The 72,089-nt window shown below is 36.1% G+C and overlaps 3 protein-coding genes across 3 annotated transcripts; 2 read left to right on the forward strand and 1 right to left on the reverse strand.

Annotated features, from left to right (window-relative positions):
• The first annotated feature begins 25,398 nt into the window (after positions 1-25,398).
• Positions 25,399-28,425, forward strand: LOC139852123 (G-type lectin S-receptor-like serine/threonine-protein kinase At4g27290). The gene is made up of 7 exons (XM_071841351.1): positions 25,399-26,662; positions 26,757-26,897; positions 26,993-27,126; positions 27,229-27,439; positions 27,522-27,762; positions 27,884-28,034; positions 28,120-28,425. Exons 1-7 carry the CDS (start codon positions 25,399-25,401, stop codon positions 28,423-28,425), a joined length of 2,448 nt encoding a protein of 815 aa, XP_071697452.1.
• Positions 28,426-31,602: 3,177 nt separating this feature from the next.
• On the forward strand, positions 31,603-35,001 carry LOC139852132 (G-type lectin S-receptor-like serine/threonine-protein kinase At4g27290). The gene is made up of 7 exons (XM_071841358.1): positions 31,603-32,866; positions 32,953-33,078; positions 33,158-33,285; positions 33,522-33,732; positions 33,826-34,063; positions 34,161-34,311; positions 34,396-35,001. The coding sequence occupies exons 1-7, from the start codon at positions 31,603-31,605 to the stop codon at positions 34,702-34,704; spliced, it is 2,427 nt and encodes an 808-aa protein (XP_071697459.1). The 3' UTR covers positions 34,705-35,001.
• A 987-nt stretch (positions 35,002-35,988) lies between these two features.
• On the reverse strand, positions 35,989-38,643 carry LOC139886026 (universal stress protein PHOS34-like). Its single transcript, XM_071869765.1, has 3 exons — positions 37,800-38,643; positions 36,658-36,698; positions 35,989-36,209 (listed from the first exon to the last, which is right to left on the reverse strand). Coding segments are annotated over exons 1-2 (720 nt in total). The 5' UTR covers positions 38,518-38,643; the 3' UTR covers positions 35,989-36,209; positions 36,658-36,696.
• Between the last annotated feature and the right edge of the window lie 33,446 nt (positions 38,644-72,089).

Raw genomic sequence — 72,089 nt, forward strand, 5'->3', positions numbered from 1 at the left:
GAGGTCTGGACGACATTGCAACTAACCATATAAATTCACCTCAACTTGTTACACTTCCTCTTTTCTAATAGCTAGCTTGATAGATAGATAGATAGATAGATAGATAGATCTGCTTACTACAACACAACCTATTCTACATTTTATTCCGGATCTTTAAAGATAGAAAGTTTAAGGCTTGAGATCAGCCAATACTCCAATGAAAACAGAAAAGACATTGGGTTCTTTTATATCTTAGAGTATTAAAGATTAAAGATTCATTTCATTTGCTTGTATTTGTACACCAACTGGGTTATGGTTGTACTAACATCAGATGTATTCAAGGGAATACTGATTTTCTTGTATGGTTTTAGATAGGTAGCTTTAATTTTAGAAGGAGACTCATTTGCCTAACAACTTTTTATGCATACTCTTGTTGGGAGTGTGAATCGAATTAAACAAGGAATCACAAACTAAATGAGGAGCTGCTGATGTTTCTTATCTTGCGATCGTGAGTGTTCTTACACTCTGGATGTCGCGATCACGAAGGGTGGTTCAACAAGCTCGCGTGTGGGAAATTGTGACTCGCGACTGGAGTTTTTGCTTGATGTGCTTCTCGCTATCGCGAGAAAATACAAAGAGGGAGACTAGCGATCGTGAGTCTGGGCTGACGGGAGAAAAATCTAGAAAACTCGTTTTCTTGCTCCCAAAGCTATTTCTTTGTATTGTTTTGCCTATTTAAGCATCCTATTGTAACCCACGCATGTATCCACAAAAATTATCAATAAAATAACTCTCTTTAGTGGCTGAGGATTAAAGTAATCATCATTGATTACGTATAACCTCGTTAAATTCTTCTGTCTTTATTTTTCTTGCTAGTTTCTTCGCATACATCAAATATTTTTTCGTTTATTGTAAGTGGATTTGATAACTTGGGATTATCAAGTCTTGTTAGGGCTCACGCACTTGTTCCTAACAAGTAGTATCAAATCTTAGGCTCGGTTTTCACGGGAACAATAGCGGAAAAGAACGATGTAAAAATTGATAAGTTTGATGGGAATGATTTTAGCTTTTAAAAGAGGCAAATTAAAGATGTGCTCTATCAAAAGAAGATTTACCAACCCTTAAAGGGGGTTAAATCGAAAGGAATGGAGCAAAGTGAATGGGATTTTTTGGATAGGCAAGCCCTAAGGGTTGTTCGGTTTTCTCTAGCCAAGAACGTTGCTTAGAACATTGTGGGTTAAACCACAACTTCAGGATTGATTGCGGCATTATCCAACATGTATGAGAAGCCATCCGATTTGAACAAAGTTTTCTTGATTCGACAATTGGTGAATGCTAGGATGATGGAGGATTCCTCGGTGTCGAATCATGTTAAGGAATTTAATTTGATTTTAACTCGGTTGAAATCGGTGAATATTAAATTCCACGATGAGCTTGAGGCGTTGTTTTTGCTATCTTCATTGCCCATAGTTGGGCCAGCACGGTAACGACGGTTAGTGGTTCATCCGGAACTACTAAACTCACTTTTGAAGGAATCCATGATTTGATTCTTAGCGAAGGCATTCGTAGGAAAGATTCGAATGGGAGTTCGGGTTCCGTTTTAAGTGTTAGTCGGGGAAGAGCTAGATCAAGAAGTCCATCAAGGAGTAAGAATGTTATGTGTTGGAATTTTCAACAAGTTGGTCACTATAAGTCAAAGTGTACGAGCCTTAAGTCGGGTGGGAGCATGGTGACTACGGTGATCGAAGATGCGTTGATGTGTCAGGAAGAGGTTCTTGACGAATCTTGGGTTTTAGATTCGGGTGCCTCGTATCATGTTACCCATACATGAACGAGATGATGAACTTCAAGGAGTACTCCGGTAAGGTTCGATTTGTGAATGGGAGTACACTTGATATTGCGGGTATTGGTAATCTTGTGGTTAGACACTTGAATTATGCATGGATCTTGAGGAATGTGCAGTTCTTTCAAAAGATCTAGAGTCGGTTGATCTCGGCTTGGAAATTGGATGGCGATAATTGTCATGTTTTATTTGGAGATCAAAAGTGGGTAGTGTTTAAAGGAGATTATGTGGTTGCTCAAGGGTACAAAAGGGGAACCATGTATATGGTTAACGTTCCTTATAAAGAGTTGCTAGGTGATTTTGTGTGTGTTAAAAGTCCTAGCGTGATAATGTTTTTCGGTATTGTTGAGAGGTCTTGTTTGAGTGGGAGCTCAAAAGAAGTTAAAGCTAGTGGAAATTCAGGTCGAATTGGGTACACTGGAGCTTTTGTCACTTCGGGAAGATCTTCGCCAATGGCAACTTTGTTGCGATCGGCCGAGGTAGATGAACAAGAAATTTTTATGAGAGTCACTGTTAAAGATACATTCGTACAGTGGGAACTGCGCTCTGGATGAAAAATCGGGTTTGTCCAAATTCGTGCACACGTATATGGTCAGTGTTCCAATGGTGAAAGCAAAGGTGTTAAAGTGGACGATTAAGTGTGCGAAAGTGCTCTCGTGTAAGGTCTTGATTGGTACTGTCCACATGATTGTTCTACCGGCGGGTTTGTTCTTTGTTGGTCCGACTCTGAGAGCATTAGCGATACAACCATGCACACGCACGGTCCGTTTATTGTAGTATGGTCTTACTCTGAGGGCATTTGAAAATTTCAAAATATAAAGAGTATATCGTTAAACAGCAGTGGTGAATTTTATCGTTGAATTTTTTTTATTATTAAATACCCGTAAAAACGTATAGGAGATCATTAAATTTAACTATGGGATCTCATATAGTCGTAGGATTTTTGATTTTTTGAAGCTAAACAACTACTAATTATGAAAGGTATTTTTTTAAAAAATTAGGACACCTTTAAATTTTCATTCTAAATTTTGCCATTGTTAAACATACTAGGATTTGGAGACATTTCAACCAAGGAAAATTGGTCAAAATGACCTCATTTCTAAAAGTGTTTGAAAAAATGCCCTTAAATAATTGTAGTTACAAATATGTTCATGATCAAGCATCACACACCACACATGATGTGTGATCAGGGAGTGTTTTTACAATTACAACTTTTTAAGACCACTTTTTAAACACTTTTGAAAATGAACTCATTTTCACCAATTTATCTTCAACTAATTTCGCCGTTGTTTATGTAACTTAGGAAGTGGCGCATTAGCTTACTCTTTTTACTTTGTTAGAACCAATTATGTTGGACGACTCAAAAGAAGATACAATTCAATGGGTTCATTCGGTGGAAAAGATATATACGGTTGCTGATGAAGTGTGGGTCATGTTTATGTTTTCTCGTAATGTTAATGTGGACTTCGATTGGGTAAAGATTGTATGGAACCCGAAAGTTCCTTCTAAGGTTGCATTTTTTTCATTGACTTACAATACATGGGGGCGTGCCGGTCAAAAAATTTCTAAGATTTTGACATTGTTTAAGTGAAGACATGGATGACAAGTGTTTGTGGTGCGCCAATTATATCGAATCCGTAGATCATCTATTGATTCATTGTTTGTATTCTCACAAAATATGGACCACTTTGTTTAATTGGTGGAATATTAATTAGATTATTCCCGCTTCCATTGAGAAATTTTCGGTGGATTGGTGTGGAGGCATGGGCATAAAGGCAAACGCATTTTGGTATCTCATTGGGCCGGCAACCATATGGGCGATTTGGTTAGCAAGGAATGATGTAGTGTTCAATAACAAGTATACTTGTTGGGCATCCTTAGCGTCACGTATAAATTTTAAGGTTTTTGAATGGCTCGTCAATGCAAAAATGTGCCCAAGTCATCATTTTTATATTTGGGAGTCACAACCATGGTTGTTAAGTTGAGATTGAGCATTAAAGAGGTGGCGGTTTTTTGGTTTTTGTTGTGGTTATAGAAGAAACTTGGGTCACCACAGAAGTTACTAAATTGGTGTCAAGTGTTTTTATGTTGAGGCTGTTTTAATGTATTTTTGTTTTTTGGCACATCATGTGTATTGTATGAATATGACTTGAGCATGTAAATTCATCACAATAGCTCTGTTTGATTGTTATGGTAGTTCACTATTGGGTGAAATACCATTTCAATTCAATTCATGTTTTTTGATATATATATTGTTAGCCTGGAACAATTTGGATCAGAATGGCTCGCCATCATCATTTCCTTATTTAAGAGATTTGTATAGCTGTGCAGAGTGCTCCAACGGCTAGGTCTTCATATTGAATACCTTCCATATTTGTTTAGACTCCTCTCCATAATTAGGATTGTAATCCCTGTATAAATAGCTAGCTTCTCCTTGTAACAAAACACACAATCAATATACAAAAGCTTTATACAATCATCTATATATAATTCTGTTTTGTCTCAATATGGCATCAGAGCTAGTGTAGTGATCTTGATCAAACTACACTTTCTGATTCAATCATTTGCCTTTTTTTTCTAATTCAAATTAGCTACCATGTCTGATGGAGACGGCAGCTACCAATCAACCAATGATTTGGCTAGTCAATTGACTAGTTTTCTGAAAACCAACATGTTCCAGCAACCAAAACTTTCAGGCACCTTGAAAATAAGTTTAAGTCTGAATAGTTCAAATTATGCCTTGTGGTCAAGGATGATTAAGGTTGCCATTGGAGAAAAATCCAAGGCCCTCCTCAATCATCTAACAACCAACCCACCAGAAACTACAGATGAAAAATATGAACAATGGGAGCAGGAAGACCTGATTGTGTTTTCTTGGCTCATTCAGAACATTGAACCAAACTTAGCAAGCAATCTCACCGAATTCCAAACTGCAAAAACGCTATGGGATGCACTGGTAACAACATACAGCTCTGGAAGGGACAAGTTGCAGACTTTTGATCTCCATGTCAGAGCAAATGAAATCAAGCAATCCGGTAAGTCAATCGAAGACCTCTGGATCAGTTTACAGGGTATATGGGGGGAAATTGAAAGAAGAGACCCAAACCCAATGAAATGCTCAATTGATATTGTCACTTATAACAAACTTAGATCCGAACAGAAACTATTTCAATTTTTAAATGCCTTGGATCATAAACATGACAATATCAAAAGAGAAATGCTTAGAATCGATCCATTACCCACTGCCGAAAAAGCATATGCTGCTGTCCGAAAAGAGAGTGCACACCAAAGCATATTTGGTGCTAAATCCGATGCTCCTTCCCACTCCGGCATCGCAACCGGACTTGTAGCTTCAAAATCAAAAGAATCTGACGGGTTTGGGCTAGTTTCAAAAAACCAACGCCGGTCAGACTATTCTCAGTCATCATCCCGGGATAAAGATCACGTCGAATGTACCAAGTGTAGTATGAAACGTCATACGAAAGAACAATGCTTCAAGGTGATTGGATACCCAGAGTAGTGGAACAACGGACACAAAAAAGGGAAAGCAGCAGTGGCGGCGGCTACCGGAGGTAACCAATCGACCAACAACTCCGGCGCCACCGCTAGTGGTGGATTTGGATTACTTGCGGCTGAGCAACCTTCATCGACTGAAGGCGAAGGTATGAACGATCGAGGGTTTTTTAACCCTAAATCAGGTACCAATTTTTCTATTACCCCCCTCAAGAACCTGGTTTGTGATAAATTCCCCCAAAACTTGTTAAATAATAATAATAATAATAATAATAATAATAATAATAATAATAATAATAATAATAATAATAATAATAATAATAATAATAATAATAATAATAATAATAATAATAATAATTTTTGTAAATTAGACACCACGTTTAAAAACAAATCTAAAAATAAACCTTTTTTGCAAAAAGAACTCTTAAATAATTTTTCTAACGTAAACTGTGTTTCAAATAAAATTAAAAGTGATGAATGGATCATTGATTGTGGTGCAACCGATACCATGACCTGTGATAAAAATGATATTTGCCTAAAATCAAAACCGAACAAAGATAAAATTAAAACTGCTAATGGTGGGGTAATTCAGGTTAAAGGGGGAGGAATGATTGAAATATCACAATGTTGAAACTAAACAATTGTTTATATGCTCCTGCCCTCTCACACAAATTACTATCTGTTAGCCATGTCACAAAGGAACTTAATTGCACCGTATTATTACACCCGACCTTTTGTATCTTACAGGACCTCAGAACGGGGGAGATAATTGGTCGTGGTACTAAGCGAGATGGGTTATACTACATTGATGAGGTGATCCAAAATGGTACTGTTATGCTAGCTCATGGGACACCTAACCGACAAGCTTGGCTATGGCATAGACGTTTAGGTCATCCTTCCGCTAGTTATCTAAGTATTTTATTTCCTAGTTTATTTTCTTCAAATAAAACACTTCAGTGCGAAACTTGTATTTTGGCAAAAAGCCATCAGAATTCTTTTAAAACTAGTAATACGAAAACTGAACGTCCTTTTGCCTTGATTCATTCTGATGTTTGGGGGCCAGCAAAGGTTAATGGGGGACATAATTTTTGATATTTCCTATTATTTATTGATGATTGTACCCGTATGACATGGACTTATTTTCTTACAAACAAATCCGAAGTCTTTAATAAATTTACTTCTTTTTATACCATGGTTCAAACTCAATTTAATTGTAACATACAAGTCCTAAGATCCAACAATGGGGGGGAATTCGTTAACACCCAAATGAAACAATTCTGCCAAGAAAATGGTATTATCCATTAGACCTCTTGCCCTCATACCCCCCAACAAAATGGGGTCGCTGAAAGGAAAAATCGTATCCTTTTAGAAATAACACGGGCTTTAATGATCGAGTCTAATGTTCCAAAATCTTTCTGGCCGGAAGCTCTTGCCACGGCAACTTATCTCGTGAATAGACTTCCAACCAGAGCCCTTGACCTAAAAACCCCCCCCCCCCTTCAAGCCCTAACCAAATTTTATAAACCCCCGTCAAATTTGACCCTCCAACCTCGGGTTTTTGGGTGCTCTGTGTTTGTTCATATACCTAAAACAGAACGATCCAAACTTGACCCTTGTGCTGAAAAATGTGTTTTTGTCGGTTATGGGGTCAACCAGAAGGGGTATAGATGTTATAGCCTTAAAAAACGGCACATGTTCACTACCATGAACTGTGATTTTCTTGAGACTGAATACTTCTACACTACCCAACACACGAGTCAGGGGGAGACTGAGTCAAATGACACTGTGAGTTGGCTAGATATACCTTCATCAGAAGAAGTTAATAACAGTACCAAATCTCAGTATGATCCACCCGTCAGTACCACTTCTGAAAGTCCTCCCGATAACACTGGAAATACTGAGGTAAGTACCGAATCTTCTGAAACTGATTCTACTAATCATGAAAATCAAGAGAATGTTTCAGAACAGGAAAGCAATACAGGTCAGCATGAATCAAAAGGGCCTGAACAACAATCTGAATCTCAACAACAATCTGAATCTCAACAACAATCTGAATCCCAGCAAACAAACCAACAGCCCGAGCCTGAACAACCATATGTGCTACCCCCCGAGAGCAAATAGGGGAATTCCTCCAAAACGATATGATCCAGATCGAGAAGCCCTCCGGTCAAGGTACCCAATGGCAAATATTGCTAAAGGAAATCTATCAAAAGAAGCAAAAACTTTCACTTCCGCGATATACTCTGAAGAAATCCCAACAACAGTAGAACAAGCCCTAAAATCAAAGAAATGGAAGGAAGCAATGGAAACAGAAATGAAAGCTCTAAAGACAAATAACACTTGGGAAAAATGCATCCTTCCAAACTCAAAGAAACCTGTTGGATGTCGTTGGGTGTTCACAATTAAACATAAAGCAGACGGTACAGTTGAAAGATACAAAGCTCGTCTCGTAGCAAAGGGATATACTCAAACTTATGGAGTCGATTACTCTGAAACTTTCTCACCCGTAGCCAAAATTGATACTATCAAAGTTTTATTCTCTGTTGCTGCAAATAAAGATTGGCCTCTCCATCAATTTGATGTAAAAAATGCCTTCTTACATGGAGAACTCAAAGAGGAAGTCTACATGGAAGCACCTCCTGGTTTCACGTCAGACTTCAAAAACAGGGTAGTCTGTCGCCTTAAAAAATCTCTATATGGACTAAAACAATCCCCGAGGGCTTGGTTTGGGCGCTTTACTTTAGCAATGAAAAATTATGGTTTTAAACAAAGTAACTCCGATCACACATTATTTCTTAAACGAAGAAACAATTTAATCACTTGTCTCCTCATCTATGTAGATGATATGATCATAACAGGAAATGATAAAGAAGAAATTTTTAAACTAAAAAACAATTTATTTAAAGAGTTTGAAATGAAAGATTTAGGGAGACTTAAATATTTCTTGGGGATTGAAGTACTACGCTCTCAACAAGGGATCTTTATATGCCAAAAGAAATATGTTCTTGATCTCCTTGCTGAAACAGGAATGGTCGACTGCAAGCCTGCCGACACTCCTATGATTCCAAATCAAAGGTTGTACATGGAAGAAGACGCTAAACCCGCTGACAGAACTCAGTATCAAAAAATTGTGGGAAAACTTATCTATCTTGCTCACACTCGTCCAGACATAGCACATGCTGTGGGAGTGGTGAGTCAATTCATGCACCAACCTCAACGTCATCATATGGATGCAGTTTGGAGAATTATCAAGTATTTAAAAGGAACAGCAGGACACGGAGTTTTATTTACAAAGAACAATAACCTTGAAACCCAAGTTTATACAGATGCTGGCTACGGAGGAGAAAAAGGAGATAGAAGGTCTACATCAGGATATTTTACCCTTGTTGGAGGAAATCTTGTCACATGGAAAAGTAAGAAGCAAAAGGTAGTCGTTCTCTCAAGTGCCGAAGCCGAATTTAGAGGTATTGCTAAAGGCGTAACTGAGGCCTTATGGATCCGGAAACTTTTAACAGAAATTGGCTTCCCACTCAAAAAATCTATCAAGATCTTCTGCGACAACGAAGCCGCAATAGCTATCTCAGAAAATCCTGTCCAACATGACCGAACCAAACACGTTGAGATAGACAGGCATTTCATTAAAGAAAAACTTGAAGCCGAAATCATATCTCTTCCATCTGTCAGATCAGAGGACCAGTTAGCAGACATCTTAACCAAATCAGTCAATGGAAGAGCATTCCATGAAGTTCTCATCAAGTTGAATATCGGGAATCCCACTATTCAACGTGCGGGGGAGTGTTAGACTGGAACAATTTGGATCAGAATGGCTCACCATCATCATTTCCTTATTTAAGAGATTTGTATAGCTGTGCAGAGTGCTCCAACGGCTAGGTCTTCATATTGAATACCTTCCATATTTGTTTAGGCTCCTCTCCATAATTAGGATTGTAATCCCTGTATAAATAGCTAGCTTCTCCTTGTAACAAAACACACAATCAATATACAAAAGCTTTATACAATCATCCATATACAATTCTGTTTTGTCTCGATATATATATATAAGGCTTAGTGGGTCATTGGCCACGCACATGAACCCATTACAATTTTTTATTATAATTTCTTTTTGTGACGATATATTGGCCCACTCAATAAATGACGTGCGAAATAAAATCTGTCTTCGTATGTGGCATTCTGTGTTAATACTCAAAAAATCCATGGAACGTTATACGTTTATTGAAGAAGTTAATCTACATAGTATACACATCAACAATTAAAGGTATGTAAATTTATACTTGTATTAAGGTTATATCTCAAGATATGTACCTAAATAGGTGCTTTGAAAATTTTCGATATATTACTGTCACGGGCGAATCTACGCTATAAGGTGTGGGGTTCTATGACTTCATTAATGGGGAAAAAAAATATACAATGTACACTCCAAATTGCATAGAACACCACTAAATAGCTATATGACCTCGTATATTTTTAAAATTTAAGGTTTTTTTGAGGTAAACAACCACTAACCCTTTAAATATAACTAGTTTTCGAAAAAAAAAATTAGGAACCCATTGAATTTTCATTCTTGGATTCGCCACTTATTACTAGGAGGCTACATATGAGAGAATTGATCTATGCATTGTCTGGCTTTGATTTAAGTTTTTTTTCATCATTAGGCAAGTATTTTCTATTTGTTTCTGTCCTAATCAAAATTACTGAAATTGCATATTTCTAATGTACGTCGATGAAATATTTGAAATCAACATGATACACCTAGTTCATAGCGACATGTTTAGTTTGATGAACACCAAACGTTTAATCAAATGCCTGAAAGAAGTATCGGAAGAAAAACCAACATACTTTGAAAGCTAGCTCGAAATAATGACTCACTAAAATCACACGTGCAACCTCAAACGTTAAACCTTTTACTAACCGAATAGTCAAGGAATACTATTTAACAAGCGTTGCTAATAAATAGGTGCTTTGAGAATTTTCGATGTATTATTGTTGGAAGCTACTTATGAGAGAATTGAGCTATGCATTGTCTGAACAACCGATGGGTTTGATTTAGGATTTTTCATCGTTAGGTAAGGATTTTCTATTTATTTTTGTCCTAATCAAAATTACTGAAATTACATATTTCTAATGTACAATGATGAAATAATTGAAATCAACATGATTAGTTTGATGAATACCAAGCGTTTGATCAAATGCCTAAAAAAAATATCGGAAGAAAAACCAACATACTTTGAAAGCTAGCTCGAAATAATGACTCAATAAAATCATACATTTGACCTCAAACGTCAAACCTTTTTACTAACCGAAAAAGCAAGGAATAGTATTCTACAAACCTTGGTAATAGTAAATTAATGATTCATGAATGAGAGTATATGTATCATTGTTTTCCTTATGATTTATCAGTTCCTATCACTCCTAATTTACTTAAATATGTCCATTTATCAGTTTTTGAATTTGTAAAAGAGTTGCTTTTAATCAGTTGGCATTAACAAACAGCAAGCTGTTTAACAAACAGCAAGCTGTTCCCGGTAGCGGTGGAGGGTTGGCTTGCCGTTTACCCGGGGTTTACCTGCGGTGGGGGGCCAATGTGCTCTGGCCCATAGTGGGGTTCCTCGTCAAAAAAAAAAAAAAAAAAAAAAAAAAAAAAAAACAAGCTGTTTTCACTCTATTGTAAGTTTTACTCAGAGTTGTTATTTATTGTCTTTTTCCATTCATTCATTTCGTTTATAATTAGCAAACATTCAGATTTTTTTTGCAGAAATTACTTATGTGTGTGTATTTTAAAAGAAGTGTAATATTCATTAGGTGTTATTACTTATTAGTGTCACTAAACCTAACCATATTTGTATAAAATACGAATAAAGGTTTTCCCTATCCAAGCTATTCAGGGTGGGTAAGTTTTGTTTTACTAAAATGTACATGGCTTAATTGGGTTATTTCATAACCGTATATGACCCTTTCCCTAGCTACCCCTCCCAGGATATGTTGTTACTCAAGTATGATCATGAGTCCTGAAGAGAATATCAGGACTCTAACTATTACGTAATATGTATGTTGATATAAATTTTTACAAAAAAGAACATTATCGGGTTTGTGAAAAGGTCAACCTTAATGCTTATACATATACTATGTTGAAGTGGTTGTTGATGCAAAGAACAAAGATGTGAGAAGTTTGTATATGATCATGTTATGAACTGTTAGTTTGTATCTGTTTATGTTATGAGCTGTTAGTTGCTGATGCAAAGAACAAAGCTTATACAAACCGGTTTTATGTAGTTGGGTTAAGCCATTAACACTAGACCACCAATAACCGAATTCTAGGTCAAAGCTATAAATGCTGACAACAGAGGAAATTAACAATAATAAATAAAGTAATGTGAAAGTCCATTTCTTTCACATGCCAATGCCAAAACAAATAACAAATGAACGTTAATATCGTTCATCAATTATAAATTCTATAGTTATAGTTAACAGTAATTAAAAATTAATAAATAATATTGGTTTCAAACTTTAGGTCATCGCAACATAACAAAATATCAATTAAGTTTGACTTTACTTATTCAACTTTGATTTATAGTAAAATCATAATCATGGATTATATTATCAAAAGTTTAGTCAAATATTCTCTTTAATTCATGCACCAAAGTATATGATGTGCTGGTACTTTAAGTTTTAATGTATGTACATTGTGGTACATACATTAATGATACCGCAACCCGCAGGCGCACCGCGAATGTATGCGGACAATCACTATTGTGCGTATGCGTGTTCTTGTGTGCGGTATGCGGCGTGCGAATGCCTTTGTTCCCGGTACGGCGGTTGCTTAGCTGTCAAGAAAATATCTTTTACATAATTATATCCGTGATTCGGGGGAGTCAGTTATGGATGAGATTATGATGATCTGGGACGGTTCAAGAATTAGGGTTTGCCTATAAATACAAACCCTGATCATCGTTTACCGGACACAGCACATTACGTAACCATCGCATACGATACACATTACGTAAAACAGCATCATTCAACATCTTTTCAAGGTTAACAGGTTAGTCTTTTGTAAGCTAGTACCTACGACCTTATTTGGGGCCTTCCGATCAGCGACCGCTATCGAAGGTGGACTTAATCACTTGGCCACCCCGCCGACATCATCATGTCGGCCAGGGTTATTCACGGTAGCCGGACCGGAGAGCCACGTTCTAAGATCCTTAAACCCCTCTTTACGTATTGAGCAGGCATATTAAACCCCTCGGTTAAAATATGCATAATCAAGTGGTGCTTTCATTGAGAGTCGAATTAATTCAAGACTGTTTAATTGCTTTTTCTTTTAAGGTTTTGAATTGTATGACTCGTTATTTACAAAATTTTTGAATTTTTTCTTTAACAGTATCATGACTTCCGAGGAATAATCGGAACATACCCAAACAGATGTTCAGAACGCACCGTCTGGTAGTCAACATACACCGGTTATGACTACGGAGGCCGCTACTCAGGCGGGATACACGATATACCCTCCACCTATATCCGGCGAACCCTTTCAGAGGTACAAGCCGATATATTCAGACAGGGTCACACCGCCAAGAGCAAACTCACCAGTCACAACCACGCGGCTGGACTTTTCGTCAGTGGATCCAAGGGTCATCTTTGCAGGCGCTGGCGGTGGAACAACGGGGCCGCATGTGGTTTGCTGCGGCCAGGTACCTATTTACAGTACCACTGTTTCAATACCTCTGCATACGCAGAGCATTCAGCAGAATTCTTCATTTACACCGTTGCAACCTTGGCAACCACCGCGCCCAGTTTCACAATTTTTAACTCCTGCGGATCCGCAGGCGTTACTTAATAGTTGGGGATTTGGGGTCATCCCAGATGCGAACTCTCATTGGGCGCCGATACAGTTGGGCTTTTAAGTGTGTATCCTCAAGTTTCGCAGATATCTGCGCCACAGGTTTCGCTTCCTTTACAGCCACCTGTGTACTCTGCGTCTTCAAGTTATCCCTCTTTTCCAACGCAGAAGCCTTGGTCATATCCGCAGACGCAGGGTCAACCTTGGCAAAATGTTCAAGGGCAGGCAAATCTTGCAAGTCAATTCATGCAGGCCGCACCTCCCGATATGGTTCACTTATTTTCACAACCTGACTTTGTTCAGGACATGATGAAGCGTTTCTTTGCAAATTTGAAAGGGGATCCTGTTAAACCACCCTTCGAGCTACCGACTACCTTTGACAAGTTTCCTCCGCATATATCCGCGTACCCGTTTCCATCAGCACCAAAGATACCTAGCACGTTGGGTACTTACAATGGCCTGACCGATCCAGATGATTTTTTACAGCGCTTCGAAGGCGCAATGCGCACTCAAGGCTGGGTGGATCCGGTTGCGTGTCAGATATTTCCTATGACACTACAGGGTATTGCTCGTGAGTGGTTTAATAAGTTGCCGGCGGGTAGTATTGCCGGGTTTATGGATCTGCGGATGAAGTTTTTACTGCAATATCAGAATCAGAGACCACGCAAGCGCACTCACATTAAATGCCATGACATCGTGCAGAAGCCCAAGGAATCTTTGGGCGAATTTCTCACAAGGTATACTAATGAGTGCCTGCGTATACCAGATCTCCAACCAGAGCAACAGATTTCCGGACTCATACATGGTATAAACTCAGAACGTCATCCAACACTGGTAAGGCGTCTGCGCCATACAGTCCCAACAACTTATGCCGAGGCGCTTAATGAATGCCACGACTATATGCGGAGTGGCGAAGATAATGACATTCCAACAGCTAGCTCACGCAACGAGAGAAAGGACGATGATGATCGTTCGCGCGATCAAGGTCGCGGTAACAACTCTCGTGGAAGGTATCCTAGCGGTGGTCCAATCAGGAATGATAAAGGGAAATCAAGTGGCAATTATCGAAACAATAATCAGCGCGGCATCAATAATCAGAACTATGCGCTACTAAAAAGTTTGTCCAAAACGCCCAAGGAAATTTTGGCAACGGAGCCAGTATGCGCGACCTTCGCGGTTCCAACTCCGCTTACAGAATTTGGCAAGCGGGACAAAACAAAGTATTGTGAATTTCATGACGATTATGGTCACGATACCAATCGATGTAAAAATTTGATGGAACGGGTTCTGGAAGCGCTTCGCGCAGGCAAGTTGGATCATCTAAAACCACCTAAAAGGGACAAGGGAAAGGCCGCAGAAGAGGCTCCGAAGTCTAAGACTTTCGCGTGGCAGAAAGTTGACAAAGCGAAAAATGCCGACTTAACCATTAACATGGTTGACGCAGAGAAAATCAGCCAGCGGAGAAAGTACAACGATCATCAGGATTGGGAGCTTCTCCCGATCACTTTCCCTCCTGTAATGTCAATTGATTCTATTAATGAGCCCATTATCATCAAGTCTCGCATCCCCGATTGCGGAATCCAGGTTAAGCGCATGCATGTTGACACTGGCAGCGGTGTCGATATTATGTATGAGCATTGTTATCGTTTCCTTCCGGCAGAAGTCAAAGCGCAGTTACGTCAGCCTGATATTACGCTATCAGGGTTCTCTGGAGAAAACTGGTGGCCGCTAGGCCGAATAGAATTAATGATAGAGCTTACGGATGACAGGAACCCGCAGATGATCAGGCGTGAATTGGTCGATTTTTATGTGGTTCGTTCAACTTCACGATATAATGCACTGCTAGGGAGAAACTTTATACAGCGTTTTAACATTATCCCATCGGTAGTGCATGGTTTGATTAAGTTTCCCACAGTAGGAGGCGTTGCCACAGTTGCGTCACATCAAGCAACCGAGCTGTGTGGCTCTGTCGCGTCTGTAAGCGCTCCTAGCGTAGGAGAGCAACTTGCAAACTGTGCAGTAATAGCAAATCGCTTGCATCCGGATAAGCGAATTAAAATCGGCGCAGGCTTGTCAGCCGAAACGAAGGGCAAGTTGCATGGAATACTGTCAGCTAACGCAGATATTTTCGCATGGCGCGAGTCAGACATGACAGGGGTTTCGCGAGATATTGCGGAGCATAAGTTAAACGTCAATCCATCATTGACACCCGTTAGGCAAAAGAAGCGGCATATGGCCCTAGACCGCAGTGATTGGTTGTGCGCAGAGGTGGACAACCTTGTCAAAGCAGGCATTCTGCGGGAAGTGCGTTATCAGACATGGGTTGCAAATCCTGTGTTGGTAAAAAAGGCTGACGGTAACTGGAGGATGTGCGTTGATTTCAAAGATATCAATAAGGCATGTCCCAAGGACAATTACCCTCTCCCGGAGATAGACTGGAAGGTAGAATCACTATCGGGATTTAGGTACAAGTGTTTTCTGGACGCGTACAAGGGTTATCACCAAATCTTAATGGCTGCGGAGGATGAGGACAAGACTGCTTTTCATACGCCGCAGGGTATTTATTGTTACACGAAGATGCCTTTCGGTTTAAAGAATGCTGGCGCGACCTATCAGCGTGTAATTGACGCAGCATTCAAGCACCAAATCGGTAGAAATCTTGAAGCGTACATCGACGACTTGGTAATTAAAAGTAACACCGAAGAAGACATGCTCGCAGACATCCTGGAAACGTTTGCATCTCTGCGCAGGATCAACGTGAAGCTTAACCCGCTAAAATGTAGTTTTGGGGAGGAGGAAGGCAAGTTTTTAGGTCATGTGGTGACAGCGCGGGGTATCAAGGCCAATCCAAAAAAGATTGAAGCCATTGATAATTTGCCATCTCCGAAGACAAAGAAAGATGTGCAGAGTCTAACGGGGAAGCTTGCGGCTATCACACGGTTTCTGTCGAAAGCCGCAGAACGACAGTTGCCATTCTTCAATACTTTGAAAAATTGTTTGAAGAAAAAAGACTTCGTATGGACTCAGGAAGCGGAATCAGCCTTTCAGGAGATGAAAAAGGTGCTTGCAGAATTACCAACACTTACTGCGCCAGTATCAGGAGAAACGCTAACGATGTACCTCGCGGCATCGAAGGAAGCTGTCAGCTCAGTCCTCATCGTGGATCGCGGAAAGGTAATCCACTAATTTACATGCTTTATTTATATCGCAGAAATTTAACGACTGAGGTTTTTCTCAGACGCAAATGCCGGTCTACTTCGTAAGCAAGATGCTGACATCAAGCGAAGTAAACTACTCACCAATAGAAAAGCTTGTATATGCGCTGGTCCATACGGCACGGCGTTTGCGCCGATATTTTCAAGCACATCCAATCGTGGTTCTAACTGATCAACCAATCAAACAGGTTGGTAAACGCCTACTTTGCGGCAATGATCGGGGTTACCGCATTGACTAACGCAATCATTTTTCTTTCAGGTGTTGTACAAGCCTGAGATTTCTGGCCGAATGGCTAAGTGGGCAGTTAAATTAGGTGAACATGAAATAAATTTTTCTTCGCGCAGTGCGGTTAAGGGTCAAATACTTGCTGATTACCTAGCAGAATTACCTGCGGAGGTCGAGGCATCAGCAGAACATCAGGATCCACCTGCACCAACTTTGTCACCATGGGAATTGTACACCGATGGTGCATGCAGCGCATCTGGTGCAGGTGCCGGTGTAATTTTAACAGGCCCGGATGGCGAAGAGCATACATACGCACTGCGGTTTAATTTTGCTGTTACAAACAACGAAGCAGAGTATGAGGCTCTGTTAGCAGGTATGCGCATTGCGCATAGGTTAAATGTTAAAATTTTGCACGCTTATGTGGATTCAAAGCTAGTATGCAGTCAAGTCAGCGGAGATTTCGAAGCGCATGACATAGCCATGCAGCAATATCTATCGCTTGTTCACAACCTCGCTGACCAGTTTGAAGCTTTTCAAATCTCCCACGTAATGCGGGGGCAAAATAAGAAAGCGGATGCGCTAAGCAAACTGGCTGCCTTGGCTTTTGATCATATGGGGAAGAAAGTTCTAATAGAAGAACTCAATGCGAAATCCATTGTTATGATGCCTTTAGTGGCACCAGTCGAGGAATCAAGCTCAACATGGATGACGCCCATCGTGGCTTTTCTGCGGGATGGCACTTCTCCTGCAGATTCCGCTGATGCAAAGAAAGTCCGCGTTAAGGCACCGCTGTATGCCCTTGAGGGTAACGTCCTATATCGAAAGAATTATTTGGGACCGCACTTAAGGTGCATTGGCCCGAAAGAGGCGGAGGAAGTTGTACGCGAGGTGCATGAGGGTGCATGCGCACTCCATTCGGGGCACAGGTCCATTGTGTCAAAAATAATGCGGCTAGGATATTATTGGCCCACCATGTACGCGGATACTGCGCGCATAGTTAAGCAATGTGAATCATGCCAAATACATGCACCTATTAGCAGAGCACCTGCGCATCCAATGATGCCAGTCTCCTCACCGTGGCCATTCTGCAAATAGGCAATCGACATAGTCGGACCATTCCCAAAAGGCCGAGGTAATTTTATCATTTATTTTCTTAACATGTTACTCACATCAGTACCTTACGCACATTCTGCACACGCAGGAAACATCAAATTCTTGATTGTTGCAATCGACTATTTCACAAAGTGGGTCGAAGCGAGACCGCTGGCAGCAATCTCAGGAAAAAGGGTTCGAAATTTTGTATGGGAAGACATCGTCTGTCGATTTGGTATACCAAACGAAATTGTTAGCGATAACGGTACGCAGTTCGCGGGTGACCCTTTTCGCAGCTGGTGCGCGGAGCTTAATATTAAGCAAACTTTTACATCTGTCACGCATCCGCAGGCGAATGGCCAGTGCGAAGTCACCAACCGGGATATAGTAGCTGGAATCAAAGCTAGGTTGGGTCATGGTCGCGTTGGTTGGGTGGATGAACTACCGAAGGTTTTATGGGCGCATAGAACAACACCCAAAGCAAGCACTGGTGAGACCCCGTTCAGTTTGGTCTATGGATCAGAAGCTGTTGTATCCGCAGAAATTGGGGTACCAACGTTCCGCATACAAAATTTTGATGAGCAAAATAACTCTGAAGCTTTGCGGGAAAATCTTAAATTACTGGAAGAGCGCAGACTCTCTGCGGCTGTCAACGAAGCAAATAACAAGCAAAAAATTGCAAAGTACTATAATCAGCGTGTGCGTTCGCGCTCTTACAAGTGCGGTGACTTGGTTTGGCGTCAAAACGACGCAAGTCATGCGGAAGATACTGGGAAGCTGGGCCCCCGTTGGGAAGGTCCATACAGGGTAGCGAAGGCAAACAATACCGGGGCGTACCATCTCGAGACACTAGATGGAAAACCTGTGAAACGCACTTGGCATGCGACGTTATTGAAAAAATGTTATATGTAGCTAGGTGGACCTGATCACTCCAGTTTATTGTAGCACATTATTTTTTTCTATGTATTTTTCGTCCGTTTGGATGTGTCGCGGTTGTAATGGTGATTAATGCCAATTAAATATTTACTCGCGCATACTTTTGTTGTTTAAATCTTTTTTGTATGCGGTTCCTGCCTACTTAACGGGTGTCCTCTAGCCCCCGTGCGGCAGAAGCCTGTTTGGTTACAAGGCTAGACGTTAACGGCAGGCAAAGGGAATTGGTTTTCCCCTAGCCAAGCGCCACGCAGACTAGATGGCTGCAAAGTCGACTTAAAAAATTACAAGCATTGGTTTGCTTGTGCGTAATTACTCTCGCATTGGTTTGCGTGAGGAACTCAAAGCATAAAAACATTGGCTTGTTTTTAGTTGCGTTGCTTACCATACAGCTATAGTGCACCTCTAGTACATGACAAAGCGATAACGCAGTAGCTTTCGAGTCTAAATTATTAAAGGGTAATTGTTAAAGTATTGTTTTATTTTACGCAGTAATACCCGCATACGCATGAGTTTTGGTTAACTATGCGCATGGGCATGCGGTTCACATTTTGTTTTGATTCGCGATATATAAACAAATAAACACACTACGCATGCATATCAGGAATATATATACATCAAATTAAGTTGTTACATAAGAGGTAATTGTTTGTAACGCCTGCCCAACACGGGACTTAGGGCTGCAAAAATACAAATACCTGCCTAAGCATAGGACTTACGGCGCAATCCAACACTAATAATCCTCCTTTAAAAACCCATCGATTGACATGTTCGGGTCCGCAGCGAATGCGTTGATTAGGGGGATAGGGATGGACGTGATGGCTTCTTCCGCCTCCATTAACGCTGCAGCCGTTCCCTCTTTTAGCTTCTTTTGAACGATGTCGGGGAACGGCGGTGTTAGACCGCAAGCTTGGATTACCTCCTGCACAGCCTTGTTGATCTCATGGTCCCTGACCGCATCAATGTAGGCATTAAACTTGTCAGACACAGGCTCTGAGTCCATCACCTTTTGCGCAATGGTAGGGAGTGCGGTGCGCAGCTTCGCTTGATCCGTCTCTGCCAGCTCGCGGTTGGTTACCGCGTCATCCCTTTCCCTCGTAACTTTCTCAAGCTCCGAACGCAAACGTTCTTGTAATGACCCGAAAATTTGCGACTAAATTTAAACTTAATCTTTAAAGGATTAATGATTTCGACACGATAAACAAAGTCTGTAAAACTGAATCTCAAAATTTTTGAACTATTCAAGTACCCTTCAATTTTCTCAACGATTCGCGAACAATTATATGTAAATAGATACATATATATACTATAACTTGAAAACGTAACAAAGTTTTAATTGCATAATACCGTACATTAAACTTATTGGTTTATATATCTAATTAAATATATATGATTTCAAGTTATTTAGTAAACGATAGTAACATTCGATTATTGATTTGATTGATATTTAGATAAGTTAACTAAAACGTTTAAGATGAACCAGTAAAACACTAATTTGATAAAGTATTTTCAAATTGCTACAGTACCCAAAATGCTACAGTGTTTTCGAAAATCACTATTTGCTACAGTAAAATTGACTTTGCTACAGTTTCTTGCTACAGTAAAAATTGACTTTGCTACAGTAACTTTGCTACAGTAAAACACTATTTTAAAAATGTATTTTAACAAATAGTGAGACGATGATTTATAGAAGTAAATGACCAAAATACTCGAAAGTTTAAGATATACTTTGAGTGGTATAGTTTAGGAATAATTTAAGGCTATATTTTAACAAAGGTACGAGTCACGAAATGTAAAATGCAAGTTTTCTCAGCTACGAAAGGACATTCGAGAAACCGGAACCGGGACATAAGTCAAGTAACAACGTACGACTTATCGGAACAAAAGTTACAAGTTAACTATGCACGTAAATATAATATAACATATAAATAATTATATAAATTAAATATAATATATATTATATTTAAATATGTCGACAAACTAAAATACAAAACGATTGTGAGCTGGAAAAAGAGGCCATGCGATCGCATGGCCATTGTGCCTCAGACCCATGCGATCGCATGGGAAGGCTGGGCAGGCAACCTCTATAAATTCAGTCGAATTCTTCCATTTTTTACACATATATTACTCCGTATTTATATTATTATTATTATTATTATTATTATTAATCTTATTATTATTACTAGTAGTATTAATATTATACATAAAATACTACGACGAGGTCTTGAGCGTGTCACTTTCAAAACGAGTTTCCGAGCGAGCTAGAGCTAAGGAAAATATGGGTTATTACCAAGGAGGTTATGGGTAATGTTCGGGGGTATTTTTGTGAAGCAAACCTCGTGTTTATCATCTCCGATGCGTCTACGTGCTTTCCTACAATATTGTATATCAATATTTAACTGTGAGTTTCATATGATCCCTTTTACTCAATATATTTTTGGGCTGAGAATACATGCGACTGTTTATAAATACTGAAAATACTAGATTTATATGCGTGAGTTTCATATGATCCCTTTTACTCAATATATTTTTGGGCTGAGAATACATGCGACTGTTTATAAATACTGAAAATACTAGATTTATATGCGTGAGTTTCATTTGATCCCTTTTTCTCTTTACATTTTTGGGCTGAGAATACATGCGCAGTTTTATAAACTGTTTTACTAAATGGATACAAATACTAAAACTGATTTTGTGTGAGTTTCATTTGCTCCCTTTTTAATTGCTTTTGCAATCTATATTTTTGGGCTGAGAATACATGCACTTTATTTTAAACGCAATGGATACAAGTACATACTAAATTCTACACTGAGTTTGAACCAAAAATCCCTTAGCTTTGGTAACTAGTAACTGCCAGTTATAAGAACTGGTGGGCGCGAGTAGTAGTATATGGATCCATAGGGCTTGATATCCCCGTCCGAGCTAGAGCACTAGCCTTTTAACGGACGTATGCTATTTGAGAAGCGTACACGTTGGTTTGCGTGTATTATTAAGATGATTATACAAAGGGTACAAATTATATAAGCATTAAAGTTTAGTTACCAGGGTGCTCAATTTTGTAGAACCGATTGATAAACGTTTCGGATGAAACAACTGAAATCTTGTGATCCACCTTTTATGTAAAACCTATTGATAAACGTTTTGAATAAAACAACTGAACTTTTGTAATCCACATTGATATACGGATTATGTGTAATATTAAAACTATGAACTCACCAACCTTTGTGTTGACACTTGTTAGCATGTTTATTCTCAGGATTCTAGAAGTCTTCCGCTGTTTGCTTATACGTGATACAAGATATGTGCTTGGAGTCATACATGCTATATACAAGAAACTTGCATTCATCAAACCATTACCATGTATCTTATTTTGACTGTATTGTCAACAGATGTATTATTGTAAACCATTTAAATGGTGATTGTCTATACGTAGAAATCATCAGATGTTAAAAACCTGGAATTTATATATTCATTTATGAAATACCTTTTCAAACGAATACAATGTTACAAAATGTATCACATAGAGGTCAAATACCTCGCAATGAAATCAATGAATGACGTGTTCGTCCATATGGATTTGGAGCGATCGTCACAGTTCTGCATCCCCCTTCGCCTGCTCAACCGCACCAACCAGCTCACGGCTCTTTTTTCTTTCCTCAATCAGCGCGGCTTTGGTTTCATTCGCGGTCGACTCAACCGCCTTACGCGCCTCCTCAGCAGCATCCCTATCCTTCTTGACCTGATCTACACCCGCCTGCAGAAGTCCCAGCTCTACCTCTTTGCGCAAAGCTAGCTGGTATATGCTGGAAGAGCGGCGGGCCTGATCCGCAAACATGCCGAAAAATACAAGGCCGTTTTGAATAAAGGCATTGTGTGCCTGGTTAAACGGTAGAGCGGCCAGTTGCTCGCGGAATTCGTCCGGAAAGATTTGCTGCAGGAATGCAGACTGCTCTGCGGCATTTTCTGCGGAAGACTGTGTGAGTTGGCTGAGGTTGGCAACGCGGAAGCTACCTTGCGGAGGAGTTGGTGTGGAATCGGAATCCACGTGTATTGTCTTATCCTTTGATGTGGCGGTAGCTTGGAGATCTGGGTTGACCCGCGGGGTGGACGGCTGCGTCTCCTCCACATGCTCTGCATATCAGTAAATAGTTATAACGTGAACTTTATTATGCGGTGAAGACGCAAGAAATGGACGCTTACCAGTGATGGGGGGAAGTAGTTCTGCGGAGCGTGGCTCGATTGGAACAAAGTTATCGTTCCGCATGTCCTCCCTTTGTTTGGGAGTCATCTTCTTCTTCTTCTGCTGAGCCGCAGAGGTCTCAGCTGCTTTGCGTTTGTTGCAGGATGCCGCCGGCGATTGCTCCACGTTTTCGCTAGTTTTCTCCTGCTCTAGCTGTACGTTCACATCTTGCTTGCGGAAGGAGATTCCCGCAATCTCTTCCGCAGTCAGCACCTTCTTCATCCTCATTTCTGCAAAGATACGCGCATGCGTTAGATAATATACATACAAAAACAGTTTAGTACGCGATTATACTATTCCTACCCTTTCCATCCGGTCCGACTATGGCTGGGCGCACATCCTCCCATGGCCAGTGTGCGGATATCTTCCCTAGCCGCAGCATTACGTTCCCATATGATCGATGCACTAGCTGTGCGTTTGCACACTCCGCTAATAGTTTCCTTTCATCCTCATCCAGGGCGGGGGTCTTGTTTACATCCTTCTCCACCTTCTCGAACCATATCAGCGTTTGCGGGAAGTTTGCACTCACCACAGTTTGGTCGACGAAAAAGAATGTCTCTTTCCAATTCCCCGCATTCGATTTTGGGGTCTTGGTGAAGTTTTGACGAGCGAAGAAGGTGAACCACGATTTGTGGTGGTGAGCTAGTCGGAATAAATGGCAAAACACCTTCACCAGGGGCACTTTCTTGAGTGCAACGCACCACATCTCGAACAAGACTATTTTTCCTATAGCGTAAGGGTGTAACTGACCTAATCCGACCTTAAAATGATCTAGCACGCCCAGGAAGAAATCAGTGGGAGGAACCCTAAAGTTGCCATGCTTAAAAGCATGTTCGTAAATAGCCACCTTTTTCTCCGGTGGCTCGTGGGCTCGCTGATTGGACAAAGGGGGCACCGGATTGTACTTGGCTAAGGGAGGATACTGTTTCACTAAGTAATCTATGTGCTTCTGCTCTATAACAGACTCTACGCTATCTACATACGTCTCGTTAGCTTTAGTCATTTTCTAGGAGTAATCGAATGAATACTAACCTTTAAATGGTGGCCGGAATGTTCGATTTTTGATCGGAATTCAAATTGGCAGCGTAACGAGGAAGCTTGAAGCAGGAAAGTGGAAATGAGCTGCGAAATGGAGTATTTATAGGGCAGATTGGATGGAGTGGTGTGATCGTGGCTATACACGTGTTATGCAATCGACGGCCAGCACTTTATTTGTGCGCGTGGATGCCAGTTGGGTATGATTACATGTGCGCGCGTGGTTGGCACGCGCCTGACACATTGCCACTTTATGTCATGTCCGCCGAATGGGCTTATGCGATTGTGACAGGCATTTAATGACATCGAGGCGCACGCGGAATATTAAATGCTAGCCGTTATCTTGTTTTTTCTTTCGCTTAATAGTTTGATATCATACGCCTCGTGCCATATAACATCAAACTGGGGGGACATAATGATACCGCAACCCGCAGGCGCACCGCGAATGTATGCGGACAATCACTATTGTGCGTATGCGTGTTCTTGTGTGCGGTATGCGGCGTGCGAATGCCTTTGTTCCCGGTACGGCGGTTGCTTAGCTGTCAAGAAAATATCTTTTCCATAATTATATCCGTGATTCGGGGGAGTCAGTTATGGATGAGATTATGATGATCTGGGACGGTTCAAGAATTAGGGTTTGCCTATAAATACAAACCCTGATCATCGTTTACCGGACACAGCACATTACGTAACCATCGCATACAATACACATTACGTATAACAGCATCATTCAGCATCTTTTCAAGGTTAACAGGTTAGTCTTTTGTAAGCTAGTACCTACGACCTTATTTGAGGCCTTCCGATCAGCGACCGCTATCGAAGGTGGACTTAATCACTTGGCCACCCCGCCGACATCATCATGTCGGCCAGGGTTATTCACGGTAGCCGGACCGGAGAGCCACGTTCTAAGATCCTTAAACCCCTCTTTACGTATTGAGCAGGCATATTAAACCCCTCGGTTAAAATATGCATGATCATACATCGACTTATGTTTATTTATGTCTTTATCAAGTGTCTTAATTTATTTCTATGTGCACTTTTTTTAAATAAAACAGGGTGTTAATTATTATATTATAATTTAATTTATTCTTAATTACAAAGAACAATACAGAAGCCAACAAAGATCTAATAAAATGTTGACTGATCAATCAGGCAATCACCAGCCAAAATTGTTGTCAAATAAGTCTGCCACCGGCTTATAATATTAATCAGAATCAGAATAATATGAATATGAATTGGCTAGCAGCCGTCACTAAAATACTCACCCAAATTAATTAACTGGACCCACTTGTTAGATGTCAACCAGCTTTCTGACCCATTTGAAAGCAGATGCAATAATTCATTCTTGATGCTAAAACATATAGACTAGTATTAATATACCATGCAAATATCATCTGTATTATTATTAGTATCATTATCATTATCATTATTATCATTATCACCCCAATTAAAGGAACAACTTCATAAATGGATACCACAATCCCTATATTCATATTTTTCAATTTACTACTAGTTTCTGTCAATGCTGTTGACACAATAGCTATAAATCAAACCATAAGAGATGGTCAAACCATTGTTTCGGCCCAAGAAACATTCGAGCTCGGGTTCTTTAGCCTAGGCAACACAACCGAAGATCGATACTTAGGCATACGTTACAACCGGCTAGCCACAGGCACGGTTGCCTGGATCGCGAATCGAGACACACCAATCATAAACAATTCTGGTGAGTTAACTCTTCATCATGATGGAGTTTTAGTTCTTCGTGACTCGACCACCAATACAATCATTTGGTCATCAAATTCTTCACCAAAAACCGGAAACCTGGTGGGTAAATTGCTAGACAATGGGAATTTTATGGTGTTTAACGAAGAAAATGGGCCGGATAACTACATTTGGCAGACATTTGATCATGCTGTAAACACGTTTCTTCCGGGAGTTAGATTCGGGAGGGATTTAAAAAGGGGTGTCGTTAGAAACGTTACGTCATGGAAAAGCGTTGATAATCCGTCTGAGGGCCCGTTTATGGTGTATTGGGAGTTTAGTGGGTACCCACAAGTATTTCAAAAAAATGGTGATGTGATTCAGTTTAGGCTTGGAATTTGGAATGGTCTTGGGTTTACAGGGATGCCTGCAAGTATGAAGCCAAATCCGATTTTCAAATTGCAGTACGTTTCAAATGAAATAGAGACCTACTCGTATTTTGATTTAATTGACCCATCTGTTCTTAGTAGAATGACGTTAAGTCCATCGGGGGATATGAGTTGGTGGAATTGGATTAATAGAACTCAAGGTTGGGTTCTGTTTTTGTCCCCAACGGTTGATAATTGTGTTCGATATGGGTTGTGTGGTGTTTATGGAAGTTGCGATATCGAACAATCGCCATCTTGTGGGTGTTTGAAAGGATTTATTCCTAAAAAACCTGACCAATGGGGTGTTTCTGATTGGACAAGTGGATGTCGAAGGGAAATCGCGCTGGATTGTGTTGCTGGAGATGGGTTTCGAAAGTATTCGAATGTGAAATTACCAGATACTCGACAATCATGGTTTGATAGGAATATGACATTGGAGCAATGTGAGATGAAATGTAGAAATGAGTGTAATTGCACGGCTTATACGACTTTGGATATTAAAGATAATATCGGTTGTTTGTTATGGTATGATGAATTAATCGATATGAGGTTGTTTACAAATGGGCAAGATATATATATAAGGATGGCCGCCGCAGAAATAGGTAAACATTTTGTTACTTTATTTGGTAGGCTAAAAGTATGTCTCTTTATATTGAATGTATGAACTTTTGATCATGATGTTTTATTTGGTTACAGCAAAAGATAAGAAGGTTTCGAACAAGAAGGTACGGGTCACTGTCATTATTATTCCTATAGCAGTGGGTTTAGCTATTTTACTAGTACTATGCGTGTTGACGATCAAGATGAAAAGAATGCGAAAGCCGAAGCAGGTACCAGGTAACTAGTTTATTTTTATAATTAGTTTGATCTTAAATTTATCTTATTCGTCTGTGCATTGTCGTTTGATCCAATCATAGATCCTGTATTTGCAGTATCACATGATCCAGTTAAGCAAAAAGACATTATTGATCTACCATTGTTTAGTTTGTCACAGTTGGTCGTTGCGACAGACAACTTCTCATTTAGAAATAAGCTTGGGGAGGGAGGTTTTGGACCAGTTTATAAAGTACTATTCTTTCTTGACTCCTAAGTTAAATATATGGATATTAGTTTAATTATATTTTTTATTATTACATGTGCCTGTAACCATCTTCTTGTGAATAATTAGGGATTTTTAGAGGACGGGCAAGAAATTGCCGTGAAGCGGCTCTCGACTAATTCTACACAAGGAGTTGAAGAATTCAAAAATGAGGTTTTGTTCATATCGAAGCTTCAACATCGTAATCTAGTCAGAACTATAGGATTTTGCGTCGAAGGGCAAGAAAGGATGTTAATCTACGAGTACATGCCTAACAAAGGCCTCGACTTGTTTATATTTGGTAAGTTTAAATTACTAATCTTTAGCTTCAATGAAATCATTCGATCAAGAAAACAGAACTAATGCATTTAGACCTTTGTCAGATGAAAGTACTGAAAGTGAAAGACTTAACTGGTCACAACGTTACTATATTATTAATGGTATCGCTCGGGGTCTACTTTATCTTCATCAAGATTCTCGACTAAGAATCATCCATAGAGACCTCAAAGCCGCCAACATTTTGTTAGATCATGACATGAATCCTAAGATATCTGACTTTGGTCTTGCAAGAAGCTTCGGAGGAAATGAAACCGAAACAAATACCAAAAGAGTGGTCGGAACATAGTAAGAATGTTTTTATAACTCTTTATGTTATCTACTACTACTACTACTACTTCTTTTTAATCCGTGTTAACTTTTTATTATTACATACATCATTAATATAAATTTTAATAATTTGATGTAGCGGATACATGTCTCCTGAGTATGCTGGAGACGGAATCTTTTCAGTAAAATCAGATGTATTCAGCTTCGGTGTTTTAGTACTCGAGATAGTAAGCGGGAAGAAAAACAGAGGATTCATTCATGCAGATCATTGTCACAACCTTCTTGGACATGTAAAATAATTAAATCATGTTTGACTTTTTTCAAAATTATGAATTTATGATTATGATTAAGGAATAATTAAATTTAATAATGTAGGCATGGAGACTTCAAAAAGAAGGGAAAAGTTTGGAACTTGTTGATGCATCTTTATTTGAGACAGACGATATACATCAGGTGGTGTTAGCAATCCATGTGGGCTTGTTATGTGTTCAACGAAACCCGGGAGATAGACCCAATATGTCTACAGTTGTTATGATGTTAAGTAGTGATGGTCAGTTGCCAGAACCGAACCCACCTGGTTTTTATACAGAAGGTGATAGATTTGGACCTGTGAATTTTTCTAGCATACGTTCAAATGGCTCGAACAATGAAGTCACGATTACATGTTTAAGTCCTAGATGAGTCTTAGTAATTGGTAAGATGTAAATGTGGCGTTAGTTTTTGCAGTTGAATTTTCATTTGGGATTCTTTGTGATATTATTTTGCCTCGCCTCACTTTAAGTGCTTTTGTGGTCATTAATTAAGTGATCTCTACGACTTGCATCTTGTTATTTGCTACGTTAAGTTGCTTTTAAAGCTAGAGAATTAATTTCTAATCCTGCATTAAGAAATTTAGTTCTTAAGTTCATGTCTCTAGCGTAGAAATTATGTCACACGTGATGATTTTTCTACTAAAAGTCATACTATCGACATCATCCACAACTTAAGTGGGTCAGCTCAACAATTTCATTTCATACCACCATTTAAAATGATAGAATAAGTACCTTAGAGCTCACTACTTTAAATATAAACTTAATTATGCGTGTCGCTTATGTGATTTGTTCTATACTAAAAGGTGCCGTTTATGTGATTTGTTCTAAACTAAAAGTTGTGTCTTTTTTTCTTTTTAACAGTGATTGGGATCACCTGAGGGGGACTAAACCACCCGTTGCGATCATCTCCGGTTTCGACTATGCCGATGCAGCGATAATAACCCCACCCCCATCGCTGCCCGGGAGGAAACCTTGAAACCGATCCAAAGGCACAGCCAAGTAAAACCCCCCTCCGCTTTACCCCAAACGATATGGTAAATGTGTCATGGGTGGATACTTCATGGCAGAGATGAAATTGTGTTTTTAATATGTAGCCAACGGGGGTCGAACTCCTGACCTCCCCTAAAGGAGGCATGCCACCAACCGCTGGACCACATAAAATCTATCATTCTTGTGGTTTGTAGTTATGTGGATCGTTTTCTCATCAAACGTCCCAAGGGCCAATATTTTTCCCAGTCAATAAATGAGTAAATACATAAAATGTATATACTTTGTTGACTCTGTCATTTTGGGTCTGTCATTTTGGGAGTAAATGGTCGTTTGAGTCGTTGGAAATAAACGAAAGGAAATTCGTTTTTTTATGAAGGATGAAGACGGAAATGCAGAGGCCCACAAAATTAATTTGTGTTAGATATTTGGGACGGTCATGGACTCCAACGAAAATGAATATTTATTTGTTTTATTTTAATACGGAGTCCTAAATTTAAATTTGGTCACGGTACAATTCCATGACTCGTCTTTTTTTTTTTTTTTCCTATTTGTTTGATTTTCATATTGAATTTTAAATTTAATAATTATTATTTTTTAATAAATACGTTTATTTTTAAACTTATGCGGAGTATAAGGTATTAAATTTAATGAATAAATGTATTTAAATAGATACTCCCTCCATCCCAAATTTATTTTGTCCCCAGACAAAAAACGTATAGTTTAAGAAAAAGTACCTGACATATGTACTTTTCTGTTAACTTTTCAGTTTTACCCCTTACATTTTACATATTTTTTTTTGTCTAACATGTATAAAGTAGGAGGGCACAAAAGAAATTTATCACATTATTTTTTTTTTATTTATGTAAGTGAACGATTAATTTGAAACATCTAAAAAATGAATACTGAACCATAGATATAGGAGGGAAGGAGTAATTATTAATTCATTAATAAGTGGGTTTCGATTTTTTATATAAGTATGTGGTTGTTAACATGCGGTCTTTTAAAATGCATTGAGGTTGTGCTGACATCCATTGACCATCAATAAATATATGTAGAACGCGTGTTTCTAAGAGCACTGGGAGTGGTGATCCAGGTCACTTGGCATGTAAGACCTGACTTGCTGAGTCAGAAAAAAGTGGGGAGTGGTGACCTACGTCACTTGGGGTATGTCAGTTTTTATTTTTTATCATTATTTTAATGATTTTAAATATAACATAAATTAATATAATTATAAGAATCAATATAAATAGAAATAACTTCATTAAAAATAAAAATCACACATTACATTAAATAATTAAAAATTATAATTCCTAAAAATAAAAAAATAAAGCAAACATTACAAATATGAGTTGAGTTAGTTGTATATATAGAAGATTAAAAAAAAAAACAACTAGCCCTTATATTCAATTTTTATTTTAATTTTTATATTTTTTTATTAACCATGCAATTAATTGTGTCGCATATGCGACTGACCCGAGGGAAAACGAGCAACAGCGACGCGAACGGGGAGTGGGTGACTAAGTCACTTGGGGTGCGACATGAGGGAGACGGGGTACCACTCCGGGAGCTCTAATCGAAGCATAGCAAACGGCAAAGACTTGTGACAATATGATGAAACATATCAAAGAAACGAGAGGGGTAGTCCACATGTAACCGAAAAATAAGCATATGATTAACCAAAACCACCAAATACCATCAAATCGCCGACCAAACACCAACGAAACCTTAAATTAACTTAAAGAAGCAGGAATCATCAACGACTATCACCGCAAATTACAAGCTATTTCTATTTCTAGACTAGAAGATCATTCAAAACCCCATATATCTAATAGAATACAGGTAACAAATTCCCTTTGGCAGGCCAACATGTAATTACTTTTAGAGAACAAAAGTTATTCTGTCTTATAAACAAAAGTTGGAAAGTTTTATGAGCCACCACTAGTCAACAGGGGCGATTTTATGAAGGGACAAGCTGGGGCAGTCGCGCTCAGTTGATTTGAAATTTTCAGTGTAAAAATTTTAGATTTTTCGACTTTGCCTCCGGTGGATTTTTTTTTTTTCCCCAAAACCTTCAAATTTTGTCCCAAAACCTTCAAATTTTGCCCAAAAACCTTCAAATTTTACCCCAAAACCTTCAAATTTTGCCCACAAACCTTTAAATTTTGCCCCAAAAACTCCATAATTTGCCTAAAAATCTCCATTTTTTTCCCAAAACCTCTATATTTTGCTGAAAAAAAATTGCTACATTTTTATTTTGTATTTTTACCCCCGGTGAAAAAAAATCCTGGTACCGACCTTGCTAGTCAATGATCCGGTCTATTATCTTGTCTTATTATTTACCGAATACGAAGTATATATAAATATAATCAATCATTATAGTATTTATCAATCAACAATCCTTACCTGACACTATGAATGTGACAACTATATATGAACCAATTCCTGTATAGAAACACAACTTTGACCGGTCAACCTCAATAATTTTCTTGACTTTTGAATGCCATAAGCAAAGTATAAAATAAATAATCATTCCACTTAGAGAAAGCAAAGTACCACAATGGAAAAACTAACCATACTCTACCTTTGCTTTCATGCCTTATTTACATGTATCATTGCAACAGACACCCTGACCATAAACCAAACCCTTAAAGATGGTGATACAATTGTCTCATCCCAAAACTACTTCGAGCTCGGGTTCTTTAGCCCGACCAACACGACCCAAGACCGATACTTAGGCATATGGTACAAACAGCTTGCAAACGGACCCGTTATTTGGGTTGCCAATAGAGAAACTCCTATTGGTAACAAATCGGGCGAGCTAACTCTAAACCTTGGAGGTTTATTGGTGCTACGTGACTCGACCACCAACAGAATTATCTGGTCGTCGAATTTAACCAGAAACGCTCCAAACGTGGTGGCCCAGTTATTGGATGACTCAAATTTTATGGTTTTTGATGATCAAAGCGGGCCCGAAAATTACATTTGGCAGAGTTTTGATTATCCAACAGATACGATTATGCCGGATATGAAATTTGGAAGGAATTTAAAAAGAGGTGTAGTTACAAATTATACATCATGGAAGAGTGATGATGATCCTTCAAAGGGACAATATATGATTTATATGGATTTTAATGGGCTCCCACAAATATTTCAAAAAAAAGGTAATGATATTCAATATAGATTAGGATCTTGGAATGGGGTGGCATATAGTGGCAACTCGAATAACCAGCCTAATCCGATTTATCGAAACTGGTATTCTTCTGATGAAAATGAGGTTTCGGCTGTATACGAATTGCTAAACAAGTCGGTTCTTACTAGGTTGACTATAAGTCCAGAAGGAAACATGGGTCAATGGTATTGGGTCAACCGAACGCAAGGATGGGTCATGTATACATCACTAACAACAGATAGTTGTGAACGATTTGAGTTGTGTGGGGTTTATGGTAGTTGTGACATCAATTTGTCTCCTAATTGTGGGTGTTTAAGAGGGTTTGTACCGAAAAGGCCGGATCAATGGGATATAGCCGATTGGTCGAGTGGTTGTCAAAGGGAAATCGCGTTAGATTGTGGTGTTGGTGAAGGGTTTCGGAAGTATTCGTTTATGAAATTACCCGATACTCGAGAATCGTGGTTTGATAGAAGTATGAGTGTGGAGCAATGCAGGGTGAAGTGTAAAAATGAGTGTAATTGTACGGCTTATGCGACTTTGGACATTAGACTTGGTACTGGTTGTTTAATATGGTACAACGAGTTGAACGATATGAGAGTACTTCCAGATAACGGGCAAGACATTTTCATACGGATGTCCGCTATTGAATTAGGTAAAAACCTTTTATATCTTACTGTATGAAAATATATATATTACTCTGTATAAGATTATAACCATGAAATTTTGTATCTTTTGCAGAAAAAGATAAAATTGGTTCAAGAAGTAAGAAGAAAGTTTGGGCCATTGCCATCCCTGTTGCTCTAGGATCAGTCATAACAATAGGACTATGTATTATGATCCTTATTAAAAAGAAGAAGGCAAAAGGTAAACATGATGTGAACCTATTTTCTTTGTTCATATAGCTATTTTGTGTTAATGCAGACTTAGTACTCTGTTTCTATAGGGAGACATATTGTTGAAAAGGACGGTCTATACCTCCCGATGTTCAATTTATCAACATTAAGTGTTGCAACCAACAACTTCTCGGTTGGTAACAAGCTTGGAGAGGGTGGATTTGGGCCGGTTTATAAGGTACCATTCTTTTTTGGATTTTGCTACGACGGCAGTCGTTAACATGCATGAATTCATTGTACATTTGCATAACCGCCATCTGAAAGTCAATCTCAACGTCTATGTACAATATAATTATGCAGGTTAACGACAACTTTAAGGGTTGTTGTTAGCAAAATCATTTTTAGTTAATTTATTGTATTTATTTATTATACTATATACTATGTATTAGAAATAAATAAAGCATACTTGTGTAGGGAGTTCTTGAGGATGGACAAGAAGTTGCAGTCAAACGGCTTTCAATAGGTTCTAATCAAGGGGACGAAGAGTTCAAGAATGAAGTTATCTTCATTTCCAAGCTTCAACATAGAAATCTTGTCAAAATTTTAGGTTATTGCATCGAAGGGGTGGAAAAATTACTAGTTTACGAGTATATGCCTAACAGCAGCCTCGATTTCCTTCTATTTGGTAAGTTAAATGTAAGATATTATATACTACAAGAACAGGTTCCATTCATGGTTTCAAGAAAACCAAGTAACGTATCAATAATATTTTGAACAGATGACACAAAAAGCAAAAGACTTGATTGGCCACAACGATTCCAAATTATCAATGGAATCGCTCGAGGTTTACTATATCTTCATCAAGATTCTCAGCTTTTGATCATCCATAGAGACCTGAAAGCTGCCAACATTTTACTTGATTGTGATATGAACCCGAAGATATCAGATTTTGGCCTTGCAAGAAGCTTTGGAGGAACTGATACCGCCACAAATACTAACAAAGTTGTTGGGACATAGTAAGATTTCATTATTCACAAACACTATTGTATTGTATGACCCATGAAATGATAATGTATAATTTTATAAATCTAACATGTATATAATTTTATGTAGTGGATATATGTCACCAGAGTATGCAGGGGATGGGATCTTTTCAATAAAATCAGATGTATTTAGCTTTGGTGTTTTAATATTGGAGATTGTTAGTGGAAAGAAAAATAGAGGATTTTATGATGAAGCTACATTTCAGAATCTTCTTGGACACGTAAGCAAAATGAACAATTCTACTTGCAGGGTACTAAATAAGTTACAGTTTGATGAAAGTTGTATGTTAATTCAATAATTTCAGGCATGGACACTCTACAAAGAAAAAAAGACTTTGGATTTAGCTGATTCATCATTGGTGAACTCGAACTGTATACATGAGTTGTTGCGGTGTATTCATGTTGCTTTGTTATGTGTTCAGCATAACGCTAATGATAGACCAAATATGTCTGCAGTGGTTACGATGTTGAGTGGTGAAGGTCAATTACCAGATCCTGAACAACCTGGTTTTTACGCTGAAAAAGATGGAAAATTTGGGCCAGAAACTTCATATGGCATACAGACAAAAAGCTCAAACAATGATACAACGTTTATAGATGTGGAGTCTAGATAAAGAAGATAACCATTCTTAAGTATTTGGAGACTGTAGTTATGTACCCAAAAAAGGGAAAAAAGATATTGAGAATTTTGAACACAATTTTATTTTATGCATTGACTTACTAGTTAGCCTGATATTTAAAGACCATCAGCTAGAATTTAACATCCAAGCCCATTTCCAACTCAAGCCTATGACCAAATCAGAAGCAGACCTTTTTGTACTATAAACATGAAGTGGGATTGAGTATTAGTATTGTTGTAGTTGTAATTTAGATTTAGACTGTTGTATTCTGGAAGATTATTGATTATAAAAAGTGCATTATAATTATAATATCATTTTAACTCTTTATCTTTATATCAAAATTTTGACTTTAACTATTTATATTACGAGTAATATGATGATTTTTCTTTCTACTTCCGTACTTCTGTTAATAATTTTATCATCATTATTAATCGATGTTAAATTTTCACTTTACCTTACCAAATACTCCTTCCGTCACATTTTTACTGCCTATCTTATCTTATTAGTTCATGTTTGTTCGGGAAAAAGAAAATCCACTTATATAAAATAGCTATTAAAAATCATTTAACTGATTAAGGAATATAAAAAAACAAACTCACAAACATAAAATGAATACATGCATATTAACTACGTGAACACACAAAATAACAAATATACCACCATTGCCCAACCCCCAAAACAACTAAAGTTGTATTTGTTTACTTCTTAATTAACAGCTTTCACTATACCATTCGGCATTCAACACGTTTGTTACGTTTATTTCTTACCTCTGAATAATATATGACGCTAAATAATTCAGCATTCAGTGCTGAACCATTTAGAGTAAAAACACTCTCTTGACCATTAAGCACCTAAATTTTCAGTAATATTTTCCTCAAATCGTACCCATAACACATATTAATAATGTAATTTTACCAGATTCATATGTCATTCAAAATGATTATCAAACACCTTATATTCAAAATGATTATCAAACAGTTTATTTTCATACAGAACTAAGTTTATTCAAAACCTTAAAACCATTCAAATTATAAACCAATCAACTCTAAATCATTCAGTTTTAGCAAACCCAGCCTAAGCCTAAAAAACAACAAGCAACTCTTCAAATCTATACAAAGAGTATAAGTGAGGATAACCCACGAATAAGAAGTTTACGTAGACTTTTATATCGCTTACAAAAACAGAATATTAAAAAGATGTCATCAATAATTTAACATGAAAAAAGTCAGCACAAATCAACAGCATATAAAACCAAAAAAATGGCAAAACACTAGCTGGTACACAATTAACACATAGGTATATTACATTATTTCACATTGTTGTCACACAGAAGCCAGTCACACAACTGGCAGACACAATACTTACTCATTATAAAACTAGCACAATTTTTTCTACCATAAACAAATCTCATGTATCATACCAAATTCAAACACAAGAGAGAAAAAATTGACTACTTAAGTTCACCTCGACTTTGCAGACTGCAATGCCTTCTGACCATCCTGCACGTTGTAAATAAAGAGATTAAGTAGGCTTATATGACTAACAAATATATTCAGAAAACTTCAAAGCGTATGAATACAGGTATATTGTCCTGCACACGCCCCCACTGATGCCATGCTAGTGGGTATGAAGCTTCAAAGTTCATAAACAAGTCAAAACATGTAAATTTGAACAAATTGAAACGGGTACTTGGCCCATAATATTGCCATTAAAAGAGTTACTTACTTCTATCCACAAAAAGAGTTGTAAGAATATAGTTATTGTAAATTAATATCTATTAATACTATATATACTCGGGTACATTTTAAAAACTATCTTGATTTTGATTTGCACCACTTGTCGAATTAGACAAAACGACACTCCTCAACCTATCCATAAGTAATTGGGTCAAATATGCCACTTACTAATGCAATCCACTTTCGATTATGACATTATGTGAATCCTTACCTTTAAACGGAAGAACCACACAAAACCATTCCATCGAGCTCCTGCCAACAGACAAATGCAGAAAGTTAGAAAAACCAATAATATAAGATAACCAAACAGCAACTCCAGACCTGGCTTTGAAATTAAATTAACTAATTACATATATACAAATTCTCAATAACTTTAGAACTAACTTTCTAATAATGGCAATATATGACATAGGGGTAAGCTTCACAGCTTACAACTTTTTCATGAATATGAAGCAGGTAATTGATGATAAGATCACAAGAATGTAGATAATTCATCATCGTAGCTAGACGAATGAGTAAGTGGCAGTTTTGATCAATTACGATCAGTACTGCAAATGGCAAATTATTTCTACTTGTTTCACCATTCGTGCATAAATGACATAGCACGCTTTTCTATTGCAGCATAAAACATTGGCATACTCTAAATCTATCATCCATAAACTGAAATAAAAGAAAGATAATATAGTTTGCAATCTTTTTGAGTATAGGTTGACTAGTTTCCTTGTTTATCTTGTTTCTAGCATAAACAGCATAGTTAGAGGGTATTAGTCATCAAAAACAAGGAACAAGATTATTTAATCTTTAATCTGTCACAAGTATAACTGATATGACTTCCTAAGCAGAAAACATGAAAAACCGCCCATAACTCAGGCCACAAAAACAGATAACCGCCAACCACAATCCTTGACACCAAGTTGCAATTATAAGCTTTTAAAAAGTAAGCAGAATACCAAAATATGTAATTCATACCAAAATAACTATAATTTGAAAATTTCATGGACGTCACAAATAGAATCGTTCAAACTTTCTACAAACTAAAAAATATGTAATTCATACCAAAATAACTATAATTTGAAAATTTCATGGACGTCACAAATAGAATCGTTCAAACTTTCTACAAACTAAAAAATATGTTCTCGCATCAAGAAAGGCAATAACGAACTATTGTAAAACGAATATGCATCATATATCACCTATACAAGAATGCCAATATCAAACCAGGCATTTAAATCTCAACACCAACTAATTAATGCATTAAAATAACAATCTTATTAACACATCACAACCATAATGTCAATACATAAACAGTAAATCAAACACTCATATATATATATTGATAACAAAAGTACTAACATTTCTTCTCATCAGTAGCATCATGAAACTCAGATTCATCATCTTCATCATCAGCATCAGCTGTAGCAACCGAAACAATCGGTTCACCTGGTGCAGCACCAGCATCTTTTTCATCAGGATACCTAACAACAACAACTGGACACACACAATGACGCACACAGTAATCACTAACACTTCCTAGCCTTCCATCACTCCCTCGTTTTGTCGCACCAAAACCTCGGCTTCCCATAATCACAGCACTTAACCCTAACCTCTCAACTTCCAAACAAAGCCTCTCTTTCATATCATGATCCTTAACAATATGGATTTTATACGGTATGTGCGCGTCCACAAGAGGCTGTGCTAAGTCCGCAGATTTAGTAGTAGTAAAAGTATCAAAATCATCTTCTAATTTTGACTTGGTATCTTCATTATCCGTATCGACGATTGATAGGTCAACGGAGCCCCAATCGGCGCCGTAGAGGACGGAAGTAGGACGGACGTGGATCAGGATCACGGCGTCACCGGGACGGAGGTACTGATGGACCGCCCACTTGACGGCAAAAGCACTCTCGTCACTGAGATCTACGGCGATGCCAATACGGCGTTGGGCGCCGGCGGTAGGGGTTTCGGTGGCGGAAGGATTGGCAGTTGGACGGAAACGAGGAGAAGATGATTTGACTTTGATGGCGGCGAGGGAAGGTAAGTCGGAATCTGGTAGGGGTTTTGAGGGTTGCATTGTTGTTGAAATTAGGGCTTGACAGTAGGTTGAAATTAAAGAATTTTGCGAGTGGATCGGTGGAAGTGTTTTTTGGTGGTTTTATTATGCGAAAGAGATGCCGTAAATAATTGGGGGGTTTCAGGGCAGGGTTATTCGGGTCGGATACGACTTTTTTTGAAAAATGTGTTCACGTATAATTTTAAATTTAATTTAGGTTTAAATAAATAACCAAATTGACTTTCAATTAATTCAAACTCCAACGCGTTTTATTAACTCAAATCTATATTATAACTATGTCAAAAGTTGTACTTTGTTTGTCAAATGTGTTTTCTTTAAAATTCATGAGATCCACACTGAAAGAGTCAAATGTCAAAAAAGTATATTCATCACATCTCCACACATGTGACAAGAGTAATCATCATCTCACTACAGCATGAATTTTAATTCTTGTCGCGAGTGGAGATTGAACATGCGCCTATTTTATATTAAAGTTTTCACATGACAAGTCACAGCTTCAAATTATCGAGTACCACTGTGCTATTGCTAAATTAGTTATATACAATTGAACTAGACTCTAACTACATTAAGCAAATTCTAATTACTAAAAATAAACAATTGAAATATTATAACCCACTTCTTCGCATAACACAAATTGAGATCCTCATTAGACACTAAATCTTCACCATGCGTTTGAGAACAAGAACTTGTAACAACCTAATTAAAGTGTACCCTATAACACGTATGAAGCCCAAAAAAACTATGATCATCGATCCCACCAAAACACCTACAAATAATATAAGGGCGAAACACCTGGAACCGAAAATACTGAAACTCACACCATTAAAAGCTGACATAAATTAAATATCTTCAAAGACATTCAACTCCACCTAAATTTCAATAGATAGAAACCTCAAAACAAAATTATAGTCACTAAGACGGAAACACATTCAACGTGAAAAAAATAAATTGTCAATGTGGCCAAATAAATCTAACTGATTTGTAATTATAAATAAGTAAAACTAATACAAATAGATAAACTCAAAAAAATCATTGTTTCTTATAAGTTTAGCTATGGTTATTTTTGTCCGGGTGTAAATTTTTGAATCCATTCAATTTTTTTCCATCGTTAGCAAATGGCAAAAATAATGCAAAGTTTAGCGTTTGTTTACCTCTTAATGGAATTGTTCAACAATGAATACTGATTCATTCTTCATTCAGCGCGTTGTTTCTGACATCTGAATGACATATGATGCTGAATGGTTCAACATTTAGTGCTGAACCATTCAGAGTTGAAACACTCTTAACCATTACTGAGTTGAAATTTTATGTAATATTCTTCTAATTCGTACCCTGAACACTTATCAAATAAATATATTGAAGTTTTGGTTAATGCTAGTCGATAATAAGTTGATTTAATCAATTCATATTGTTTATCTAAAATGATTATCAAGCAGCATATTGTCACTCAGAACTAAATCCATTCAGAACCTCTTAATCGTTCAGATTATGAATCATTTAGTGCTTAATCGTTCAGATTATCAAACGCATTCTAAAAGAAAACGTTCTCAACCAAAGTACAACAAGTGAATGAAAATGCTCGAAGTTAGAAAGCGAGAGCAAACTATAACTATTTAATACCGAACCTCAACTACACTAAAAAAAGAAATCACAAATCGAACAAATCTAAACTGAGAAAATAAGACACAAAATACCACGACCAAAACGCGCTCCATTTATACCTACGAACACAAAACACTCGAAAGCAACAAATCGACGAAACAATACTACCACCGAACTATGGAGCTTCTGTTGGTGTGCGAAGCGAGTTAAACAAGAATTCGGTTCAACAGACAAGGCGCGCCGCGGCCTATCCTAGGCGCGACGCGGCCTAGAGTGTGAACAGGGGGCGAGCTGAAGGAAAACTTCTGTTTTGGATTCTGCCTTGGAGGCGCGGTGCGGCTATCCCTGGCGCGACGCGGTTTCGTCTGCGAGGAAGTTTCCAAAATCGAGTTTTCTTGTTCCCAAAGCTATTTCTTTGTTTAGTTTTTACCTATTTAAGCATCTTATTGTAACCCATACATGTATCCACGAATTTTATCAATAAAGAACTCTCTTTGGTGGCCGAGGATTAAAGTAAACATTCGTGATTACATATAACCTCGTTAAATTCTCTTGTCTTTATCGTTTTTGCTAGTTTTTTCGTATACATCAACTATTTTCGTTTATTGAAAGTGGGTTTGATAACCTAGGGTTATCAAGTCTTGTTAGGGCTCACGTGCTTCATTCCTAACAAGTGGTATCAGAGCTTCGGTTCGGTTTCACGGGAACAATGGCGGAAAAGAGTGATGTGAAGATTGATAAGTTTGATGGGAATGATTTTAGATTTTAGAAGATTCAAATAGAAGATGTGTTCTATCAAAAGAAGCTTTACCAACCGTTGAAGGGTGTTAAACCGGAAGAGATGACTCAAGGAGAGTGGGAGTTGTTGGATAGGCAAGCCCTAGGAGTTGTACGACTTTCTCTGGCCAAGAACATTGCTTACAACATCGTGGGTGAAACCACAATGGCAGGATTGCTTGCGGCTTTATCTAACATGTATGAAAAGCCATCCGCTTTGAATAAAGTTTTCTTGATTCGGCTATTGGTGAAAGCCAGGATGATAGAGGGTTCCTCGGCGGCGGATCATGTTAACGAATTTAATTCGATTTTAACACAGTTGAAATCGGTGAATATTAAATTCGATGATGAGCTTGAGGCATTGTTTTTGCTATCTTCATTGCCTGATAGTTGAGCCGGTACGGTTACGGCGGTTAGTGGTTCAACCGGAACTACTAAGTTAACTTTTGAAGGAATCCGGGATTTGATTCTTAGCGAAGGTATTTGTAGGAAAGACTCGAATGGAAGTACGGGTTCGTTTCTTAGTGTTACTCGGGGAAGAGCTAGGTCAAGAAGTCCGTCAAAGAGCAAGAACGTGGTGTGTTGGAATTGTCAACAAGTTGGTCACTATAAGTAAAAGTGCCCGAGTCTTAAGTAGGGTGGGAGCGTATCGACTATGGTGATCGAAGATGCGTTGATGTGCCAAAAAGAGGTTCTTGACGAATCTTGGGTTTTAGATTCGGGTGCCTCGTATCATGTTACCCCATACATGAACGAGATGGTGAACTTCAAGGAATACTCCGGTAAGGTTCGAGTTGCGAATGAGAGTATACTTGATATTGCGGGTATTAGTGATCTCATGGTTAGACACTTGAATTATGCTTGGATCTTGAGAAATGTGCGGTTCGTTCCAAAGCTTAAGAGTCGGTTGATTTTGGTTGGGCAATTGGATGACGATAATTGTCATGTCCTAGTTGGAGATCAAAAGTGGGTAGTGTTTAAGGGAGATTATGTAGTTGCTCGCGGATTTAAAAGGGGACCCATGTTTGTAATAACCTGGAAAATTTCGACTAAATTTAAACCAAACTCTCGATACGATTTAAATTATTTGACACGTTAAGCAAAGTCTGTTAGGTTGAGTTTCAAAAATTTTTGAACTGTTTCATATATCCATTTGACCTTCGACTGTTTCCGACGATTCACGAACAATTGTGTGTAAATATATATATATATATATATATATATATATATATATATATATATATATATATATATATATATATATATATATATATATATATATATATATATATATATATATATATATATATATATATATGAAGTTTGATACGCATAATTTGTTATATTAATATCATTATTATTATGACTGAGATTAATAAAATTATTATAAGTAATGTTACTTTTACAACTTATTATTATCATTAATGTTATTATTATTATTAATAATATTAATAGCATTATTATTAATAAATATCCTCATTCTTGTTATTTATATTATTATTATTATTATTTTTATTAATAATATTAAAAGAATAATTATTATTAATATATATTTATATTTATTATTAATATTAATTATACATATAAAATTCATACTGAGAGATACCAGAATTCGTTTCCCTTCAACATCAACTTTATAAATTTTTGTTTCTGTCTCTGAATTGGTTACAAATCGAATTGAATCACAGGTACACAACAAAATCTGATAGGATCAAAATCAGATATAATAATTCAGTAAGATACAAAATATGTTAGATATTAATCAGATAAAGGAATTGAATTATGTTTCATATCACAATCAGAATTCATATTTTTCTTCCATTTGATCCTGCTCACGATTCTGTAATCCGTCGACTGTCCTTCTTTCCCCTACTCAAGATTCTTGGACGACTTCAATTAAACACTACAAAACAATTTCAATCGAATTTTGTTAGCCATCCTTATCTATTGTTTATTTTCTTTATTCTCTTGATTGAAATTCATGTACTTCTTGTCTGCAATCCGCTACCAGTCGAAATCAAACCTCATTAGAAACAAAATCTGTCAGAAATAAATATCAAATAAGTGTATGAATTTGTTACCACTCATATTCAACTTGTATATATATGTTTTTTTATCTGTACCCGATTAATTCTTCTGTCGATCCAATCAAAGCTACGAAACAAACTGTAATCGAATCTTGTGTTGTATATATCGTACGAATCTGTTACACTTCACTATCTGCTTTATTTTTCTTGTTTGTTTCTCCCTGACTCGAATATTGATGTCGACCATAGCTGCACAATAAACCAAATCGATCGTACATTTGAGTTCTAATACAATCATTCAAATGCACAATATATATATCCGCTACTGCAATTGGTAAAAATAAAAATAGAGATATTAAGATACATACACATATATTACTTACACATATATAAACACCCACCTCGGGTATCACCTTCAATATTCGATCAACAACCTACAACCTTTATAATCACCAAATCAAAACTCAATGATCATCTTCTTCTATCTCTTTCTGTTTGCATTCGAATATCATCTCCAACCTTTAAACAACTACCACAAACTACCATCTAAGAACACCCATAATCATCGTCATCTTTAACCACCACAAAACGCCACTCTCTCTACTCTATCTCTCTCTCTCTCCACTTTCTTCTTCCTCTTCTTCGTAGACCATCAACCACTACACTTGATCACCCAAAAGCAACCCACAACTTAATCATACAACCATCGTAAACTGCCATTCCTTATGATCATTTCCTGTTTAGTTGTTAACCCAGAGCTGAGACCTCCTTTGTCCTTATTTTATGCTCGATGAACCTCCTTCAAGACCCACAAAAACTAGATGCTACTACACCCATTTTTCTGTTTCTATTAGTTGATAAAAACCACAACCATAGGCCAACTAAACCCTTACCACTGCAACCACCATTTTTTTTTTTTGCTATTACTTTGTTGCGTTAACTGCTACTGCTATCATACGATGCTGTATGCTTCTACAATTTCTGTTCAGCAAAAAAAAAAAAAGGAAAACAAGATAGAATCAAGTAATGAAATTAATTGTTTGGAGTTGCTTTACGAATAAAAGAAGAGGAGAGGGAGGTTATTATATGAACGTGTTCTTGGATTCTCAATCCCATGCTCACCATCTAAATTATTGCTAATACTTGATTGGTTATTCTTTGCTTTGCTGCTAATTTTTAACCACCCCACTTATATAAAGAATTCAATTACCATTTCGTTCCTTTTTCTTTTTGACTGAACATTAGAAAAGTGATAACCCCACTATGAAATTTTATGATTTCATAATACAGCTACGCGTTTCTTTTTTTTCTTGTAACCGACAGACATCAAACTAAAAACCCCATAATCCACGATTTATTTGATACGGTACAAGATAGCAGGCCTTTGGAAATCATTGACTATGGGCCGTAAACTTGTTTGTTATTGGGTTACTTATCTCTTGGGCCTTAGTGGGCTACGGGATCAACCTACAAAACCTGCAAACCATTGATTAACCAGCGCTGTAAATAAAATAATAACAACGATGAGGCTGGAGGAAAGTTTATCATGAGGGTGATCATGTGGTGACATGAATGAGGTTTATGATGTTGATATAGATGATGAGGTTTATGATAAACGAAAGTGAATGATGAATGATGTTGTTAATGTGAAAGACGATGATTAACTCAAACAATCACCATGTACCTGCAACTAGTACTGTTGATGATTTCTTTCTGGTTCGACTGATACCTCAACCAAAACCATTGTTGTTTCTTTCTATTCCTGGTTAAGATCGAACCCTACAACTCCCAACTACTTTAAAATTCGCTAGCCATTTAATAAACCTAAATCAAAATTTGACTACAAACAAAATTGGACTTATTTAATTTGGGCCGCAGGCCACTAAACCAAGAATTTGGTTATGTCTTAGGCCTTTAAGGTAATTCTTGTTGGACGAATTATGACGATGGGTATGAAGAAGAAAACAGACGGATATAATGGTTAAAACGATTTAGGGAATTAATTATAACAGAAAAGCTAGGCAGAGCAGACAGTTGGGAGTGTTTGTGTGTAACGAGAGGTCTTGGGTTCGAGCCCGGGCATAGGCATTTATTTTTGGAACTTTTTCTTGAGAGGTATCTATTATTATCACTCTTATTATTATTAATATTATTATTATTATTATTATTATTATTATTATTATTATTATTATTATTATTATTATTATTATAATACTAAAATCAATATTAGTTATTATTATCATTAACATTAATTTTATTATCATTATTATTATATGGTATTATTATTACTACGAATAAAATGCCTATTTTTATTATCAAAATTATTAATACCATTAGTAAATATAATTATTATTATTATTATTATCATCATCATTATTATTATTATTATTATTATAATTATTATTGTTAATATTTCAAAAGAATACAACACTTTATTCATTATCATTATTAATATTATTTTATCAGGTAAATACTTATATATAAAACATATATAAAAGTATATAAATATATAACAATTGAAATAATATACAACTTGTTCGATTACGATTATATGTTTTAATAAATATAATTGATATTGGTTCGTGAATCCAAGGCCAACCCTGCATTGTTCAGTTCCGTCGTATGCATATTTTTACTACAAAATATCGTATTGTGAGTTCATTTGATTCCCTTTTACTCTTTATATTTTTGGGACTGAGAATACATGCGCTGTTTTTACAACTGTTTTATTAAATGCCTTTGAAATCTATATTTTTGAACTAAGAATACATGAGATGCTTTTATAAATGTTTGACGAGATAGACACAAGCAAAACATTTCTCGAATGAATTATTATACAGACAGAGGTTCTGTTGATTATTATTGAATTAGTTGGACGTTATAATTGCCACTAATTGATGTGAATATTACCCCTTTATTATTATAGCTTGGTAACCTAAGAATTAGGAAATGGGTATGGCCCCTAATTCACGCGAATCCTAAAGGTAGCTACCGGGTTTAACACCCTCACCCAGAATGTTCACTAGACAGAAGAGCTAGTGGACGTGGTGTTTAGTACTTCAAGGTTTATATATTATTACAGACTGAAAGTTCTGTTTATTTTGGGGATATGATTGATGCGCATTAAATGTTAAGGTCGGTTACCAAGCTAAGCAAAGAAAGCAAATTGAATGTTATATATTGAGAGAATGATTTTTATACACAGGTTATGTGTATGATATTTTGTACACGAGATATGTGTATGTAACAGACTGAAACCCGGGCTAGTTGTAAGTTGCCTATTTTGCCCTTAGGGTTTGTGCTTAGTCTTAAGTGCTTTTATTTTAATTATTTTATTAGTGTTTTATTATAATTGTGTTGTGACCAGTTTGTGACAAGGGTCCCAGAACAGGTTGGTTTATTTAATTTGAACTCCGTTAGGACCACCTAAGGAGATACGAAAGGTTATCAGATAAGATAACTGGTAAATACCCGTGTGTTGTGGGGTATGGGTTTTAATACCCACTTAAGAGTGTAAACTGCTTCTATTTTCTCATTTCTCGACTTTTCTCAAACAAGTACGTACCAAACTTATCTCATCTCAAACCCTAATTGATCTAAGTCTTAAATTGGATTATGAGGCTTTAAGGATTGATTCATATCATCCTTGTGATCATTTATCCAGGTTTGTTAGCTTGAATTCGTGCTTTAATTCATAGAAATTGGGTTTTGGGTGTAAATGGGTTTTTGATGAATTTTGAGCTTGAATCTTCATATTATGTGTTTGTATGTGTTAATTGATGTTAGAAATAGGTTGTATATATGTTTAGTAGCTTCCATGTGCTTCAAATTTGATCAAAATCGCTCAAAAATCGAGTTTTTGGGGAAAAAATCACGAAATCAGCGAATGTGTTCGAACCAGTTGCTACAGTATTTTGCTACAGTACCCGAGTTGCTACAGTGCCCGAGTTGCTACAGTTCCTGAGTTGCTACAGTGTCGCTATTTGCTACAGCACCGAGTTGCTACAGTGTTTGGTATTTGCTACAGTGTCACTATTGCTACAGTACCCGAGTTGCTACAGTGCCCGAGTTATTACAGTGTCGCTATTTGCTACAGTACCGAGTTGCTACAGTACCACTATTTGCTACAGTACTTTTATGAAATTGAAACAGGCGTAACTTTCAAAACGTAACTCCGTTTTTGATGAATAAACTATCGTTAGAATCGTAATAAAGAATACTTTTCAATGGTGAACTTTTAAGAAACTAGATCAAATTGTTTTTAGGCCGGAAAAGGAGTTTTAGTGTGTATGTCATGTTTTGCACGCACCTGTATGCCATTATTGAATGGAGTCATGATGTAGACTCATAAAATTATGAATATATGGTGTTATGACCTAGTTAATTGTATGAAATGATTATATTATTTATTGGATATGTACATTAACTTTGTTTGTGTTGTTCTCAGGTTATAAGGACAAGGAGGAAGCTCAGAAATAATAACTGAGCAGTTGCTGGTAATTGGTGAGTGGGTCTATCTCCGGATAGAGTTTAAGTAGCATATCATGCTACTATGGTTGACTCTTTTACCATGCATAGTGTAGAAATTTCCATGTTAGAATAATATAGTATGCCTGATGTTGTATGTGATTTATGTGTACACTGTGTGAATGGCACCAGTCGGGCTTAGGGAGACTGGGGACTCGAGACCGTGCCTAGGAGAGGTTAGAGTCCGTATGAGGTCAACCGTGCCTAGGGGAGGTTGGGTCCATAGGCTACTGATTTTAGAGTATAGTGTGAACGATGCATCCCCTGCATCTGGATAACTATACTGTGAATTGAGTAGCAGGGACTATCGGTAGACTCAAGTCCGATCAGCTAAGAGTCGTGTGCTCGTACAAGCCGTCGATCCTCGTATTGTCTTATTGTATGCTAGTTGGTAGTTAGCATGTGTTGTTGTTAGTATATAGCTTGTGTGTGACTTAAGCTATATCTGTTAGATAGATTCCATTCACTTAGCGGTGCGCTAATCCAACACATATTCTCCCCTTGCAGGTTTACGTACTACTATTCGGGATGGGTGCTGTTGCAGAAGACATGTTTGACAACCCAACTCTGATGTGGACTTTTGTATAAATAACGTTTTGTGATAACGTAACACCGTTGTGTAAACTTAAACTTAATTACTCAGATTAATGTAATGACGCGACTTATAGTGTGTTTGTTAATAAAGTCTTCCGCTGTGTTTTAAAAAAAAATTGCCGGTGTTACAAGTTGGTATCAGAGCATGGTTTGGCAGCAAATACGTACGCGTATTTTGTTCCCAAACCCTGAAGCAAGTCAAACATGTCTGTGGGAGTGGGGGCTAAGTGAAAATAGGATATACGTGAGTTAGTTGTGATTGAACTAACTGTTATCCACTAAGCTTTTGTGTGAGATGTTTTGTAGCACAGGTATGGCTGATAGAAACGTAACTGGCCCCTCCAACCCCGGAACATTCAGAGCACCAGAAGAGGGTGTTGAGTCGGATGATGATCAGAGTAGTTACATCCTTCAGTTAGAAAGCAAGCTAAAAGAGGCTGAGGATAAAATTAATGAGCTTGAATTGGCGAGGCATTCTGGAAATGATGATACACCACCTGGATTCCCAACCGCGCAATCCCAAACGATACCTAATGTGCCCCAGAACCAGTTTCAGAATCAAATACCTAACCAATATTATATACCACCACAAAACACCTTTACTTACCAAAATCCCATGATGATGAATCCATACCAAATGCAAATGTTCCAACAACCTTACATGCAACCATCCAAAAGGTGTACTTATAAAAATTTTTGTGATTGCAAACCCTCCGAGTTCTCTGGAAGTACTGATCCGACTGTAACTCTCAATTGGTTGCGAGAAGTTGAAAGGGTATTTGAAGCGTGTCAGTGTGAACCCGAGCTGAAGGTAACATATGCTAGTAGACTGTTGAAAGGTAGGGCTATGATTTGGTGGGATTCTTTGATTTCCAGTATACCGAAAGAGCAAGTGAGTATGATCACATGGGAGCAGTTTTATGGAAAGGTGTGTGAACAGTATTGTAATCCATTTGATATGAACCGAATCAAGACTGAGTTTCTTGAAATGAAGATGACACCTCAAATGACGATCGATGAGGTAGTAGAGAAGTTTATGGATAAACTGAGGTTTTTACAACAATGGGTGCCAGACGAATCATCTCGTATTCAGCATTTTGTTAATATTATTCTGCCAGAGTACCGAACTTTTGTTAGAACAGCTACATCATTGTCTCAAGCTGTTGTGATGGCTAAGATGGTAGAAAGTGATGTTCAGGCCGCCAGAAACAGAATGTTTGGTAATGTGCTACAACAAGGTGGGCAAGTATCTGGTCAATCAGGATTTAAATCCAAGAAGTCTAGTGGGTTTAAATCGAAGGGTAAAATTGGTCAGAGTAGTACTGGATCTGGATCAGGTAAAGGGAATTGGTGTCACACGTGTCGATCTTCTCACAGTGGTCAGTGTTCTGAGGCTACAAGAAGATGCTTAAAGTGTGGTGTTGTTGGGCATGAGTCTTCAGCATGTCCGTATCCGAATAGTGTGTGTTGGACTTGTCACAAACCAGGGCATCGTGCAGTTAGTTGTCCGTCGAAGAGTGGTAGTTCTGGGGCAGGGTCAGGGGCGCGTTCAGCATCAGCTGGAGGGTCAACTGCCTCGAGTGGGCAGAAGAGGAAGAACCCTTCAACAGCAGAGGCTAGAGCTTTTCAGATGTCGGTTGAGAATGCTGTGGCAACCGACGAAGTAATCACCGGTATGTTTCTAATCAACTCAATACCTGCTCGTGTATTGTTTGATTGTGGTGCCAATAGGTGTTTTATGTCCCTAGATTTCTGTGCTAAGTTGAATTTACCAGCTACTATGTTACCCAAGCCGGTTAGTGTAGAAGTAGCTGATGGTAAGACCACACCCGTCACAACCTATGTGACTGGGGTTTGTATAGAGATCGAAGGGAAGTCTTTTCCGGTGACTTGTTTAGTGTTACCTATTCCTAGCTTTGATGTAGTACTAGGAATGGATTGGTTGAGCTCGCTTAGGGCTAATATTAAGTGTGATAGGAAAATGATTACCTTTCGTTCGACCGATGGAACCCGTATTGTGGCCCGAGGGGAGCGGGGAGGGTATAATTTTCCGTTGATAACCATGATGAAAGTAAAAAAGTCAATGGCAAAGGGTTGTGAATCATTTCTTGCATATGTGATTGATGCGAAGAAAGAAAAGAAAACAGTGGCCGATATTCCGATAGTATCAGAATTTTCCGAAGTATTCCCAGATGAGTTACCAGGTCTGCCGCCGGTAAGGGAAGTCGAATATAAGATTGAGTTGGTTCCTGGAACAACTCCAGTTGCAAAAGCTCCATACCGATTAGCGCCGTCTGAAATCCATGAAATGATGTCACAGATTCAAGAACTATTAGATCGTGGGTTTATCCGACTGAGTTCTTCACCCTGGGGTGCTCCGGTATTGTTTGTTAAAAAGAAAGATGGGTCAATGAGTATGTGTATTGATTATCGTGAATTGAACAAAAGAACAGTGAAGAATAAGTATCTGTTACCTCGAATAGACGATTTGTTCGATCAGTTACAGGGTGCTTCATTCTTTTCTAAGATATACTTACGATCCGGATATCATCAAGTTCGTGTTGCTGAATCAGATATTCCGAAAACATCGTTCAGAACAAGGTATGGTCATTATGAATTTCTTGTCATGCCATTTGGGTTGACGAATGCGCCAGCAATCTTCATAGATCTAATGAATAGAGTGTGTCGCCCGTTCTTAGATAAGTTTGTGATTGTGTTTATAGATGATATACTAGTGTATTCAAAGACCGAAAGTGAACATGCTGAACATCTGAGACAGGTTTTGAACATGTTAAAACGTGAACAACTATTTGCAAAATTTTCAAAGTGTGAATTTTGGTTACGTGAAGTGCAGTTTTTGGGTCATGTGATTTGTGCCGAGGGTATAAAAGTTGATCCGACAAAGATAGAAGCGGTAATGAATTGGAATTCTCCGAAGACTTCGACTGAGATTAAGAGTTTTCTGGGATTAGCCGGTTATTATCGCAGATTTATCAAGGATTTCTCAAAAATAGCGGGTCCGTTGACTAAGTTGACTCGTAAAGATGTAGCCTTTCGATGGACTGATGAACAGGAAAAGGATTTTCAGATTTTGAAACAGCTACTGTGTCAGGCACCTGTATTAGCTTTACCAGAAGGTTCAGACGACTTCGTGGTATACTGTGATGCGTCATTTGCTGGGTTGGGTTGTGTATTAATGCAAAAAGATAAAGTAATCGCTTACGCCTCGCGACAGTTGAAAGTTCATGAGAAGAATTATCCAGTGCATGATCTTGAAATGGTTGCAGTAGTGTTTGCTTTGAAACTGTGGAGACACTATTTGTATGGAACCCATTGTGTTATATGTACAGATCACAAGAGTTTGCAGTATATCTTCTCACAGAAAGAATTGAATATGCGTCAGAGACGATGGCAAGAGTTAGTCAAAGATTACGATTGTGAAATTAAATACCATCCGTGTGACGACTCGAAAATTTCCGACCAAATTTAAACTTAACCTTTATATGTTTCCGACACGATAAGCAGAATTTGTAATGTTGAATCTCAAAAAGTTTGGAACTACATTCATATAATCAATTATCCTTTGACCGTGTTCGACGATTCACGAACAATTATGTGTATATAGATATGTATATATAATATATAATATTAACTGAAAACATTAACAAAGTATTAGATATATGATACTTTACATGAACGTATTTGTTTCGATATATTTATTGACAGAATTAAGAGATAATATCAAATGATTGAATTATCAGATACATTATGATATGATTACGGGCCTATGTTATGAGGTCCACTGTGATTTAAGAAATCTATTCTTTATGACCACTCATTACTTAACTAGTATGATAAAATAACGATATTTATATTTTATTTTATCAAATATATAACGATTTAAATTAATATTATATATATTTATACCCGTATTATACGTACATAGTTTTATACTTTTACTATACTTTAACTTTACCTTTACTTTACTTTAACTTTAATAATTCATACTTTAATAATTCACTTTAATAATTCACTTTAATAATTCATACTTTAATAATTCACTTTAATAATTCATACTTTAATAATTCACTTTAATAATTCATACTTTAATAATTCACTTTAATAATTCATACTTTAATAATTCACTTTAATAATTTATACTTTAATAATTCACTTTAATAATTCAAAAATCTGTTATAAATAGAATTCAATAGGTTTTATTATTTCATAGAAACTTGAAAATATATTTCTCTAAACTCTCTCAATCGAATTACACATATATATTTTCTTTGTATTATTTCAAGATATTATTAGTATACATAAAATATTACGACGGAGTGATGTCCGAGTGATTTCAAAATAGTTTTTTTTAAATGAGTCGAAGCTAAGGAAATTATGGGTTATCGCTATGGAGGTGATGGGTATGGTTTATGGGTATGCTCGTGAGGTCAATCTAGTGTTTATCATCTCCGTTGCGTCTACGTACTTTCCTGCAATATTGAATCTCAATATTGATACGTGAGCACTCATAACTTAACTTTTATATATCAATAGTGTATCCCTGACTAGTGCTCGAGTATATAGGATTATGCATGCTTGTACATTCGATATTGTCCTTAGATAGGTTTGTTGAATCCTGAATTAGATACATATGCTACTGAGATAGGGTATATGATATGCATGTCATTGGAAAGCTAGCGAAAAATTAAGAACTTTTCATTTAGATATCGAATGGTTTTAATGAACGGATTAGAAGTTATAGTCAACTGAATTTTAGTATTATTGTTAAAATGATTATTATTACTATCGTCGTTATTATTTTAATAGAAATATCATTGTTATTATAAAATATCATTATTACTATTATGTTAGTATTATCATTTTATCATAATAACATTTTTAGTAAATATAAATATTGTTATTTTTTTATAGAATAATAATAATTATTATTACAAAATAATATAACTTTTACTTATTATTATTATGATCAATATTATTTTATCAAATAAATAGGGGATACAAAGATATTTTTCACCACGCGTAATATAATTACATTAATAATACTTACCACTATAGTTTTACGATATTAAGTGAACTTTATAAATTTTACTACTTAAGATATATAAAAGTATATTTTATCATATATAAACGTTAATATAAATTTTTATTAATAAATGACTTTTATTATTATAAAATCTAATAAATATATTTAAATATATAAAATGACTATAGTTAAGTTATATAATAAACACGTATAAATTTTAGAAGTCATTTTGGATTAAGTTGACTTTTGTTGACTTTTGCATATTAGTCTCGAGCATTAGGATTGTGGTACACTATGACTTGACCAAAAATTGTTAGACAAATATTGACCAACATATAAATATATATAATTAATATAGGATCGTGAATCCGAGGCCAACCTTGCACTTGTTAAATGACGTTATATGTATTTTTACTACGAAATACAGTATGGTGAGTTTCATTACTCCCTTTTTATATATATTTTTGGGCTGAGAATACATGCGCTGTTTTATAAATGTTTTACGAAATAGGCACAAGTACGAAAACTAATTCTACATGGGTTTAAACCAGAAATATACCCTTAGCTTGGTAACATTAAACTACTTGTCTATGTACGGTAGGCGCGAATCCTAAAGATAGATCTATTGGGCCTGACAAACCCCATCCTGACTATGGGATGCTTTAGTACTTCGAGGTTATTTTAAACACACCTGATCTGGTGTACTTCAGAGGGTAAAACATGAACGTTAAGGCTTGTTACCGGGTGCCTACAATTATAGAATACTTTTATACACTCGCGAGTGTACGGATATTTATAGAAACTGAAATCTTGTGGTCTATTACTATTACGGAAATGATTGATTATGATAAACTAATGAACTCACCAACCTTTTGGTTGACACTTTAAAGCATGTTTATTCTCAGGTATTAAAGAAATCTTCCGCTGTGCATTAGCTCATTTTAAGGATATTACTTGGAGTCATTCATGACATACTTTGAAAGACGTTGCATTCGAGTCGTTGAGTTCATCAAGATTAATATTAAGTCAATTATAGTTGGATGTAATATGAAATGGTATGCATGCCGTCAATTTTTGATGTAAAGAAAGTTTGTCTTTTAAAAACGAATTCAATGTTTGTAAAATGTATCATATAGAGGTCAAATACCTCGCGATGTAATCAACTATTGTGAATCGTTTATAATGTATATGAACGGATCCTTTCAGTTGGTATCAGAGCGGTGGTCTTAGCGAACCAGGTCTTGCATTAGTGTGTCTAACTGATAGTTATTAAGATGCATCAGTGAGTCTGGACTTCGACCGTGTCTGCATGTCAAAAGTTTTGCTTATCATTTTTAGTCTGAAATCATCTACTTACCACCCTTAGGAAATTACCTGCTTGTCATTCTTAAGTCTAGACGCGTTTTCTTACATTTATTACATAATAGTGTATAGACGAATTCTTATCTTAGCATATCTGTTACTGTGAACTTTGACTGACATCTTTCAAAGATTCCTCCGTAATTTATGGGATTTTGGTATTATATATACATATGTAAATTATGTATTGAAGAATACCAAATCTAAATTCTACAATCTATTTCATACAAAAAAATTCTTTCCCTGATCATACAAGATGGATTCCTCAACCAGTTTGAGTTCCTCGGATTCCGACAGCTATGCCGATATGGATTTCCACATGAGCTCCGAAAGCAGCGTGACCGGAATGGATCAACCACTTAGCCATCATCTATTCTGGATGAATTGGGGATGGGTTCGTAATCTACTTAACCATTGGAGACAAGAAGAAGGTGATCCCTTTCATCCACCACATTGCCCTCTTGGCAATGAACCTGAAGCACTTACTGGCGAACCTGTCCGAAACACCATTTTCTCTCTCATTTCCAGAGTATCTCGTCATGATTATATACTATACCAAATTCTAGATCTTATTTATCCGCTCGTCCGAACTGACAATCACCCCGGTGTAATAGAAGAAGTCAACGAGCTTCGCGCTCGGGTAGTGGCTTTGGAGAATATGGTGCAAAGGTTATAAACACCAGCAGCAGCACCAGCAGCATAACCAATACCACCATCAACAACATCAACAGTACCATTACCACCACCAACAACAACCGCATCGCAAACCTCAACTTCACAATCTGTCCCACGAGCATCGACGTCATACGCCATGTAGATACCAAGGAATACCACAACGATTAAGTATTGATTCATAACTTCATTGGGGAAACATTCTACGGCGATTATGTAATTTCTAAAGTTTAGAAATTATCTATCCTAGCCTTAACCATAAATCAAATGAGTTTAATTTAATATTAACTCATTAAATCTATATTACATCTGAAGAAATATACACATATATATTTCCATAAAGACTGTAATAAAATTTTTTTGTACAAAATATTAATTGTGAATTTTTTTTTAACGGGTAGGTAATACCCGAGAGATATATAAATTCACAATTAATATGTTACATTCTTCGAATCTGATTCAGCAAGTCATCCATTATACTCCCTACTTTCACAACAATATACATTCTTTTATAGAAATCAAAACAACCATACTCATTCAAAATCTAATTACATATTCTGATTTTAAAATCTCAGAATTCAATTCAAGATATAACCGAAATCATCACTCTTAGATTCCTACATCTTTCAAAACTATACTTTGACTTCAAAACTGTCCTAGAACCTCATTTCTATTCATGGAACTCACAAAAATATTTGTATCATTCAAAATCTTAGAACATCATATGTATATTAACAATTACAATATGTGTTCAAACACTTCAAAATTCCTAAAGACATGCGAGATGATTATCCGACCACACATTACCCACTGTCATGCACCTGAAAAGCTCTCGAAACCAAAGTTATAGTTTAACATGTATCCATGTCAGATCCTTTGATATTTATTACCAAATATAATTTTTCGATCTCTTTCCAAAATAGACAGTTTTGTTACAGCTCCAGCAAATCACCTTCATTTGTTTATACGAATAAACCCTTCATCATGGTTACCGGGGAACCTTTCATATCTCGTCACATTAGCAGTAAACTTATCAACAACTTCATTAACCTTCGACTTAAGCCTCTCCGAAAATCCACTATACTTATTCATTAAAACCCCATCATGTACTTACCTACATCCTGTAACAATAATTGTCACACCAACTACTGGGAATTAGCAATCAGTATTTTGAATTTCGCGACAATTTTACGTTAAAAGTTATATGTATACATATAACGTCTATCTCCTAGACTTACATACTTCGAATGTGAATTTTCTGAAAAATATCCCAAACTATGAACTAGTTCTCCGAAATTGGAAAAATGCTGATGAAGCAGCAAAAACTGTAAACGACTTTAACAGTCAAAAGTTTGATGATAAAGAATAGTATGGTGGTAAAGCTGAGAAAAAGAGAAGGTTTGAAACTGGAAAATAGATTGAGCAGACCATGAAGGAGGATGTGGACAAATCACAAAGACTAAACCTGCCTTCAAAGGATTCAAATGTTTTAGTGTCTACTGAAATCATTAGCAAACACCTTACTTCTTATTCTAAACCTTCACAGACAAATCTTCTTCATCATCCATCTATGTTAAGAATTCTAAGATATTATCGTATCTTTTATTATAAATATCTTCGATATTCCTGAAGATATTTTCACAACTATTCTTATCCGAAATCTTTTATCTCTTCGCAATATCTGTGTTACAACATAAAAAGAAACTGTCTTAGTTTCTAAATTCTGAATAAAAAAAAATTCGAATTTAAAATAGGAATGTTTTTAAAGCAGTGTTGGGAACTGAAACATGAGTTAGTATAATATAATGACACTTGATCAACGTGATTATATTACAGTAAGTCATGCTGAGTTTCTAATGGAACGTGATGATTCATAGAACATACCATCATCATGTACTATTTACACGACTCTTACATTCTACCCAATTTTCAAACATATTAAGAACATATCATCTTGATAGCTCTATATTTTCAGATATTCTGGTAAGTTGCCAAATTAAGATCGTGCCATTACGATTTTCTTCTTGGAACATTAACTATGTTCATCCAAAAATTCATATCTACGAATTCTGGACCATTATCCGCTTGACTTAAGGCTGGGAAGAGAAAATGAAAGCATGAAGCTCCGAAATATAATGGAGAATATAAAGCCCGATAACAACCTCGAAATTACAAACCGTGTATATCAATGCGTATAGCAATATAAAGACATGGGAGAATGAAAAAACAATAACCCCAAGGTAATGGTAGAAGAAAATAACTTCCTCCGGTGGTAGATGAAAAAGAAGAATGACAGATATGAAAGTTAAGAGTATATCAAGAATCAATACTGGATGAAGCATATTAACGAATGCTTTAAAGTATGAATTAGGGAGAAAGACTAGAAGGTGTGAGCTGTGGAAATAAATAAACGAAAGGGGTGGATTTATAGTAAAATATCAGACAGAGAAATCGAGACAGATTATCGCATTTAATCAAAGAAGGTCATGATTTTCTTAATCGCCGAAGAACCAAATCTTATTGCAAAGATTTTCTTTAAATCCAATGAATTCTGGAAATCAATCATAACTACGTCATCGGTTAAAATAAATATACGTTTACTCATTTCACTCTCTTGCGATAGCTTCACTTATACTCTTCGCGTAATCAAACTGTTTTATCTATATTACTCAATGATGATAAAACTCTATTTATCAACTCATATTCGTCATGAAAACATTTTTATAGTTAGCCATGACGACCTCGATCAAATTTCGGGACGAAATTTCTTTAACGGGTAGGTACTGTGACGACCCGAAAATTTCCGACCAAATTTAAACTTAACCTTTATATGTTTTCGACACGATAAGCAGAATTTGTAATATTGAATCTCAAAAAGTTTGGAACTACATTCATGTAATCAATTATCCTTTGACCGTGTTCGACGATTCACGAACAATTATGTGTATATAGATATGTATATATAATATATAATATTAACTGAAAACTAACAAAGTATTAGATATATGATACTTTACATGAACGTATTTGTTTCGATATATTTATTGACAGAATTAAGAGATAATATCAAATGATTGAATTATCAGATACATTATGATATGATTACGGGCCTATGTTATGAGGTCCACTGTGATTTAAGAAATCTATTCTTTTTGACCACTCATTACTTAACTAGTATGATAAAATAACGATATTTATATTTTATTTTATCAAATATATATAACGATTTAAATTAATATTATATATATTTATACGCGTATTATACGTACACAGTTTTATACTTTTACTATACTTTAACTTTACCTTTACTTTACTTTTACTTTACTTTAACTTTAATAATTCATACTTTAATAATTTACTTTAATAATTCATACTTTAATAATTCACTTTAATAATTCACTTTAATAATTCATACTTTAATAATTCACTTTAATAATTCATACTTTAATAATTCACTTTAATAATTCATACTTTAATAATTCACTTTAATAATTTATACTTTAATAATTCAAAAATCTATTATAAATAGAATTCAATAGGTTTTATTATTTCATAGAAACTTGAAAATATATTTCTCTAAACTCTCTCAATCGAATTACACATATATATTTTCTTTGTATTATTTCAAGATATTATTAGTATACATAAAATATTACGACGGAGTGATGTCCGAGTGATTTCAAAATAGTTTTTTTTAAATGAGTCGAAGCTAAGGAAATTATGGGTTATAGCTATGGAGGTGATGGGTATGGTTTATGGGTATGCTCGTGAGGTCAATCTAGTGTTTATCATCTCCGTTGCGTCTACGTACTTTCCTGCAATATTGAATCTCAATATTGATACGTGAGCACTCATAACTTAACTTTTATATATCAATAGTGTATCCCTGACTAGTGCTCGAGTATATAGGATTATGCATGCTTGTACATTCGATATTGTCCTTAGATAGGTTTGTTGAATCCTGAATTAGATACATATGCTACTGAGATAGGGTATATGATATGCATGTCATTGGAAAGCTAGCGAAAAATTAAGAACTTTTCAATTAGATATCGAATGGTTTTGATGAACGGATTAGAAGTTATAGTCAACTGAATTTTAGTATTATTGTTAAAATGATTATTATTACTATCGTCGTTATTATTTTAATAGAAATATCATTGTTATTATAAAATATCATTATTACTATTATGTTAGTATTATCATTTTATCATAATAACATTTTTAGTAAATATAAATATTGTTATTTTTTTATAGAATAATAATAATTATTATTACAAAATAATACAACTTTTACTTATTATTATTATGATCAATATTATTTTATCAAATAAATAGGGGATACAGAGATATTTTTCACCACGCGTAATATAATTACATTAATAATACTTACCACTATAGTTTTACGATATTAAGTGAACTTTATAAATTTTACTACTTAAGATATATAAAAGTATATTTTATCATATATAAACGTTAATATAAATTTTTATTAATAAATGACTTTTATTATTATAAAATCTAATAAATATATTTAAATATATAAAATGACTATAGTTAAGTTATATAATAAACACGTATAAATTTTAGAAGTCATTTTGGGTTAAGTTGACTTTTGTTGACTTTGCATATTAGTCTCGAGTATTAGGATTGTGGTACACTATGACTTGACCAAAAATTGTTAGACAAATATTGACCAACATATAAATATATATAATTAATATAGGATCGTGAATCCGAGGCCAACCTTGCACTTGTTAAATGACGTTATATGTATTTTTACTACGAAATACAGTATGGTGAGTTTCATTACTCCCTTTTTATATATATTTTTGGGCTGAGAATACATGCGCTGTTTTATAAATGTTTTACGAAATAGGCACAAGTACGAAAACTAATTCTACGTGGGTTTAAACCAGAAATATACCCTTAGCTTGGTAACATTAAACTACTTGTCTATGTACGGTAGGCGCGAATCCTAAAGATAGATCTATTGGGCCTGACCAACCCCATCCTGACTATGGGATGCTTTAGTACTTCGAGGTTATTTTAAACACACCTGATCTGGTGTACTTCAGAGGGTAAAACATGAACGTTAAGGCTTGTTACCGGGTGCCTACAATTATAGAATACTTTTATACACTCGCGAGTGTACGGATATTTATAGAAACTGAAATCTTGTGGTCTATTACTATTACGGAAATGATTGATTATGATAAACTAATGAACTCACCAACCTTTTGGTTGACACTTTAAAGCATGTTTATTCTCAGGTATTAAAGAAATCTTCCGCTGTGCATTAGCTCATTTTAAGGATATTACTTGGAGTCATTCATGACATACTTTGAAAGACGTTGCATTCGAGTCGTTGAGTTCATCAAGATTAATATTAAGTCAATTATAGTTGGATGTAATATGAAATGGTATGCATGCCGTCAATTTTTGATGTAAAGAAAGTTTGTCTTTTAAAAACGAATGCAATGTTTGTAAAACGTATCATATAGAGGTCAAATACCTCGCGATGTAATCAACTATTGTGAATCGTTTATAATGTATATGAACGGATCCTTTCAGTTGGTATCAGAGCGGTGGTCTTAGCGAACCAGGTCTTGCATTAGTGTGTCTAACTGATAGTTGTTAAGATGCATCAGTGAGTCTGGACTTCGACCGTGTCTGCATGTCAAAAGTTTTGCTTATCATTTTTAGTCTGAAATCATCTACTTACCACCCTTAGGAAATTACCTGCTTGTCATTATTAAGTCTAGACGCGTTTTCTTACATTTATTGCATAATAGTGTATAGACGAATTCTTATCTTAGCATATCTGTTACTGTGAACTTTGACTGACATCTTTCAAAGATTCCTCCGTAATTTATGGGATTTTGGTATTATATATACATATGTAAATTATGTATTGAAGAATACCAAATCTAAATTCTACAATCTATTTCATACAAAAAAATTCTTTCCCTGATCATACAAGATGGATCCCTCAACCAGTTTGAGTTCCTCGGATTCCGACAGCTATGCCGATATGGATTTCCACATGAGCTCCGAAAGCAGCGTGACCGGAATGGATCAACCAATTAGCCATCATCTATTCTGGATGAATTGGGGATGGGTTCGTAATCTACTTAACCATTGGAGACAAGAAGAAGGTGATCCCTTTCATCCACCACATTGCCCTCTTGGCAATGAACCTGAAGCACTTACTGGCGAACCTGTCCGAAACACCATTTTCTCTCTCATTTCCAGAGTATCTCGTCATGATTATATACTACACCAAATTCTAGATCTTATTTATCCGCTCGTCCGAACTGACAATCACCCCGGTGTAATAGAAGAAGTCAACGAGCTTCGCGCTCGGGTAGTGGCTTTGGAGAATATGGTGCAAAGGTTACAAACACCAGCAGCAGCACCAGCAGCATAACCAGTACCACCATCAACAACATCAACAGTACCATTACCACCACCAACAACAACCGCATCGCAAACCTCAACTTCACAATCTGTCCCACGAGCATCGACGTCATACGCCATGTAGATACCAAGGAATACCACAACGATTAAGTATTGATTCATAACTTCATTGGGGAAACATTCTACGGCGATTATGTAATTTCTAAAGTTTAGAAATTATCTATCCTAGCCTTAACCATAAATCAAATGAGTTTAATTTAATATTAACTCATTAAATCTATATTACATCTGAAGAAATATACACATATATATTTCCATAAAGACTGTAATAAATTTTTTTTGTACAAAATATTAATTGTGAATTTTTTTTGTACAAAATATTAATTGTGAATTTTTTTTTTAACGGGTAGGTAATACCCGAGAGATATATAAATTCACAATTAATATGTTACATTCTTCGAATCTGATTCAGCAAGTCATCCATTATACTCCCTACTTTCACAACAATATACATTCTTTTATAGAAATCAAAACAACCATACTCATTCAAAATCTAATTACATATTCTGATTTTAAAATCTCAGAATTCGATTCAAGATATAACCGAAATCATCACTCTTAGATTCCTACATCTTTCAAAACTATACTTTGACTTCAAAACTGTCCTAGAACCTCATTTCTATTCATGGACTTAATTGATGACTCACGTGGACTAAAGACCTTAAACAGTCGTGTTTGGGTGCCTAAGCTTGGAGATTTGAGGGATTTAATCATGACAGAAGCTCACAAATCCAGATTAATAGTACATCCAGGTAGTAATAAGATGTATCATGATTTGAAAACAGTGTATTGGTGGCCAACAATGAAAACAGATATCTCTCGATATGTCGAAAAGTGTCATATATGTGCTCAAGTGAAGGCAGAACATCAGAAACCTTATGGTTCGTTACGCCAGTTACAGATTCCAGAATGGAAGTGGGAACATATAACGATGGATTTTGTGACAAAATTACCTCGAACTCAGAAAAGACATGATATGATTTGGGTAATAGTGGATCGTCTAACCAAAAGTGCTCATTTTCTTGCTACTCGTGAAACAGCTTCATTAAGTGAGTTAGCTGAATTGTATGTGAAAGAGATAGTTAGTCGACATGGTGTGCCGTTATCGATTATTTCAGACAGGGATTCTAGATTTGTGTCGAATTTCTGGAATAGTCTTCAACAAAATCTCGGTACACGTGTAAATTTAAGTACAGCTTATCATTCTCAAATAGACGGTCAGAGTGAAAGAACGATACAGACTTTGGAGGATATGTTAAGGGCTTGTGTGTTAGAATACGGTGGTTCGTGGGATACACATTTGCCGTTGGTTGAATTCGCGTATAATAATTCATATCATTCGAGTATAGGGATGCCGCCCTATGAAATGTTATACGGTCGTCGTTGCAGAACTCCGACTTGTTGGTTAGAAGCTGGGGAGAAACAGTTTGCAGGTCCCGAAATTGTTCAAATGACAGCCGAAAAAGTTGCAATTGCTCGAGAAAAGTTGAAAGCCGCTAGAGACAGGCAGAAAATGTATGTTGATCCGCGTAGACGTCCGGTAACCTTTAATGTGGGTGAACGAGTGTATCTGAAAGTTTCGCCGTGGAAAGGGGTTATCAGATTCGGTAAACGTGGTAAGTTAGCACCGAGATTTATTGGTCCGTTTCCGATCAGTGAAGTGTTGAATGATCAGACTGTGGTGTTAGATCTTCCGCCAGAGTTAGCTGGTATTCATAATACATTCAACGTATATTATCTTCGTAAGTGTAAAGTCGACGATGAAACACAACTTCTTCCTTTAGAAGATTTAAGGGTCGATTTGAATAAGAAATTGGTGGAAGAGCCGGTCCGTGTGGTTGACCATAAGGTGACTAAGCTGAGAAAGAAAGAGATTCCGATGGTGTTGATTGAGTGGAAACACAGTTTGGGTTCTAATTTTACGTGGGAGACAGAAGAGTTGATGAGAACTCGCTACCCTCATTTGTTTGATCAAGATCAGATTCCGAGGACGGAATCTTCTTAAGGGGGGTGGATTTGTAACAGACTGAAACCCGGGCTAGTTGTAAGTTGTCTATTTTGCCCTTAGGGTTTGTGCTTAGTCTTAAGTGCTTTTATTTTAATTATTTTATTAGTGTTTTATTATAATTGTGTTGTGACCAGTTTGTGACAAGGGTCCCAGAACAGGTTGGTTTATTTAATTTGAACTCCGTTAGGACCACCTAAGGAGATACGAAAGGTTATCAGATAAGATAACTGGTAAATACCCGTGTGTTGTAGGGTATGGGTTTTAATACCCACTTAAGAGTGTAAACTGCTTCTATTTTCTCATTTCTAGACTTTTCTCAAACAAGTACGTACCAAACTTATCTCATCTCAAACCCTAATTGAGCTAAGTCTTAAATTGGATTATGAGGCTTTAAGGATTGATTCATATCATCCTTGTGATCATTTATCCAGGTTTGTTAGCTTGAATTCGTGCTTTAATTCATAAAAATTGGGTTTTGGGTGTAAATGGGTTTTTGATGAATTTTGAGCTTGAATCTTCATATTATGTGTTTGTATGTGTTAATTGATGTTAGAAATAGGTTGTATATATGTTTAGTAGCTTCCATGTGCTTAAAATTTGATCAAAATCGCTCAAAAATCGAGTTTTTGGGGAAAAAATCACGAAATCAGCGAATGTGTTCGAACCAGTTGCTACAGTATTTTGCTACAGTATCGAGTTGCTACAGTGCCTGAGTTGCTACAGTGTCACTATTTGCTACAGCACCGAGTTGCTACAGTGTCACTATTTGCTACAGCGCCGAGTGCTACAGTGTCACTATTTGCTACAGTGTTCGTTATTTGCTACAGTGTCACTATTGCTACAGTACCAGAGTTGCTACAGTGCCCGAGTTGTTATAGTGTCACTATTTGCTATAGTACCAAGTTGCTACAGTGTCACTATTTGCTACAGTACGAGTTGCTACAGTGCCACTATTTGCTACAGTACCTTTTATGAAATTGAAACGGGCGTAACTTTCAAAACGTAAACTCCGTTTTTGATGAATAAACTATCGTTAGAATCGTAATAAAGAATAATTTTCAATGGTGAACTTTTAAGAAACTAGATCAAATTGTTTTTAGGCTGGAAAAGGAGTTTTAGTGTGTATGTCATGTTTTGCACGCACCTGTATGCCATTATTGAATGGAGTCATGATGTAGACTCATAAAATCATGAATATATGGTGTTATGACCTAGTTAATTATATGAAATGATTATATTATTTATTGGATATGTACATTAATTTTGTTTGTGTTGTTCTCAGGTTATAAGGACAAGGAGGAAGCTCAGAAATAATAACTGTGCAGTTGCTGGTAATTGGTGAGTGGGTCTATATCCGGATAGAGTTTAAGTAGCATATCATGCTACTATGGTTGACTCTTTTACCATGCATAGTGTAGAAATTTCCATGTTAGAATAATATAGTATGCCTGATGTTGTATGTGATTTATGTGTACACTGTGTGAATGGCACCAGTCGGGCTTAGGGAGACTGGGGACTCGAGACCGTGCCTAGGAGAGGTTAGAGTCCGTATGAGGTCAACCGTGCCTAGGGGAGGTTGGGTCCATAGGCTACTGATTTTAGAGTATAGTTTGAACGATGCATCCCCTGCATCTGGATAACTATACTGTGAATTGAGTAGCAGGGACTATCGGTAGACTCAAGTCCGATCAGCTAAGAGTCGTGTGCTCGTACAAGCCGCCGATCCTCGTATTTTCTTATTGTATGCTAGTTGGTAGTTAGCATGTGTTGTTGTTAGTATATAGCTTGTGTGTGACTTAAGCTATATCTGTTAGATAGATTCCATTCACTTAGCGGTGCGCTAATCCCCCACATATTCTCCCCTTGCAGGTTTACGTACTGCTAGTCGGGATGGGTGCTGTTGCAGAAGACATGTTTGACAACCCAACTCTGATGTGGACTTTTGTATAAATAATGTTTTGTGATAACGTAACACCGTTGTGTAAACTTAAACTTAATTACTCAGATTAATGTAATGACGCAACTTATAGTGTGTTTGTTAATAAAGTCTTCCGCTGTGTTTTAAAAAAAAAAAAAAATTGCCGGTGTTACAGTGTACGTTATAAAGAATTGTTGAAAAGTGGTTTTGTACACGAGATATGTGTAATGTATTTAAAAGAAATCGCATGAACATTACAGGTGGGTATAAGATTCGGGCCCATTTGTACCATGCACATTTAAATCTTGTGGTCTATCAAAATTATGAATTTTATTGTTTATGATAAACCTATGAACTCACCAACCTTTTAGTTGACACTTTTAAAACATATTTATTCTCAGGTCTGAAAGAAATCTTCCACTGTGCATTTGCTCATTTTAAAGATATTACATGGAGTCGTTCATGGCATATAGAGATCAGAACCTCGCAATGGGACTATCTGTTGAAGACTTCGTTCAGGTGGATTAGGATGGGTCGTTATAGGTGGTATCATAGTGGTGGTCTTAGCAAACCAGGTCTTGCATTAGTGAGTCTGGACTTCGACCTAGTAGTTGTTAGGATACATTAATGAGTTTAGACTTGGACCTTGTCTACATGTCAAAAGCTTGCATACCATTCCTTGTCGAAAAATATCTCCTTATCATTTTCAGTCTCAACAGGTCTTACTGCAATTATTGCATAGCTGGTGTACAGACAAATTCATATCCCATCACATTAAACCTTGTCTGACACGTTCCCTTAATTTCCTCCGTAATCTACGGGATCTTCTGTACTATATATAGGTATTCTATGTAATTAGAATATCATCTGATATCCGAAAATCATTTCATATCGGAAACCCTTTATCTAACCATACCAGATGGAACTCGCAACTAGTTCAAATTCCTTAGATTCCGACAACCATTCCGATATGGATTTTCACTCGAGCTCCGAAAGCAGAGTAACCAGAATAGATCAACCAATTATCCATCATCAATTCTGGATGAATTGGGGATGTGTACGTAGTCACCTTAATCATTGGAGATAAGAAAAAGGCGATCCTTTCCACCAATCAAATTGCCCACTCGGCGAAGAACATGAAGCACTTACCGGCGAACCAGTTTGAATCACCATCTTCACTCTCATTTTCAGGGTATCTCACCACGACTGTATAATATCTCATATTCTAAACCTTATTCATCCGCTCGTTTCAACCAACAATCATCCAGGAGTAATAGAAGAAGTCAACGAGCTTCGCGCCCGAGTAACAACTTTGGAGAATATGGTGCATAACTTACAAACACCAGCGCATCACCGGCATCAATAACTGTACCACCAACAACACTAGCCTCAACATCACAAACTATACCTCGAGCATAACCTTCGTTTTACATCTTATTCTACACTAATTATTTTCGTTCTACATCAATTTTATTTGTTCTACATCTTGTTCTACATCAATTTTCTTCGTTCTACATCTTGTTCTACATCGATTATTTACATTCTACATATCGTTCTACATCATTTATCTTCATTCTACATGGCGATTATGTAATCTCTAATGCTTTAGAGATTATGTATTCTAGTTCTAACGGTAAATAAAATGAGTTTAATACTATATTGACTCATTAAATCCATGATTACATCTGAAGAAAATATATATGTATATATATTTTCATAAAGATTGTAATTAAAAGTTCTTTTGTACAAACTGTTAATGGTGAAAATATTTTAATGGGTAGGTAATACCCGAGGAATATTTAGTTTTCACATTAATAAGTTACACTGTACATTCTTCAATTCAGATTCAGCAGTCATTAACAATACTACCCAAATCCACACATATACGTATCTGTTCATCAAAGAACAACTATTTTCATTCAAATTCAATTTCATATTCGGATTTTGGCCGATCAGAATCCAAGTCAAGATTTGACAAGTGGCATAATGAAGAAAATAATGGACAAAATAAAATTGATTAGTAACCAAATAATTAACTACGTAAAACTTTAAACCTATACTAACCAAATCCTAGCTAACTGTTCCTATACCCATTATGACTAATTCCTTATTACATTTTATTTATTGTCATTTTAATTATCGCAATTTTAATACTCGCAATTTTATTTATCGTAATTTAAATACTGTTATTTATTTTATGCACTTTAAATATCGTCGGATAAATCGGGACACATGTACACAATATGTTGATTAATTCTAAAAATTATATACTGGACCATTGGACTATTGGACTACTAACCTTGAACAATTAAAAAAAGTATTAAAAGAGTCAGAAATATTAATAATAACACTTTTTGATTTAAAATAATCGTTAATAAGTTACATCTTCTACAGTTAAATATTTTCTCAAGTTGCCACTTGATTCCATCTTAAACATCATTTATATCTTGACGATTACAATCTTCGTTCAAACTCTTCAAACTCTTGAACACACCCCGGAATGATAACCAATGATTCAGATTTGAGAATGTTGATAAAGCAGCAAAAGCTATAGATGGTCTCAATGGTCAAAATTTTGATAATAAAAGAATGGTACGTTGGAAAAGCTCGAAAAATGATCAAAATCTTCTTTCCTCATTATGAATATCTTCAATATTTCTATGATATCGTTATATCTTCTTTAATCATAAATATCCTCAACATTTCCGAAGGTATCCTTATATCTTATCCATTCGTAATTATCTTAGCCGTCATTCTATCCTTAGTACACCGTATCAAAAATTATTTTGATTTCTAAAAATCAGTGAAACCCTGAAGTTTTAAATCCTTTGATATTTTAGAGTAATATTTGAATGAAAGCATGGGCTAATGTAATATAATGACACTTGAATAACGTGATTATATTACAGTAAGTCATGCGGAAGTTCTAATGGATTGTGATGGTGGTAATGCTTTATCAACCTTACTATCACCATGAAACGTGTTACTTGACTGTTATATTCATCATGAAACTGAACTTGACCCGAGAAGGCCATTCATAAAACTATATGCATATCAATCTCGAATAAAAACTCTAATCTTATCATTTTCTTCTTCGATGAAATATTCTTAGACGATTAAAATCTTTCTATTGAGAATATGAGTTCATATTTGGTACTAAAACATTCCTGAATGCAATACTAACTGTCACCACTCAAATTTAGGGACGAAATTTCTTTAACGGGTAGGTACTGTAATAACCCGAAAAATTTCGACTAAATATAAACCAAACTCTCGATACGATTTAAATTATTTGACACGTTAAGCAAAGTCTGTTAGGTTGAGTTTCAAAAATTTTTGAACTGTTTCATATATCCATTTGACCTACGACTGTTTTCGACGATTCACGAATAATTGTGTGTAAATAAATATATATATATATATATATATATATATATATATATATATATATATATATATATATATATATATATATATATATATATATATATATATATATGGATATGAAGTTTGATACGCATAATTTGTTATATTAATATCAATGTTAATATCATTATTATTATGACCGAGATTAATAAAATTATTATAAATAATGTTACTTTTACAACTTATTATTATCATTAATGTTATTATTATTAATAATAATATTAATAGTATTATTATTAATAAATATCCTCATTCTTGTTATTTATATTATTATTATTATTTTTATTAATAATATTAAAAGAATAATTATTATTAAAATATATATTTATATTTATTATTAATATTAATTATACATATAAAATTCATACTGAGAGATACCAGAATTCGTTTCCCTTCAACATCAACTTTATAAATTTTTGTTTTTTGTCTCTAAATTGGTTACAAATTGAATTGAATCACAGGTACACAACAAAATCTGATAGGATCAAAATCAGATATAATAATTCAGTAAGATACAAATTTTTTTAGATATTAATCAGATAAAGGAATCGAATTCTGTTTCATATCACAATCAGAATTCATATTTTTCTTCCATTTGATCCTGCTCACGATTCTGTAATCTGTCGACTGTCCTTTTTTCCCCTGCTCAAGATTCTTAGACGACTTCAATTAAATACTACAAAACAATTTCAATCGAATTTTGTTAGCCATCCTTATCTATTGTTTATCTTCTTTATTCACTTGATTTAAATTCATGTACTTCTTGTCTGCAATCCGCTACCAGTCGAAATCAAACCTCATTAGAAACAAAATCTGTCAGAAATAAATATCAAATAAGTGTACGAATTTATTACCAGTCATATTCAACTTGTATATATATATATTTTTTTATCTGTACCCGATTGATTCTTCTGTCGACCCAATCAAAGCTACGAAACAAACTGTAATCGAATCTTGTGCTGTATATATCGTACGAATCTGTTACACTTCACTATCTGCTTTATTTTTCTTGTTTGTTTCTCCCTGACTCGAATATTGCTGTCGACCATAGCTGCACAACAAACCAAATCGATCGTACATTTGAGTTCTAATACAATCATTCAAATGCACAATATATATATATATATATATATATATATATATATATATATATATATATATATATATATATATATATATATATATATATATATATATATATATATATATATCTGCTACTGCAATTGGTAAAAATAAAAGCACAGATATTAAGATATATACACATATATTACTTACACATATATAAACACCCACCTCGGGTATCACCTTTAATATTCGATCAACAACCTGCAACCTTTATAATCACCAAATCAAAACTCAATGATCATCTTCTTCTATCTCTTTCTGTTTGCATTCGAATACCATCTCCAACCTTTGAACAACTACCACAAACTACCATCTAAGAACACCCATAATCACCGTCATCTTTAACCATCACAAAACGCCACTCTCTCTCCTCTCTCTCTCTCTCTCTCTCTACTTTCTTCTTCTTCTTCTTCTTCTTATTCGTAGACCATCAACCACTACACTTGATCACCCAAAAGCAACCCACAACTCAATCATACAACCATCGTAAACTGCCATTCCTAATGATCATTTCTTGTTTAGTTGTTAACCCAGAGCTGAGACTACCTTTGTCCTTATTTTATGCTCCATGAACCTCCTGCAAGACCCACGAAAAGTAGCTACTACTACACCCATTTTTCTATTTCTATTAGTTGATAAAAACCACAACCACAGCCCAACTAAACCCTTACCAGTGCAACCACCATTTTTTTTTTTTGCTATTACTTTGTTGCGTTAACTGCTACTGCTATCATACGCTGCAGTATGCTTCTACTATTTCTGTTCAGTGAAAAAAAAAGAAAACAAGATAGAATGAAGTAATGAAATTAATTGTTTGGAGTTGCTTTACGAATAAAAGAAGAGGAGAGGGAGGTTATTATAAGAACGTGTTCTTGGATTCTCAATCCCATGCTCACCATCTGAAATGTCCCGTTCTTATTGATTAAAAACGTTCCATATTAATTGATTTCGTTGCGAGGTTTTGACCTCTATATGAGACGTTTTTCAAAGACTGCATTTATTTTTAAAACAAACCATAACCTTTATTTCATAGATAAAGGTTTTAAAAAGCTTTACGTAGATTATCAAATAATGATAATCTAAAATATCCTGTTTACACATGACCATTACATAATGGTTTACAATACAAATATGTTACAACAAAATAAGTTTCTTGAATGCAGTTTTTACACAATATCATACAAGCATGGACTCCAAATCTCGTCCTTATTTAAGTATGCGACAGCGGAAGCTCTTAATAATCACCTGAGAATAAACATGCTTAAAACGTCAACAAAAATGTTGGTGAGTTATAGGTTTAACCTATATATATCAAATCATAATAATAGACCACAAGATTTCATATTTCAATACACATCCCATACATAGAGATAAAAATCATTCATATAGTGAACACCTGGTAACCGACAATAACAAGATGCATATATAAGAATATCCCCATCATTCCGGGACACCCTTCGGATATGATATAAATTTCGAAGTACTAAAGCATCCGGTACTTTGGATGGGGTTTGTTAGGCCCAATAGATCTATCTTTAGGATTCGCGTCAATTAGGGTGTCTGTTCCCTAATTCTTAGATTACCAGACTTAATAAAAAGGGGCATATTCGATTTCGATAATTCAACCATAGAATGTAGTTTCACGTACTTGTGTCTATTTTGTAAATCATTTATAAAACCTGCATGTATTCTCATCCCAAAAATATTAGATTTTAAAAGTGGGACTATAACTCACTTTCACAGATTTTTACTTCGTCGGGAAGTAAGACTTGGCCACTGGTTGATTCACGAACCTATAACAATATATACATATATATCAAAGTATGTTCAAAATATATTTACAACACTTTTAATATATTTTGATGTTTTAAATTTATTAAGTCAGCTGTCCTCGTTAGTAACCTACAACTAGTTGTCCACAGTTAGATGTACAGAAATAAATCGATAAATATTATCTTGAATCAATCCACGACCCAGTGTATACGTATCTTAGTATTGATCACAACTCAAACT

This window comes from Rutidosis leptorrhynchoides, chromosome 1 (assembly GCF_046630445.1).
Source record: "Rutidosis leptorrhynchoides isolate AG116_Rl617_1_P2 chromosome 1, CSIRO_AGI_Rlap_v1, whole genome shotgun sequence".
Taxonomy (NCBI): domain Eukaryota; kingdom Viridiplantae; phylum Streptophyta; class Magnoliopsida; order Asterales; family Asteraceae; genus Rutidosis; species Rutidosis leptorrhynchoides.

Bases quoted from the DNA above. Each gene is read 5' to 3' on its own strand.
- LOC139852132 (XM_071841358.1), top strand. From the start codon at position 31,603: ATGGAAAAACTAACCATACTCTACCTTTGCTTTCATGCCTTATTTACA. The intron at 32,867-32,952 runs GTAAAAACCTTT...TATCTTTTGCAG, and splicing joins GATGTCCGCTATTGAATTAG to AAAAAGATAAAATTGGTTCA. The intron at 33,733-33,825 runs GTAAGTTAAATG...TATTTTGAACAG, and splicing joins CCTCGATTTCCTTCTATTTG to ATGACACAAAAAGCAAAAGA.
- LOC139852123 (XM_071841351.1), top strand. From the start codon at position 25,399: ATGGATACCACAATCCCTATATTCATATTTTTCAATTTACTACTAGTT. The intron at 26,898-26,992 runs GTAACTAGTTTA...CTGTATTTGCAG, and splicing joins AAAGCCGAAGCAGGTACCAG to TATCACATGATCCAGTTAAG. The intron at 27,763-27,883 runs GTAAGAATGTTT...AATTTGATGTAG, and splicing joins AAAAGAGTGGTCGGAACATA to CGGATACATGTCTCCTGAGT.
- LOC139886026 (XM_071869765.1), bottom strand. From the start codon at position 38,517: ATGCAACCCTCAAAACCCCTACCAGATTCCGACTTACCTTCCCTCGCC.